The sequence below is a fragment of the Cervus canadensis genome, chromosome 28 (genome assembly GCF_019320065.1).
Source record: "Cervus canadensis isolate Bull #8, Minnesota chromosome 28, ASM1932006v1, whole genome shotgun sequence".
NCBI classification, from domain to species: domain Eukaryota; kingdom Metazoa; phylum Chordata; class Mammalia; order Artiodactyla; family Cervidae; genus Cervus; species Cervus canadensis.
Window position 1 is genome coordinate 24,844,584 of NC_057413.1, and position 72,089 is coordinate 24,916,672.

Here is a 72,089-nt window from a genome sequence, read left to right on the forward strand (position 1 = left end):
GGCCAGAATGTGGCATGATGGATGGATCTCTAAGAACACCTCTGATCATGTAATATCATACAGACAGAAAAGAAGATACTAATAGAATAAATCTAGAGTTTTGACAGCTTTATGAGACTACTATATTCTCACTTTCTGAATTACTTCCAGTAAGAAATAAATTTTGTATCTTTAAACCATTTGTATGTTGTATTTTTGTCTATTGTGACCGAATCCAGTACTATCTCAAGCACGCTCCCTTTAAGGATGGTAGCAGGTGACATCCACAGTTGAATATTCAGATGAAACAGAAATGTAAAGTCCTGTACTTGCTTGCTCAGCTACTCCAGTGTGTCAGTCTCATTTAGGGTCTTTCAATTTCTCCTGAATCCTCAGCCCCTCTTGACTTCACTTCCTATCCTCTTCTTTGTGGGTACCATGGTTAATAATTTTAAGTATTATCTTAAGAGTGAGTAAAGATCCCTGGCCTCATGGCCCTTATATCACATGTACTTGAAAAAAAACTCCAAATATGGATAAATCTAATTACCCATCTCTCATACTGGCAGTTAAACATGCTATACAAATCCACACATGTGAGCAGACTGTTCCTCTTTACATGTGTGATTACCTATCACAACTTGGACACCAGCACTATCAAGTAATCCTCTCATTCATTAAAAAAATCTACCTTCATTCAATTTCCAAATCTACTCCCACCTTATACTCAATGTATGACTGTGTTCCCACTCTGAAAATTATTAATAACAATACTCAATTAGAAGACAATTATCTCATCTTTGTAATAATAAATATAACAAATCTGAATCTCTACCTCTCCATTACTCCTCTCTCACTGTGTTATTAAGAGAAGTATTTCCCTTTCTTCACAGGGAACACCAACCCATCTTTATCTCCATTTATTCTGTACCATGCTCTCTGGACTTCGATCTTGCAGTTGTTCCTCTCAGACTTTCTACAAGCTTTTTCCCACGAATCTTAGGTTTTTCAAAATTTCCTCCACCTTAAAAATCAAAACAATACAATTTGCTACCAACTCTAGATCCTCCTTTATACTCTTCTATCTTTCATAAATTTCTCAAACTAATTATATAAAAACTGGATGTATTTCTCTGATTCCCATTTCCTTCTGAATATACTCTAGGTTATGTGTTAAACTATATCTCCCTCACCACCTCTCTTAAATTCATGTATTGAAAGCCCTAACGTCCAATCCCTCAGAATGTGGCTTTGTTTGGAAATAAGGTCATTGCAGGTATGATTAAAGATGTGCATCCCTAATACAGTGAGACTGTTGACCTTAAAAAGGGGCGGGGGGGGGGGAATTTAGACATTGACATAGGCACAAGGAGAATGCCATGTAAAGTTTGAAGTCTGATTCAACAGACAAGGAATGTCCAAGATTGCTAACAAAATATTAGCTGCTAGGAGAGAAGCTTGAGAGAGATTCCTCCCCAGCACCTTCAGAAAAAGCACAGACCTGCCACACTCTAGTATCACAATTCTTGCCCCCAGAACTGTGATATAATAAGCTTCAGTCATTTAAGGTAATCAATGTCTGATACTTTATTATAGTCTGTTAATAGTCCCAGTTAGCCAATGTACTCTTTTTTATTTTGTTTTGTTAAACACAATCGGATCATTTATTCTTTAAAAAAAATAATAACCCAATACTTGTTACAGAAACTCCAGAGAATTTCTGCATTTATATAAACTTCGAGAAACAGTTGAAAACCAACATAGGAAAACAGTTCTAAATTCTACGACTGTAATGAATTTGTGTAAAGTACTTAATTCTATGATAATTATGTCTATATTTCAGTGTTCATACTTCCTCATGACTTAATACCCATTGTTTCATGTTAAAGCTATCAATATCCTTAATTCTTACTTTATAGATGAGTAAAGCAAGGCTTTGGTTATTTATATTGTTATCAGACTTTTAATATTCTCCAAAGTCACGCATTTACTAGACGTCAGAACTAGAACTAGAATATTAGTCATTTAACTTCACAAATCCAAGGCAATTTTGCTAAACAAACTCACTCTTTTCTTATTTATATAGACCAAAGCATCATGATACATATACTTCATGCTAAGGACCAGTTACAGGTTTATGATTAAAGAAGTAAAATCAACAGCGGTGTGACCAAAGAAAGTTATAGTAAATGTATATATGCTATTCTCAGTTGCTTCAGTTGTGACCAACTCTTTGTGCCCTCATGGACTGAAACCCACCAGTTTCCTCTGATCATGGATTTCTCCACGAAAGGATACTGGAGTGGACTGCCATGACCTCCCCCAGGGGATCTTCCCAACCCAGGGATGAAACCAATGTCTCTTACATCTGCTCAATTCGCAAGTGGTTTCTTTACGACTAGCACCACCTGACAAGCCCACGTTATAGTTAAAAAGTGGATGTTAAGGCTCTTAGTTTAAATGACCACAAGCTATTAATTCTCAAAGTATGGTTCCAAGGAACATTAGTTCTGCGATAGCCTCTTGCTTAAATAAAGCTCTCAAACTCTTTTCTAATGTAAAAATTATAAAATTCTATAGGCTGCGGTATTTTCTAGAAAGTACTTCTAAATTATTCCAACCCTAAAAGTCAAGCAGTCAAAAGAAATGCCAGCTTGCCCTGCCCTGTGGATTTCAGATTTGATAGTCCTCACAATAAGTAAACCAACTCCCCTACCCCCTCATAATAAGTAAACCATGGAAGCCAATTCTGACTCCATGATGCAACGGTTTCTTTTCTTTTTTTTTTTTTAATGGTCTTTTTCTTTTTTTTTTTTTGTCATACATTGATATGAATCAGCCATAGATTTACAATATTCCCCATCCCGATCCCCCCTCCCACCTCCCTCTCCACCCGATTCCTCTGGGTCTTCCCAGTGCACCAGGCCCGAGCACTTGTCTCATGCATCCCACCTGGGCTGGTGATCTGTTTCACCATAAATAGTATACATGCTGTTCTTTTGAAATATCCCACCCTCACATTCTCCCACAGAGTTCAAAAGTCTGTTCTTTATTTCTGTGTCTCTTTTTCTGTTTTGCATATAGGGTTATCGTTACCATCTTTCTAAATTCCATATATATGTGTTAGTATGCTGTAATGTTCTTTATCTTTCTGGCTTACTTCACTCTGTATAAGGGGCTCCAGTTTCATCCATCTCATTAGGGCTGATTCAAATGAATTCTTTTTAACAGCTGAGTAATATTCCATGGTGTATATGTACCACAGCTTCCTTATCCATTCATCTGCTGATGGGCATCTAGGTTGCTTCCATGTCCTGGCTATTATAAACAGTGCTGCGATGAACATTGGGGTGCACGTGTCTCTTTCAGATCTGGTTTCCTCAGTGTGTATGCCCAGAAGTGGGATTGCTGGGTCATATGGCAGTTCTATTTCCAGTTTTTTAAGAAATCTCCACACTGTTTTCCATAGCGGCTGTACTAGTTTGCATTCCCACCAACAGTGTAAGAGGGTTCCCTTTTCTCCACACCCTCTCCAGCATTTATTGCTTGTAGACTTTTGGATAGCAGCCATCCTGACTGGCGTGTAATGGTACCTCATTGTGGTTTTGATTTGCATTTCTCTAATAATGAGTGATGTTGAGCATCTTTTCATGTGTTTGTTAGCCATCTGTATGTCTTCTTTGGAGAAATGTCTGTTTAGTTCTTTGGCCCATTTTTTGATTGGGTCATTTATTTTTCTGGAATTGAGCTTCAGGAGTTGCTTGTATATTTTTGAGATTAATCCTTTGTCTGTTTCTTCATTTGCTATTATTTTCTCCCAATCTGAGGGCTGTCTTTTCACCTTACTTATAGTTTCCTTTGTAGTGCAAAAGCTTTTAAGTTTCATTAGGTCCCATTTGTTTAGTTTTGCTTTTATTTCCAATATTCTGGGAGGTGGGTCATAGAGGATCTTGCTGTGATTTATGTCGGAGAGTGTTTTGCCTATGTTCTCCTCTAGGAGTTTTATAGTTTCTGGTCTTACATTTAGATCTTTAATCCATTTTGAGTTTATTTTTGTGTATGGTGTTAGAAAGTGTTCTAGTTTCATTCTTTTACAAGTGGTTGACCAGTTTTCCCAGCACCACTTGTTAAAGAGGTTGTCTTTTTTCCATTGTATATCCTTGCCTCCTTTGTCAAAGATAAGGTGTCCATAGGTTCGTGGATTTATCTCTGGGCTTTCTATTCTGTTCCATTGATCTATATTTCTGTCTTTGTGCCAGTACCATACTGTCTTGGTGACTGTGGCTTTGTAGTAGAGTCTGAAGTCAGGCAGGTTGATTCCTCCAGTTCCATTCTTCTTTCTCAAGATTACTTTGGCTATTCGAGGTTTTTTGTATTTCCATACAAATTGTGAAATTCTTTGGTCTAGTTCTGTGAAAAATACCGTTGGTAACTTGATAGGGATTGATGCAACGGTTTCTTTGACTTACTTTCATTACTTTTATTATTATAATCATTCAGAATGATTTGCCTCAGAATCCTGCCCCTCTATGCCTGACTGTAAAACTAAAGTGCCTATGTTCAGAACCCTGTCCACCTGTGGATGGCAGGAAGGAAGAAAATAACACATCCCATGCCTGAGGCTTGCCAACGGGGGCCAAGGAATTGGTGCTAAAATTAGAGAGAAGAATGTGGATACCCAAGGATGAAACACCAGATAAAACCAAGGAGGGTCTTGGAATGCAGGAACTTAAAAACCAGACCCTTATCATCCTGCCCTCCACCATGTTATAACAATTAACGGAGTTCAGGTCCTCCTGAGCAGTATAACCTGTCTCTCCTCCTACCCCACTAAGGGAGAAGGTATTTGCCTTACTCTTCCCCCACCAAATATATGTGCCTCATTCAATCAACAAATGACCCACAAGACACCTATCCCATTCCTTGGACCTTGGGTATAAAAGTGGACTAAAAATCCCTGTTCAACATCAGTTGTCCCTTTAGCTGGCCCACTGTCCTAACAGGGTCTCCCACTCTAATAAACTTTATTCTCCTTTAATTCTGCCTCACCTCTGGAAATTCTTTTCCAATCCACACTTGTACCATGGCATTTTCGATGGCCTGAATGGGGACTTGGGGTCTCTACCCCACCTCTTCACTTCTCCTTTCTCATAGCGACCCTCTGTGAACAGGCAAGTGCTATGGAAGCAACTGAGGAATTCTGGCCAGGGTTACCCTCTGGTGTGTTCCAAAGGCCCTACTGCTCACTGTGCCCCAGTAACTGACAACTGAATGGGTGAAGGTCTCTCCTTTAGACTCCTTTCTAACTGTGGACTAGGCGAACCAATATTGTGTGGGTATGGGTCAGGCACTTAAAAGCCATTAGGGTGCCTGCCACATGAAGATGCCCATGTGAGGATAAGGGGGACACAGAACAGAACAGGCCACAAGGGCCACACTCTGCAAGACAACTTCCCTGTACTGCATCAGGCTCATAGTGGTTGAAGCAAAACAGAGACCATTGTCCCCTGGCCATCGCCTCCCTGATAGGATTGTAAGGCGGATTCCCCAGCCTTCTTCCCTGTTACTTTCACTTCTTCCCCTTTTGGGCCGGATTGATTTACAGGAGACTAGGTGTTGCCTCTGAGTCATCCCAAGAGTGCCTTCCACGTTTCAGGGAATCACCAATGGTGAGTCACCCAGTTGCTCCCGGGAATGTCTGTCTGCCCAGGTCACGTGGTGCCTTAGCCGCTTGGTTGTATCACATGGTGCTTTAACTGTCACATGGTGCCTTACCCACATGGTTCTCAGGAGTCACCTCTCACTCCGGATGCGACTGTTGGGACAGTTGGCCATTTTGTGCCATTAGTCGCATGGAGAGATCACTGGGACCAAAGGGACAACTTTCTGTCAGCCGGTGACTCTCAGTACCCCCATTCTATGGCAGGAAGGGTAAGAGTGGGTTCTGGTACATCGAGCCTCTCTCAGACTCACTCCTTGTCTACACTCTCAGAAACTGGAAAATTTTGACCCTGCAAAAGGCATGGCCCCAATACAAACTGGGGGACCCCCAAAAAAATGGCCTCTGAATGGCACAGTAGCTTTTGCAAAAAACAGAGACAGGACTCAAAATTTCCTTACCTTCAGTCCTTCAAAGCCCTCAGTCAGGATCCGGATTTGAGAGACTCATGCTGCATGTGTCTTTCTGTTGCCTCCCTATCTCTTGTCCCTCTCTGTCTCTCTCCATCAGATTTCCAGACAACCCCTACTCAACCTTTCAGTTCCACGTGATCTCTAGGAAAGGATACTGAGGTTCCCTTTGGTCCAGGTCTTTTCCTATTTTCAAAAGTCTGAGGGATCAAATTTGCCCATTCCAGTCCATTTTAGTTCACTGACTCCTAAATGCTGATGTTCACTCTTGCCATCTCCTGTTTGATCACTTCCAATTTACCTTGATTCATGGACTTCATATTCCAGGTTCCTATGCAATATTGTTCTTTACAGCATCAGACTTTACTTCCATCACCTGTCACATCCACAACTGGGCACTGATTTCACTTTGGCTCCATCTCTTCATTCTTTCTGAAGTCATTTCTTCACTCTTCTCCAGTAGCATATTGGGCACCTACCGACCTGGGGAATTCATCTTTCAGTATCATATCTTTTGGCCTTTTCATACTATTCATGGGGTTCTCAAGGCAAGAATACTGAAGTGGCTTGCCATTCCCTTCTCCAGTGGACCACGTTTTGTCAGAACTCTCCACCACGATTCGTCCATCTTGGGTGGCCCTACACGGCATGTCTCATAATTTCATTGAGTTAGACAGGGGTGTGGTCCATGTGATCAGTTTGCTTAGTTGGATCCAACTGTTGGATCATCAAAAAAGCAAGAGAGTACCAGAAAACATCTACTTCTGCTTTATTGATTATGCCAAAGCCTTTGACTGTGTGGATCACAACAAACTGTGGAAAATTCTAAAAGAGATGGGAATACCAGACCACCTTACCTGCCTCCTGAGAAATCTGTATGCAGGTGAAGAAGCAACAGTTAGAGCCTGACATGGAACAACAGACTGGTTCCAAATTGGGAAAGAGGTACATCAAGGCTGTATATTGTCACCCTGCTTATTTAAATTATGCAGATTACATCATGCGAAATGCCAGGCTGGATGAAGTCAAGCTGGAATCAAGACTGCCAGGAGAAATATCAATAACCTCAGATGTGCAGATGACACCACCCATGTGGCAGAAAGCAAAGAACTAAAGAACCTCTTGATGAAAGTAAAAGAGGAGAGTGAAAAAGTTGACTTAAAACAACATTAGCACTCAGAAAATAAAGATCATGGCATCCGGTCCCATCACTTCATGGCAAATAGATGGGGAAACAATGGAAAGAGTGATAGACTTTATTTTGGGGGGTCTCCAAAATCACTGCAGATGGTGACTACAGCTGTGAAATTAAAAGACACTTGCTCCTTGGAAGAAAAGTTCTGACCAACTTAGACAGCATATTAAAAAGCAGAGACATTATTTTGCTGACAGAGTTCCATCCAGTCAAAGCTATGGTTTCTCCAGTAGTTACGGTTTTTCCAGTATGGATGTGAGAGTTGGACTATAAAGAAAGCTGAGCACCAGAGAATTGATACTTTTGAACTGTGTTGTTGGGGAAACTTTTGAGAGTCCCTTGAACTTCAAGGAGATCAAACCAGAAGGTCCTAAAGGAAATCAGTCCTGAATATACATTGGACGAACTGATGCTGAAGCTGAAGCTCCAATACTTTGGTCACCTGATATGAAGAACTGACTCCTTGGAAAAGACCATGATGCTGAAAAAGATTGAAGTCAGGAGGAGAAGGGGATAACAGAGGATGAGAGGGTTGGATGACATCACTGACTCAATGGACATGAATTAATTAACATTAAGCATAATATTTTTATTGTGCTTAGGTTTATTATAAGTTCAATATTGCTATATCTGTCACAAGTTTGTCAACAAGGAAAGTGCCTCTAGAAAAAAAAAAAAAAACTCCTAAAAAATATAAATGAGATATGAGCTTTAGATAAACTATTAAAAATAATTATACTTTTAAAATGTCTGTCTAAAATAGTCTCTCCAGATTTTGGTAACATGAATTACTATTATTGCGCTAAACTAAGTGATGAAAGTTTATTGAATAACTAGGTCATTTCCAAATAAAATCAGATCCTGAAACATTCACTACTTAACACTAACTTCCTCTTACACAGAAACTAATGAGATTTTTTAGTATTAATGAACAGTGTTTGGTGCCATCCTGAGATGTTCTCTATAAGAAAGCAAAATTGTTTTTAGAAATTTTCACTGGTATTTATGTTCACTGATCTATAGAATGCTAATATAAAAGTCAGTTTTCTGGTTGCTTAAAGAAAGTAGGATGTATGTTTCATTAATAAAGAAGGTATAAGGAATGAAACTGCATTTTATGAAGGGAAAAAGAAGTAGTTCTGATGTACAGGTGGCTGTTTCAGGAGAGAAGAACAAAGGAATGGGTACAGAAAGTGATAAGGAGGTTTTATGAAAAGTGGGCCCCCAGAAGAGTTTTGCACATATTACAAGTTTTCTTGAGACGTTGAACTGCCTTTGATAATGGATTTTAAGTTTCTTTACCTTATCACAGAAGTGATCTGTTCTATGTTTACCTTTGAAATCTTCTCTTAACTTTGGCTAAGCGAATGACTGTTTCACAGTGACTTATATGATCCTACCTGACTGTTATAAACCCTTTTGATATTAATTGACAAAACTTTCTAAATAATTTGGCTTCTAGCTAACTTTGGGATGCTTCAGAGGGCCCCTGAGAGATTAAAGAGAGTATTTAATCCCAAAGAGAGTATTAAACTACCTGAGTTCATTTGACATGTTAAATTACATGGGAATTATTGTTAGAAGAATGATGAATCCTCTCAGGTTATAGTGTATGGTGATGTTACTAATATAGATATCCTAGAAATTATGTGAAATTCATGAAAATCTGATATGTCCTGGTAAAATGTTGTCAGTTATAACTCTAGTTAACATATTAAAGTGTTACAAGTTACAGCAATGACCAGGTTACTTTGTCAATTGCAATTTAATCAGATTTTAAACATGCCTTCTATGATTTCATTCTGATGCCTTTGCAAGAATGCTGATATTGCAAGATGTATGGAAGGCTTTTCTAAAGTTAACAAATAAACAAATTTTGTTTGTTTGTTATCTGGTAAGCTGGTACCAGACTGGAATTTAGTCTACTCTCTATGTTAAGAGAACAAAGTTTTCTTAGAATGCAGCTTTCACTAACAGATTATGAATTTCTTCACCTTTAAGTGATTTATATTTGTTTTCAAAATCTTTTGTTACTTTGGTAAAGTAAATAAGCATTACTTAAGATTATGGTACATGTAGAAAAGCTCATTCTGCCTCTACAAAAGTAACACCTCATAGTTAGAATTTTGCTATCCTGATGTCCTTAAAACATGGCATAGTCTGCTCCTAAATCAGGGAATTAAAAATGGGTGAACAATAGTTGTAATCAAAGAGTCAGGGCTATGGGAAACCCAAGATGGTTGCTTGGCTTTTCTCAGCTCCCTGACAAACCTCATTTTTATTTGATGGGTTAAAGCCTTCCCTGGCTACAGGGTTAATGTCCTCACAATGACAAAAAATTATATTTCACTTGATATTAAGTTCTAGTTTTGTTAATTAAGGCCTGTGTTTACAACTCACTTCTGAGCTAGTTCCTTGTTATTATGTTACATTGCTAAAAGGTTTAAATTAAGTTATTAAAAAGGACACTCTAAGTTTGCTTCTAAAGCTTATCTCAGTAACCAATCTTTAGATCAAGGTCAGATGCTCCATGAGGAGAATAACAAGGAGATTAACACCTGGCTATAATCATTTAACTAAGACAGATGACCTGCATTATACTGGGCTATATCTAATGAAAGTTCTTGACTTAAATTCTTGCTTGTGACCTTACTAATAACTGCTAGCTATATTATTTTCTATGTCACTTGTTTCAGAAGATTGTTTCTTATGTTACAAAATGTGTGACTGAGCCTGTGATAAAATGCTGATATGCAGTTTCATATGAGATCAATGGCTATAATAAAGTAATTCTAGATATGGGAAGAAGCAACAAGAGGGAATATTTTCCTGGGCCAAGAGGCTAGTAAGATAGGTATGGTCCAGAGACTCTTGCTATTTGCAAGGCCTGGTCTAGTAACAACACCATGAGTGGCCTGTCAATGGAATCTTCATTAGACCTGGGAATGAGCCTTCCCAGCACCATGGGACACAATGGTCATGAAATGCCCCAAAGCATGGTCAAATATGTGGCTATGAAAGGGCGCTGCTGACTAGAAGTTGGCACTTGCCAGCTGCCTCTACAAAGATAAATCATGACCACTGCAAGCTGCTTACCTTCAACACCCCTTGAAAGCAATTCAGGTTAGAGATCAGAAATAAGGCACTCTGTGCTCTGGGAAAAAAACCTGGAAGAACAGGCTTTGAGATAGTCAGGTGTTTTGAGATAAAGATTTTATGAGCCCAAATTCTTGCATATTCTCATTCCTAGTGAAACACTAATGTCACAAACCAATGTCTAGTCCTGGTTCTCCTGGCTACCTCCTCAGCAGATTTTCTACTTCTGTTGCAGGAAGAGGGACCCTTTCCAGGGCCCAAAACTGGGCTCTTGTCTAACACTCGGAAATCAATTGCCCGAGGAGACACATGTACTGACAAAGCAAGAGATTTTATTGGTAAAGGGCACTCAGGTGGAGAGCAGTCGGGTAAAGGAACCCAGGAGAACAGCTCTGCCACATGGCTCACAGTCTCAGGTTTTATGATGATGGGATTAGTTTCTGGGTTGTCATTAGCCAGTCATTCTGACTCAGACTCCTTCCTGGTGGTGCACCCCTTGTTCAGCCAAGATGGATGCCAGAGAGAAGGATTCTGTGAGGTAGTCCGACAGGTGCTGTCTCCTTTTGACCTTTCCTGAACTCTTCCGGTTGGTGGTGGCTTATTAGTTCCATGTTCCTTACCAGGACCTCCTGTCATAAAGCAACTCATTCAATGGTTACTATGGTGCTTGGCCAGGGTGGATGGTTTCAGTCAGTGTGCTTCCCCTAACACTTCTATTAATCTTTGGGCCATGTATCTTTAACTTTCTTGAGAAGTCTGCCTCTTCTAGAATACAACAAATCTCCAAGTGGTAGTACAACAAGAATAGTCCCTAGCCAACACCTGGACAATGCTGAAACAAGCTGCCTTACCATCTGTGGACTCTCATCTCCCTCCATAAAGCACACTGACAGCAGGCAAAGAGAACCCCAGACCCCAACGACACCCCTGTACAGCCTGAAGAAGCAAAAACAGTTATCGCCCCTTTTCCTTTGAGATTGGGTTCCCAAAGGCCTGAGAAGAGAAATAGGTAGATAGTTAGACATGAGCAGGGTATCAAAAGGGGCCAAAGAATTGGCCCTAAAAATAGAGGGAGGAATGTGGTGACCCAAGGATGAAAGACCAGATAAACTGTTAGGTAGTTAGAATAGGAAACAGGAGTCCAGAATGGAGATAGCTAAAAGACAAGGGAGGGGAAAGCCCCCAAAAATAGAACAAAGGAAGGTCCAGTGCTCTTTGTCTCTCTTTGTCTCTCTCTCTCTCTCTTCTCTTTGTGTCTTTTGGTCAGCATTCCCCCACGCCTCGAGGATGTATTTTCCTTTGTTTTCTAAATAAAACTGAGGGAGCTATAACATTGTCCAAGAGCTGTGACGCGCGAAGGGCTTTAATGTCCGTTGCTTCAAATTTTTGTTGAGAAGTGACAGAACCTAGATTACACTCCCCCGACATATGTGGTGCCGTGACTCCTATTTAACCTGGCTGAAACAACCTCCGTGCGGTCCACGCAAGGAGGAGGCCAAGAACAGCAGGAGCCCAACTTGGAGGAAGCTCCCGCGGTGGAAGCAGAACATGAAGAAAACCCAGCACAAGGGAAGTGACAAGAAGCCCATCGTGCTGGAAACTGGGACAGTGAAAAATGAAGTCAGCAGAAAGCTCACGTGGCTCAGTCTTAGATCAAGAAGACCTCTGGTTAAGATAGAAGGTCCTCTTAAAAGCTTTTGCACAACAAAGGAAACTATAAGCAAGGTAAAAAGACAGCACTCAGATTGGGAGAAAATAATAGCAAACGAAGCAACAGACAAAGGATTAATCTCAAAAATATACAAACAACTCCTGCAGCTCAATTTCAGAAAAATAAATGACCCAATCAAAAAATGGGCCAGAGAACTAAACAGACATTTCTCCAAAGAAGACATACAGATGGCTAACAAACACATGAAAAGATGCTCAACATCACTCATTATCAGAGAAATGCAAATCAAAACCACAATGAGGTACCATTACACGCCAGTCAGGATGGCTGCTATCCAAAAGTCTACAAGCAATAAATGCTGGAGAGGGTGTGGAGAAAAGGGAACCCTCTTACACTGTTGGTGGGAATGCAAACTAGTACAGCCGCTATGGAAAACAGTGTGGAGATTTCTTAAAAAACTGGAAATAGAACTGCCATATGACCCAGCAATCCCACTTCTGGGCATACACACTGAGGAAACCAGATCTGAAAGAGACACGTGCACCCCAATGTTCATCGCAGCACTGTTTATAATAGCCAGGACATGGAAGCAACCTAGATGCCCATCAGCAGATGAATGGATAAGGAAGCTGTGGTACATATACACCATGGAATATTACTCAGCCATTAAAAAGAATTCATTTGAACCAGTTCTAATGAGATGGATGAAACTGGAGCCCATTATACAGAGTGAAGTAAGCCAGAAAGACAAAGACCAATGCAGTTTACTAACGCATATATATGGAATTTAGAAAGATGGTAACAATAACCCTATATGCAAAGCAGAAAAAGAGACACAGAGGTACAGAACAGAATTTGGGACTCTGTGGGAGAAGGTGAGGGTGGGATGTTTCGAGAGAACAGCATCAAAACATGTATATTATCTATGGTGAAACAGATCACCAGCCCAGGTGGGATGCATGAGACAAGTGCTCGGGCCTGGTGCACTGGGAAGACCCAAAGGAATCGGGTGGAGAGGGAGGTGGGAGGGGGGATCGGGATGGGGAATACATGTAAATCTATGGCTGATTCATGTCGATGTATGACAAAAACCACTACAATATTGTAAAGTAATTAGCCTCCAACGAAAAAAATAAATGGGAAAAAAAAAAAAGATAGGAGATCCTCACTCCTATGGCTGAAGGGACATATGGCTAACGAAATCTTGATTCCTTTACAATCTCTCATTTCTTGTTTCCTCGAACCTCCCACAAACAGGAGAGTGGCAGTGCACAACTGGGGGAGTCTGGAGAGGCTACTCCTCAGTATGTCCCAAAAGAGTACATACAGTACTCCCAGCTGAGCCCCAGTAGCTGTTACCCAAGCTGGTGGGGATTCTTCTGTCCTTAATCTTTGTGCCAAGGATCAGTCCAGTGAAAACTGTGAGCATAGGTCAGGTATTTATGAGATCTTCTGGCAGGCTATGAAAGGGATTCCTTGGCACATCTTTCCCGCTGCGTTTTCCTCCCGTCATTCAGCTCTCTCTCCAGCCCAGCCAAAACCCATGATGCCTGGCTTCAGGACCTAATGAAGCTCAGGCTCTGATGTCTCATTGCAAAAATTCAGTGAGAGACACAGCCATAGCTAAGAGGTGGATTTATTAGGATTCAGAGAGAAGTACACTCTGCAGGGTGTGGTCCATTCTCTTAGGCCAAGGAATGAGGCCTGGCTAGGTGAATTCATATGCTAATGAGTGGGAGGATCATCCCAAACATTGTGGAGTCACCCACTCCTCCATCTTTTGACAGTGCCTTGGAGCTGTCCTGACACCTCTGAGTGTGCCATTTAGCTTACAGATTGGGGGTTAAGGTTTACTTGAATTTGAAGTGTCATCTTGGACCCAACTGATTTTAATCAGTTTATGTTATGCCCTTGTGCTATGTCATTCTTTCAAAAGTTATGCCCTGCCCTCTTCCCTCCTGTGTCATGCTCTTTTCCTGAGCCCTAGCCCGGCCCACAATGTTGCCTCTACAATCTTCTGGAGGGCAACCAGAAAATAGCTGGCCCTTGGGAGGGAAATACTGTATAATATCCAATCCCTCTAGATATTCAGGCATTCATCTTCCATGTTTTCTACAACATGTTCAACATCAGCATCTCTCAGTGAACCCACTAGGGCAGGTGACAGGCACACAATGCTTGCTACAAGTCCATCTGTTGGCATCCCTTCAAAGGCAATTGGGCTTCCAGGAATAATGTTTGCCACTTTGGGAGTTGGTCCTGCAGGCCTTTTGGGCCCAAACCCTTACCACCCTTCTCACAAAATTACAAACATACCCCAGGATGAAATCTCCACTCCACTTTTATGGACCATCTGGTTTTTGTTGCCTCTTAACAAATTTGTTCTTAAGCCAATTACTAACTCCTACAATCAAGACCTTGCCCTCTTGTAGGCTCTACCCAGTCTATTATTAAAATACCTTAATGCCCCTAACAGAGCCAGATAACCCACTCCTTTGTCATTACTTCTGTTATTACCTAAAGTGGGTCTATGACAATGAATGTTTACCACTGGAGACACCCTAACCTGCTATTATGAAGGACTAGGGGAGGAAATCAGTGACTTACAATCCCTTAAAGCAGTAAGAGGATAAGGCTTATGACCACTTCACCAGGTTCCCAGTCTCAGGTCACAGGCTTGGATTGCTTTACATCAGGGCATCTAATCCCATCTGCAGTGAACAAACTGGAAATGAGTTAAAATTGCAACCCCTTAATCCTACCCAGCACTGGTCACGCTGGAGACCTTGGGAACACCCAACTCCAGTCTGGGGACCCCAGGGGGTCAATCTGCCTTGACCAGCCTAGGGATCTGGTCCTTGAAAATTTGTCACGCCTCAACCTGCTCAGGGATTCGCCAATCCAGGGGCCTCAGGAGGTCATCACACCTCGACCTGCCCAGGGACCCAATTCTCAGGAGGCCGATCTGCCTCGATCTGCCTGGGGATTTGATCTCCAGGAGGCTGTCATGCTGCAGCCTGCCTGGAGATCTGCTCCCTGACCCAGGGATGCCTGGCTCTCAGGTTGCAACAGTACTGGGTAGGATAAGCTTCAGAAAGACTCACCCCTAAGGATGTCCACCCATGGAAATAGAAGGAAGCCTATTACTTGTGGGACTGTGCCCCGTCTCAGCAATAACTCAGGAGCCCAACGAGAACCCCACTGCCTTTCTGGAAAGGCTAAAAGAGGCCCTCCAAAAGTTTACCAATATGGACTTAGACTCTTACAAGGGACAGGTGATTTTAAAGGACAAATCCCTGTCCCAATGTGCATCCAATATCAGAATAAAGTTACAACAGCTACAGCAGCAGGACCCTGCTGCCTCTTTAGATGAGATGGTCCAAACAGCCATCAATAAAAGGTATAAAAGGTATTGACCTTTTATAACAAAGAACATGAGAAGGAGCCCAAGGCCCAGGAGAGGGAGAAAAGGATGCTGACTGCCCTCCAGGGAAGCCCTATGGCAAACCCTGAGTCCTTAAAGGACAAGGAACATGCATAATCTGCAGACAGGCGGAGCATTGGGCCAAAGAGTGTCCAAACCCGTGACAAGTCTTCTAAAATGGCTTGCTACAAATGCGATCAACTGGGACATTGGGCAGCACTCTGCCCTTGGGACCCAAGAGCCTCAAGGTTAAGCGCCAAGCCTTCCCTCATGATGGTTCAACAGGACTGAAGTGGCCCACTCTAGCCAGCCCACCTATCACAGATAACCATCATGGGGCTGGAGCCAAAGGTGCAACTGGATGTGGCAGGTAAGTCCGAGAATTTCTTGGTTAACACGGGGGCTACATACTCTGTCTTGATCTCTTACTCTGGAGTCTTCTCCTCCCAAACCTGTAGCATTTGGGGTGCTACCGGAAAAAACAATTACTAAAAGATTCACCCGAGTACTTCTTGGTAGCTGGGATGGACAAATATTTCCCCACCAGTTCCTGGTGGTCTCTGAGTGTCCTACTCCCTTATTGGGAAGAGACATACTTACTAAACTGGGGACCACCCTTGTGATGGGAAGCTTTTCAGCCCCTAGAGCCCTACAGCTTCTGGTTACTACTGAAGAACCCATTACACCCTCTCCAATAGAGAGGGACCAAAAACTATGGGAGGACAAAATTAACCTCCAGGTGTGGGACCACAAGACTCCTGGATGAGCCCACCATGCTGAACTAGTCATCATTGTCCTCCGAGATTCCACTCGGTTTCCTAACCAGAAACAATATCCCCTCAGAAGAGATGCTCAGGAGGGACTACAGCCTTTAATAAATAAATTCCTTGCTTGGGGGCCTTTGGTTCCCACCAATTCGCCCTGTAACACACCGATCCTCTCTGTAAAGAAAAAGGATGGAAACTGATGAATGGTTCAAGATCTCTGGGTCATAAATGAAGCTGTAGTTCCCCTCCATCCCACAGTACCCAATCTCTATATAATATTGGGAGAAATCCCACCCAGTACCAAGTGGTTTACAATCTTGGATCTTAAAGATGCATTTTTTTGCATCTTTAAATGGCTAAAGAATCCCAATATCTTTTGCCTTCGAGTGGGAGGCCCCAGGAGAAAAGCACCAACAGATGACTTGGACAGTATTACCTCAGGGGTTCCGAGATGGCCCCCACCTGTTTGGACAGGCCCTTACCCAGGATCTCCTAGATCTGGACCTGGGAACTGATGGGAAAACATTACAATATGTAGATCACCTACTAATCTGCACTCCAGATGAGAAAAATGCCCAACAGCATGCAATTCAGGTTCTAAACTTTTTGGCAGAGAGAGGATATAAAGCCTCCCATGCTAAGGCACAGATGGTCGAGAAAAGGTCACTTACCTGGGAGTTCAGAATACACACGGGTCCAGGAGGCTGTCCTCTGATCAGGTACAAGGAATCCTCCAGTTGCCCTCCCCCACGACTCAAAAACAATTGCGAACTTTCCTGGGGCTAACTGGGTATTGTACAGTCTGGATACCCAACTATGGTCTAATTGCCCAGCTCTTATATGAAAGCTTAAAGGGATGGGATGATTCAATCCCACTGATGTGGCATACTCCTCAAAAGAAGGCAGAGGCTACACTGAAATGAGCCTTGACTCAAGCACCTGCCTTGAGGTTGCCAGACCCAGAAACAGCATTCCAACTTTATATCCATGAAAGAGAGGAAACAGCCCTGGGAGTGTTAACTCAAAGGTTGGGATCTGAGCCCCAGCCTGTAGCTTACTTATACAAGACGATCAAGCCAACCACCCAAGGCTGGCCTCCCTACCTTCGAAATCTTGTAGCTATTGCAATCCTGATAGAAGATGCTTTAAAACTCTTTTGGGGGCAAACTAACTATTTTTACCAGCCACCAAGTGAAGCAACTCCTAAATGGGAGAGGCCATTTATGGATGTCTCATCAAAGAATCCTCAGGTATCAAGTAGGGCTGATGGAAAATCCAGACCTCACTATATCCCCTTGTGAGCTTCTTAACCCAGCCACCCTCGTGCCTACCCCCGAGGGCTCTCTCCCCTTTCACTCTTGTCTAGAAACCTTGGACCACTGGATAAAACCCCGAGAGGGATTGTCGGAAGATCCTCTGACCAATCCTGAGGAAATCTGGTACACTGATGGAAGCATCTTTGTCTTGGATGGAAAAAGAAGAACCGAATATGCAGTAGTCTCCAATTTTGAGACCACAGAGGCTAAACCTTTGCCACCAGGTACTTCAGCCCAATTAGCTGAGCTCATAGCCCTGACTCGAGCTTTAGAGCTGGGAAAAGGAAAAAGAATAGCCATTTACACTGACTCCAAGTATGCCTTTCTGGTGCTTCATGCACATGCTGCTATTTGGAAAGAAAGGGGACACTTGACCACCTGAGGGTCCCCAGTCAATATGGTGATCAAACATTTAGACTCTTGGATGCAGTCCATCTACCCGCTGAGGTTTCAGTCTCCCACATTAAAGGACACCAAGAAGGGAGCACGGAAGTGACACGAGAGAACCAAGCAGCTGTCTACAGCCATAACACCCTGAATGCGCCCGATCTCGTCTGATTTCGGAAGCTAAGCAGGGTCGGGCCTGGTTAGTACTTGGATGGGAGAACCAAGCAGCTATCAGGCAGCTAAGAGAGCAGCATTACAGAACAATGAGCTAATAGGGATTGCCACCTTAGTTCAACAGACTAATTTGCCAGAAACTCCTTCATATACTGAAGGTGAGACTCCTAAAGCTAAGAGTGAGGGCTTTCAGGAAGATCATATGGGGTGGTTCCAAAAGGAGGGACTCCTTTTTCTGCCTGGGAAACTCCAATGGAAGTTGGTTAACTCTTTACATGCCACCACTCATGTAGGAGAAAAGGCCCTCCAAAGATTACTAGAAAGGTCCTTCAGAGGAACAGGCCTCCAAACGACTATAAGGCAAGTGGTCTACTCTTGTCCCACTTGCCAATTAAACAAGGAGCTCAAAGACCCCAGCTGGCCCAGCGCATCCAACGACGTGGGGTCTACCCAGGAGAAGACTGGCAGATGGACTTCACCCAGATGCCAGTTTCTCAAGGGTATAAATACCTATTAATCATAAAAGTACATTCACAGGATGGATTGAAGGCTTTCCCACCCGGACTGTGACGGCTGAGGAGGTAGTAAAAAAAAAAAAAACAAAAATTGCTCCATGAAATCATTCCAAGATTTAGTCTGCCCAGATCATCACAAAGTGACAATGGGACATCATTTACTTCTAAGGTCACCCAAGCAAAGCAAGCAAGCAAAGTCACTCAGTCGTGTCTGACTCTTTGTGACCCCATGGGCTATGGCCTACCAGGCTCCTCTGTCCATGGGATTTTCCAGGTAAGAATACTGGAGTGGGTTGCCATTTCCTTCTCTAGGGGTTCTTCCCAACCCAGGGATCAAACCCAGGTCTCCCGCATTACAGGCCCTTTACCCTCTGAGCCACCAGGGAAGCCCAGGGGGTCTCTAAAGCATTGGGCATTACTTGTTATCTCCATTGTGACTGGATCCTCAGTCTTCAGAAAAGTAGAGAGTCAACCAATTATTAAAATCAGCAATAATAAAGATAACCCAGGAGACCTCCCTGGAATGAAAGGAGGCTTTACCAATAGCTCTCCTCCACACCTGTATTGACCCTAAGGAACAGGTTGGTCTTAGTCCTTATGAGATGCTATATGAGAGACCTTTTGTTTATGTCAATGACCACTTCCTAGATCTAGAGGCTCAGACCCTCCAGTCTTATACCATGGCCATTGGTCAATTCCAACAGAATATACATTTCTGGGGTGTGAACCAGGACCCAAAAGATTCTAAGGAGTCACCACTATATACTCCAAGGACTCAAGTTCTAATTAAAGTCTGGAAAGGTGGGTCCCCAAAGGCTCAACTCCAGCCCACATGGAAGGGCCCCTACCCTGTAATACTTTCCACCCCCACAGCAGTCAAGGTACAAGGACATGACTCCTGGATTCACTACTGATAATCACCATGGAAGAAAACAGAAGAAGGCACTCAATACACCTGTGAGTCCCTGGGAGATCCTCAGATACCTATTCAGAACTACAAATGAGTGCCATTTTAATGAACACCCCCAAAATCTAGTTTCCGGGGATAAGATTTTTCAGGACAGCTCTAAAGAGCCAACACAGCTTGGCAGGGGTTGTACTCCAAAACAGACAAGAGATAGATCTTTTGATCCCTGAACAAGGAGGGACTTGAGCCATCCTGGCGATGGGAAATTGGAATTGGCTAATGCCCCTATTAGTCCTTGTTATGCCATCTTGATGCTCCTTATGATTGCTCCATGTATTATCAATTGTCTAACCCATTTTGTCTCTGCCTAGGTCAACAATCTGCAACATGCAGTGCCAGTTCAACAAGGATCTATAAAATTACAGCCGACCATGGAAAACATCACTCACCCTTAGATGGACACCGCTATAAGGACTCTGAGGCCTGAGACTAGCAAGCGGGGGAGACCCAATGCCCCTCACCGTCCCAGTTCAGAAGGAAGTAGCCAGAAAGACTTTGACGCCCCTATTCCCAAAGAATTGGGCCTCCCATCTCTTGAGGGAGGACTGTTAGGTAGTTAGGATAGGAAACAGGAGCCCAGAACGGCAGTGGCTGAAAGACAAGGAAGGGAAAAGCTCGTGAAAGTAGAACAAAGGAAGGTCCAAGGACCTGAGTGAGGACCTCAGGTGGAACAAACAGCACTCCTGGCTAGCCCAATTTATATAGGGCAGTTCCCAGGGGGAGGAAAAAAGCATATAAAAAGAGGAGCCAAAGGCCAAGGTCTTTATCTTTCTGGCTTACTTCACTCTGTATAATGGACTCCAGTTTCATCTATCTCATTAGAACTGATTCAAATGTATTCTTTTTAATGGCTGAGTAATATTCCATTGTGTATATGTACCATAGCTTCCTTATCCATTTGTCTGCTGAAGGGCATCTAGGTTGCTTCCATGTCCTGACTATTATAAATAGCACTGCAATGAACATTGGGGTGCACGTCTGAATAGCATTGAAACAAGTATACTATCAAGTGTGAAAAAGATCGGCAGCCCAGGTTGGATGTATGAGACAAATGCTCAGGGCTTGTGCACTGGGAAGACCCAGAGGGATGGGATGGGGAGGGAGGTGGGAGGGGGATGAGGATGGGGAACACATGTAAATCCATGGCTGATTCTTGTCAATGTATGGCAAAAAGCACTACAATATTGTAAAGTAACTAGACTCCAACTAATAAAAATAAATGGGAAAAAAAAAAAAAAAAAAAGGCCAGGGTCTCTCTCTCTCTCTGCCCCGCACGAGCACTCTCTGTCCCTTTTTCTCTTTCTCTCTCTCTCTCTCTTGTCTCTTCGCATCTTTTGGGTTGGCATGCCCCCATGCCTCGAGGAGGTATTTTCCTTTATTTTCTAAATAAAACTGAGGGAGCTATAACACTGTCCAAGAGCTGTGACTCGCCAAGGTCTTTAATATTCGTCACCTCAAATTTTTGTCGAGACGAGACAGAACCGAGGAGATCACACTCCCCTGACAAAACCAAGGAGGGTCTTGGAATGCAAGAATGGAAAAATCAGACCCTTATTATCCTTCCCTCCCCCATATTGTAACTATTAATGGATTTCAGGTCCTCACGAGCAGTATAACCTGTCTCCCCTCCTACCCCACACAGTGAGAAGGTATTTGCCTTCCTCTTCTCCCACCCAGTGTAGGTGCCTCATCCAATCAGCAAATGACCCCCAAGACCCCTATCCTGCTCCTTATACCTTGGATATAAAAGTGGACAAAGGACCCCTGTCCAACATCGGTTCTCCCTTGAGCTTGGCCACTGTTCTAACAGGGTCTCCCACTCTAATATACTTTATTCTCCTCTCATTCTGCCTCATGGAAATACTTTTCCAACCCACGCATGGACCACGACACTGGACCTCTTTAAAACGTAGCTTTGCTTACCAGGGTACCTCTGATTCAGTCTCTATATTTTTGTTGTTGTTGCTGTTATTTAGTCTCTAAGTCTGGCTTGACTTTTTGCAACCCCATGGATGGTAGTATGCCAGGCTCCTCTGTCCTCCACTATTTTCTGGAGTTGCTCAAACTCATGTCCATGAGTTGGTGATGCTATTTAACCATCTCATCCTCTGCCACCCCCTTCTCCTTTTGCCTTCAATCGTTCCCAGCATCCGTGTCTTTTCCAATGTGTCAGCTCTTTGCATAACGTGGTCAAAGTACTGGAGCTTCAGCTTCAGCAACAGTCCTTCCAATGACTATTTAGAGTTTGTTTCTTTTAGGATTGACTGGTTTGATCTTGAGAGAGTAACAGGCAGGAAGGCTAGAGGTCACCAGGCAGAAGAAATAGACTACAAGCATCAGACTTCTTTTTTTTTTTTTCCCCTCTCTAAAGCAGCAGGAGTAAACAAACTGCAAATGGCCTACATTTTTGTTTCCTTCTCCATACAAATCAAAAGGAGGCTTCTTTTAAAATTCTGGGTTGTCATGACTCCACCTGGTCCCACCTGAACTTAACTTTTCTCAAACCTTGAGATAACCAATGCGTTTCTCTTATGGAAATGTTTTTCTTAACCTATGTTAATAAACTATGCATTTGCTTAGAATCTTCCTTTCTTCAAGTCATTTCTGCCTAAGACTCAAATCTTGAACCAGTAATGAACAAACCAGTCTTACTCAAGGAGATGTTCTCTTAAGCTATGCTAACGAAACTCTGCATTTGCTTGAAAAGCTGCCTTTCTTTAAGATTCATGTCCATTGTTTTATGGCCAGGAATGACTCACCTTGTGCCCAGGCTATCTCAAAATGCATGTTGTGGGAGAGGGGCCTGATGGAACTCTCTCAGTTTTGAGGTGATTCTTTAACAGATATATCAGTTCAGTTCAGTTCAGTTACTCAGTTGTGTCCGGCTCCTTGTGACCCCGTGGGCCACAGCACACCAGGTCTCCCAGTCATTCACCAACTCCCGGAGTTTACCCAAACTCATGTCCCTTTAGTCAGTGATGTCATCCAACCATCTCATCCTCTGTCATCCCCTTCTCTCCCACCTTCAATCTTTCCCAGCATCAGGGTCTTTTCAAATGAGTCAGCTCTTCACATGAGGTGGACAAAGTATTGGAGTTTCAGCTTGAACATCGGTCCTTCCAATGAACACTCAGGACTGATGGCCTTTAGGATGGACTTGTTGGATCTCCTTGCAGGCCAAGGGACTCTCAAGAGTCTTCTCCAACACCACAGTTCAAAAGCATCATTTTTATGCACTCAGCTTTCTCTATAGTCCAACTCTCACATCCATACATGGCTACTGGAAAAACCATAGCATTGACTAGACAGAACATTTTTGGCAAAGTAATGTCTCTGCTTTTTAATATGGTATCTAGGTTGGTCATAACTTTCCTTCCAAGGAGTAAGCGTTTTTTAATTTCATGGCTGCAATCACCATCTGCAGTGATTTTGGAGCCCAGAAAAATGAAGTCTGACACTGTTTCCATTGTTTCCCCATCTATTTGCCATGAGTGATGTTACCAGATGCCATGATCTTAATTTTCTGAATGTTGAGCTTTAAGCCAACTTTTTCACTCTCCTCTTTCACTTTCATCAAGAGGCTCTTTACTTCTCCTTCACTTTCTGCCATAAGGATGGTGTCATCTGCATATCTCAGGTTATTGATATTTCTCCTGGCAAACTTGATTCCAGCTTGTACTTCATCTAGCCCAGCATTTCTCATGATATACTCTGCATATAAGTTAAATAAGCAGAGTAACAGATAACTAACTCGTTGCAAACAGCTAGCAAAGGGAGCACTCTTTCTACTCCCTTCTGATGTATATGTCAGAAGCTTCCTTTATCCCTTTATACTTTAATAAAACTTCATTACATAAAAGTTTCAAGAGATAAAGCCTTGTCTCTGACCCCAGGTCGAAATCCTCTCCTCTGAAAGTCACAACTCCCGGTATAGTTCATGATTCCTGGCTACAAACTTTCAATCTTCTTGCAGTCCAAGGCACTCTCAAGAGTCTTCAGCACCACAGTATGAAAGCATCAATTATTTGGTGCTCAGCCTACTTTATGGTCCAACTCACATTCATAACATGACTACTGAAAAAACCATAGCTTTGACTATGCAGACCTTTGTTGGCAAAGTGAGGTCTCTGCTTTTTAATACACTGTCTAGGTTTAACATAGCTTCCTTCCAAGGAGCAAGTATCTTTTAATTTCATGACTGCAGTCACTGGCAGCAGTGATTTTGGAGCCCATGAAAATATTGCACTCCCCTTAGCCTCCACAAATATGCCATATGCCTTCCTCAGTAATCAATGCAAAGAAATAGAGGAAAAGAATAGAATGGGAAAGACTATAGATCTCTTCAAGAAAATTAGAGACACCAAGGGAACATTTCATGAAAAAATGAGCACAATATAGGACAGAAATGGTATGGACCTAACAAAAGCAGAAAATATTAAAAAGAGGGGGCAAGAATACACAGCATAACTATATAAAAAAAAAAGATCTTCATGACCCAGATAACCACAATGGTGTGAGCACTCAACTAGAGGCAGATATCCTGGAATGCAAAGTCAAGTGGGCCTTAGGAAGCATCACTATGAACAAAGCTAGTGGAAGTGATGGAATTCCAGTTAGGCTATTTCAAATCCTAAAAAAATGATACTTTAGAGTGCTGCACTCAATATTCCAGCATATTTGGAAAACAGCAGTGGCCACAGAACTGAATAATGTCAGTTTTCATTCCAATTACAAAGAAAGGCAGTGTCAAAGAATGCTACTGCACAAATTGCGCTCATCTCATACACTAGCAAAGTAATGCTCAAAATTCTCCAAGCGAGGCTTCAATAATATGTGAACCATGAACATTGAGATGTTCAAACTGGATTTAAAAAGGTTGAGGAACCAGAGATCAAATTGCCAACATACATTAGATCACTGAAAAAGAGTTGCAGAAAAAACATCTTCTTCTGCTTTATTGACTATGCCAATGCTGTGTGGATCATAGTAAACTGTAAAATTCTTAAAGAATTGGGAATATGGGACCACCCAACCTGTCCCCTGAGAAATCTGTATGCAGATCAAGAAACAACAATTAGAAATGGACATGGAACAACAGGTTGTTTCCAAATAGAGAAACAAGTATGTCAAGGCTGTATATTGTCACCTTGCTTATTTAACTTATACACAGAGTACATCATGAGAAACGCTGGGCTGCATGAAGCGCAAGCTGGAATCAAGATTGTTGGGAGAAAAATCAATAACCTCAGATATGCAGATGACACCATCCTTATGGCAGAAAGCAAATAACTAAAGAACCTCCTGATGAAAGTGAAAGAGGAGAGTGGAAAAAGTTGGCTTAAAAATCAACATTCAGAAAACTAAGATCCTGGCATCCAGTCCCATCTTTTCATGGCAAATAAATGGGGAAACAATGGAAGCAGTGACAGACTTTATATTGGGGGGCTCCAAAATCACTGCAGATGGTGACTGCAGCCATGAAATTAAAAGATGTTTGCTCCTTGGAAGAAAAGCTATGTCTCTGCATATTAACAAGCAGAGACATTACTTTGCTGACAAAGGTGCTTCTAGTCAAAGCTATGGCTTTTCCAGTAGTCATGTATGGATGTGTGAGTTAGACTATAAAGAAAGTTGAGCACCAAATAATTGATGCTTTTGAACTGTGGTGTTGGAGATGACTCTTGAGAGTCCCTTGGACTACAGGAGATCAAACCAGTCAATCCTAAAGGAAATCAATCCTGAATATTCATTGGAAGGACTGATGTTGAAGCTGACACTCCAGTAAGTGTGGCCAGTGCCAACCACTTTTGAAACTTTTTCCAGAGCTTTGAACACTGGCCAAATTCACAGCCTCCACTGCATCTTAGACTTTGGAATAGAGAGCCTGTGTCACCTAGACCTGAACCGACACTTTCTAATTCACTCGACCCTCAGAAGCCTGGCTATTCCTTTTCTTGTCAAAAGTGAATGTGAAAGTGTTAGTCACTCAGTCCTATCTGACTCTTTGTGACCCTGTGAACTGTAGCCAGCCAGGCCCCTCTATCCATGGAATTCTCCAGGAAAGAATACCAGCATGGTTATCCAATCTCTTCTCCAGGGAATCTTCCCCATCCAGGGATCAAACTCACATTGACGGCATCTCAGGCAGATTCTTTACCATCTGAGCCATCAGGAAAGTCCCAAGAATACTGGAATGGGTAGCTATTCCCTTCTCTAGATCTTTCTCTTTAAATTTAGATCAATCTGCACACTCTGGGTTCTGAAAGGTTTACTCTTCGTATTCTAATGCATAATGGCCTTGAACACTTAACACTCTGGATGTCAGTTACCACTATATACTACACCAACCATAACATTTATCATATTTTACAAGGTCCCTGGCCCACAGAATTATGAGAACTTTTCTAAAATCATACACACACACACACAAAAAAAAAAAAAAAAAAAAAAAACACCTGTTGTAGAGTCAGGAAAGTCCTAGTGGCCCATCAACATCACCTTCTTATTTAAGTCTAATAAACCTGCCTTTTCTGGTTCCAGTACTAGAGTTTGGGTGGCAGCTGGACAAGCTAGACAGGAAGGCTAGAGAAACTAGACATAGTGAGGTAGGTGGTGAAGATAAGGCAGATATTAGACTCAGTTTCAGCAGCAAGAAGAAGAAGGAGTCCATCAAGGCAGGAAGGTCTCAGATAAGAGCAGGGACAGGTACACAGGTAGCCAACATCAAGGAGGGCCCTTCATGAGGACAAAGCAGAAAAATCTACAGAGAGTCTGATGGACATGCCCAGGAAGCAGAAACCAAAACAGATAGATAGTTGGTATAGAAAGGACAGAATCTAGTCTTTGGCAAACAGAGATCCAGTTTGGATGGTAGAAAATATTAGAGTAGTCAATTGTTGTTTTTTAGTCACTAAGTTGTGTCTGAATCTATTGCTGCCCCATGGATTGTAGCCCGCCACATTTCCCAGGCAAGAATATTGGAACAGGTGGCCATTTCCTTCGCCAGGGGATCTTCCTGACCCAGGGATTGAACCCATGTCTCCTGCTTCGCAGACAGAATTCTACCACTGAGTCACCAGGGAAGCCAAAGTAGTCAGTTAGGCTACAGTTATAAACTGACTAAAGTAATCTACATGAGGTTAGAGTCCATGGAGAGTGAATGCTTCTGGAGGCCAAGACTCTCAAAGACTGGGAGAAATATGATGAGAGCAGAGAGAACAGCAGGCTCTGGGAAACGGGGCATCTCTAAGTGCTTAGGACAAAGAACAAGTGTGAGAAACTGGAATTGTCTGTACAGGTAAATCATGAAAGTGGTCCAGTTGCATTTTTGCATCTTACTTAGTTGTGCTTCTGTTTTGTCACCATTTGGCTCTTTCAAGAGGGGAGCTCAAACACTGCCAAGTCCCATGAGGTTTGTATCTAATTACTTTATTATATTATAATAATAATTATCATTATACTAATAATTATCTAATTATTACAACACCTAGGCTGAGCCCAGAGTCATCCCCTATATATGCAGTACCAACAGCCTTCGCAGTCATCATTATATCTTGATATAGAAATAATCTTCCAAGATTCTGTCAGCTCCCTCCATATATTTGCTCTTGTCTTTCTCAAAAACTCCTTTGACCTGTATTATATTCGATTGTTAAAATCTTTTCAAATCTCCTTTTCTCTAATTGCTCTTTTGCACCATTTCTGTCAGGATTTTGCCTCTGAAATGTCCCAATATGTTTTTGAACCTGGAAGATTTTCTCAGTTTTAAAAATGAAACACATATGAAGTTTCTTATCAAGTTACTTTCCCAGCAATAAAACTATATCTCTCCCCTCCCTTGTGGACAAAGGTCAACCATATATAGCCCAGATATCTTTGCTAACTCATCAGTTGTGGCTGAGTTATTATTGCAATCATTCTCATGTAGACAATAAAATCTTGTAAGACTTGATTTCTCATTATCTAAAGTAAAACGATTAAAGATAAACAATATACCAAAATGGAAGAAAAAAGAGAGAAAGAGAGACAGGCACTTATTACACTCAGTAGAGAGTTCTTAAACAGCAAAAAGAGATGAGAAAATCAGCAAACTTTGGGGGGAAACGATTTGAAGATTATTCTATATGACTTACCTTGAAAAACCAGGTGGCAATACAATGGGATAGACAGTAAATATATGGAAACATGAAATTCATTCATTCAATTGCTCATTTGCTGTTAATGTATTTACTAGGTTTTAACCCTGTTTCACATTGTGCAAGTCAGTAACAAAATTTAAAAAAAAAAAAAACCCATAGCTATTATGTCTACCTGCATCAGCGTGTGGGTTCTTTACTACTAGTACCACCTGGGAAGTCCAAGAGTGAGTTTATCTGACAGAAACTCCGGATATTTTTCATGGAATTTTTATGGTAGGACTTGACTGTTACTTTTTTGCTTTTAGATTTTTCCTAAACTTTTTCTAATTGACAATGACCATAGAACTAACAATTTGTCCACTAAAAAGAGAGTTACTAGTGATTACTAGGTAGACTCAGAGAGATGAGGTATCCATACGTGCTACACAGTTGCAGGCCATTATTACATCCTTCAAGTCCCTGACATTCTCCAAAGCAGGGGAGAGGTTTAAGGAGGTGTTTTCCTTTCTGATGTCCCTTGTGCTTTCAATATCACTGAAATCTGTTATTAGTCTTCTCCGTTAACCTAAATGAACATCCTCCAAATAGCATCATTCAGCATTTCTCATCTACAAAGTTTTCTGTGTGCATATTTTCTCTAGTTGAACAGCAGGAGGGGATAGGTTTGAGAATTTGTTGCACTAAGTCACCCAAATCACCATGTGAGAGAGAACCTTGTACAGCATTCTCAGACCAGGTGTAAACACCTCCAAGGCCAAAGAAATGCATCATGTTGACATCAGTGTGGGACCTGAGAACCTTGAGAGTTGGTTACACTTGTCTATCAGGGATCAAATGCAAGATACCAGGAGACATCTTGTAAATTCAGCTGATGATCCCTAGGATTTAGTTTTTGTCCTAATTGATTAGACTGAATGCACACGTTCCACAACACATGAAAGGTAGATGGTTCCTGTGTTCTTGCCTAGAGTAATCATTAGAGTTCTAATTTAATTTTATGGGCTGATAATACATAATTCATGGGAATATCCTGGAGAAAATAAACTCTTGATGATTGGAAATATCTGCAGCAACTTTTTGAATGAATGGGCTAGAAATATTTATGGGGTTGGAGATGTAGAAATCAGCTATTCTCAACATCCTGGGTAGATTTTCCATAAACTGTAGTATTAATAAGGCTAAGACTGCAAAAACTTGTAGAGGTAGCAAATATATGCATTCCTCCCTCTGATCTAGGTAAATACATAAATCTGGGAAGCTGTTGTGAGAATGTATTGTTTAAGTCTCTACTATATGCAATGATCTTTAAAATAATAATAAAAGCAATAAAAGCAGGAGAAAAGGCAGTCTGTGTATGTGTTCATACGAGCACATATATATATCTGAATAGTACTTGGCTTTATTTTCATGTGAGGTTTTTATTATGGTCACATGAATGGAGGAGAGCAGAGTGCAGTCTAAAGTCCCCTCCCTACTATCTCCTTTCCTTGTGCTACGCTTATGTCCCTGTTGGTTGGAGTACATAGAAGGGAAACAAGTGAGTGGTCTAACTGATGCTTCTAGGGCTTCAGTATTTCAGAGGAGGCTTCAGAGGAGAAGAGAGATGTCCAATGTATGCTAAGAAACTGATATTTTCTGTTGGTGATTAAGCCAGGTAAGTGTAAAAAGAAACTTTTATCAGATAGAAGGGCAGTGTTAAACAGAGAAAGAGAGTGTGTGTGTGTGTGTCTATGTGTGAAGGATCTGACAAAGGTCAATAGAGACAGCAGAGAATCTAAGAAAAATAATTTTAGCATCTTCAACTCTCATGATTTGTCCATCTTCGTTCTAGTAGAAAAGCCTTAAGGACTCTTCTAGAAAACCTGTAATCCCCTCCAACCTTAGATATTAGGCTTTTACCTTGCTCTCTCTGGTGCTGAACTTATCTAGCTCTATCCTAGTTGGTTCTGGATCCACTGCATGTTCCTTACATTATCTCTACATCCCTTGGTTTTCTTTCCATCACTGTCTATTCAGCAGAGGCATTTATTCTGTGTCAGATGAGAACAAGGTGAATCTCTTTTCACCTGCACTTCCTCACTTCAGCTCAATTACTCATCCAAAACCAATGCAAGAACTCATTCAGGCAAACCTTCTTCTAAAGGTTTGCAATCTTTCCTACCTCTTCCAGCTTCTTATACCTCCTTTGGGAAGGAAGATGAGAATGATAGCAGGTTTGTGGTCAGGCGGCGGAGCTTCCCTCACTCCCCTGTGCTGGTGCTGTCAGATGAGGTTACCTCACTCACAGCGCAGGACCCAGAAGAGGAGCTCCTCCTCATCCCAACTTCTCCTTGAATTCCCACCGTGGCCCAACCCAGATAGCAATCTTCCCTTGACTCCCAGGGAATGATGGGGTTCTGTTTTCCTGAGGAAAACAGACCTGAGTCATTATTTTTGTTTGTTTACAGGAAAGAAGCAAAGAAAAACACTGTTTTCTATATAGGAGCCAACTAAGAGATCGCTGGGATTCCATTTTTCACATCTTACATTTTGATTAAATTATTCAGTATCAACTCAACTGCTCTTCTAATCATCATGCCAGCTTTGTTTTACCAAGGCATCTCTCAGAAGCCTGGAGGAAATGGTAAGTTTAAAAAATGAGTGAAGTCATAGATCTGAATATTTATAACACTAGGCTTCTGAATGGTGCCAAGAAAAGATGTGAACAGTGTTTTAATGTATCTGAAGAAAGTAATTTCCATGGCCCATATCTGATAAACTCACTCTAACATTTCATGATTCAGTGGTCACATAAAATCTGTATTAACTCTGGGATCAACAATGCTAAAGACATATTATATTTTCCAGAATATGCAGGGTTCACAAACTTTAATGGAGAAAGAATGAATAAATAAATAAAAGATTTAGGGAAAGGAAAGCTTTGTGAAATGTAGCAATTATTTTACTTTCAAATACATAATGGGCATCTAGCTTGATCAATAGTCAACTGAGGGTATTACTCAGGCAGAATTAGGACTAATCTGTACAAATTCTTTTTTAAATACACAGTAATTTTTTTCTTTCAAGTTTAAGATGTAAAAGAACTATATAAGTTTAAGGCATAAGGCATCTTTGCCTTTCATTTATCATGAAATGATTATCACAAGAATTTTAATGAACATCCTCATCTCATATAAATACATATTCATAAAATAGAAAAAATTTTCTTGTGATGAGACATCTTAAGATTTATTCCCTTAACAATGTTCATCTATAATGTAAAGCACTGTTAATTACCTCTGTCATGTTGTTTATTATTTAGCAATTATTCATCTTATAGCTGAAAGTTTGGTGCTGGGAAAACTGGACAACTGCATATGAAGGAATGAAATTAGAACATTTTCTCACACTATATACAAAATAAATTCAAAACAGATTAAAGACCTTAATGTAAGATCAGAAACCATAAAACTCCAGAAGAATACGTAGACAGTACACTCTTTGACATGTCTTAGCAATATTTTTTTAGAACTTTCTCCTCAAGCAAGGGAAACAAAAGAAAAATAAACAAAGACAACCTACTGAATGGAAGAAAATATTTGCAAATATTTTTGCAAATGACCAAAATGGGTTAATATTCAAACTATATAAGCAGTTCATATAACTCAATAGAAAAAAAAAAACTGATTTATGAAAGGGCAGAAGAACTGAATAGAAGACATTTTTTCCAAAGAAAATATACAGAGGAGGAACAGGCCTTAGTATCCTTTTTTAAAAATTTCTCAGACATCATGTTTAATGTCTCCTCACTCATTTTTTATTTATTGGAGTCTTTTTTTAATTTCTTTGTCTAACTAAGTGAAAGAAAGTGCCAGTGAAAGTGACTCTGTCGTGTCTGACTCTTTGTGACCCAAGGGAATTCTCCAGGCCAGATTATGGGAGTTAGCCTTTCCCTTCTCCAGGGGATCTTCCCAACCAAGGGATCCAACCCAGGTTTCCCACATTGCAGGTGGATTCTTTACCAGCTGAGCCACAAAGAAGCCCAAGAACACTGTATGGGAAGCCTATCCCTTCTCCAGGGGATATTCCCAACCCAAGAATCAAACTAGGGTCTCCTGCATTGCAGACGGATTCTTTACCAACTGAGCTATCAGGGTCTGGCTAAGTGCTTGCAAATTTTATCTTTATTTAAAAACTCACTCGTTGTTTTGTTAATTTTTTTCATTGTTCTTGTTTTCTGCTCTGAACCTTACTATTTCCTTCCTTTTGCTAACTTTGAGTTTAGTTTATTCTTTTTATACTTCCTTGCTGTGCTAAGTCACTTCAGTCATATCAGACTCTTTGTGACCCCATGGACTGTGGCCCACCAGGCTCCTCTGTCCATGAGATTCTCCAGGCAAGAACACTGGAGTGGGTTGCCATTTCCTTCTCCATAGTTCCTTGAGGTATACCATTAAATTTATTTGTTTTTTATTTTAAATTTTGGAGATATTTTTAGTGTAGTCTTTTTAAACTATTGACTGAGTGACTAACACTATCATTTTCTTTCCATTTTATCTGCCTGCAAGGCAGATGACCAGGGTTTGATCCCTGGGTCAGGAAGATCCCCTGGAGAAGGGAACAAAAACCCACTCCAGTATCAGTGCCTTGAGAATCCCAAGGACAAGAAGAGCCTGACGGGCTACAATCTATGGGGTTGCAAAGACTTGGACATGACTGAGCAACTAACACTTTCACTTTCTTTTATAACTATAAACTTCCCTCTTAGTACTGCTTAGACATAGATGTAATAATCCTCAGTCAAATGCTAGCACATCAAAAAATTATACACTATGACCAAATGGGATTTACCCCTGGGATACAAGGTTGGTTCTACATATACAGATCAATCAATGTGATACAATGTAACAGAATGCAATATTTAAAACAAAAAGATCATCTCAATTGATGCAGAAAAAGCATTTAACAAAATTCCACTTCCATTCAGACTTTTAAAAAAAGAAAAATTCCAAACAAAATAGAGATAGAAGGAACTAAACACAATAAAGGCCATATGTGAAGAGCCCACAGCTAGCATTATAATTAAGAGGGAAAAGCTTCTCTTAAAGATCCTAAAAAGGCAAGCATGCCCACTCTCTCCCTTTTATTCAGCATAGTAATGAAGGTACCAGCAAGAGCAATTATACATGAAAAAGGTAAAGCTATCCAAGTCACAATGGAAAAGTAAAATTATTTCTATTCCTAAATTGCATATTCTACATGTAGAAAACCATAGACTTCACACGAAATCTTCTAGGACTCATAAACAAATTATATAAATTTTCAAGATAGAAAGCCACAAAAATCATTTATTTACAATAACAGCAAAATATCGAAAGACGAAATCAAGAAAACAGTCCTATATATTTAACCAAGGAGATAAAATATCTATATACAGAAAACTACAAAGTATTAATGAAAAAATTTAAGAAGACATTATCCTAGGCACATTATGATCCTAGGCATATTGCTAAGTCACTTCAGTCATGTCTGACTGTTTGAGACCCCATGGACTGTAGCCCGCCAGGCTCCTCTGTCCATGGGATTCTCCAGGCAAGAATACTGGAGTGGGTTGCCATCTCCTCCTTCAGGGGATCTTCCCCACCCTTGGTTCAAACCCATGTCTCTTATGTCTCCTGCATTGGCAGGCAGGTTCTTTACCACTAGAGGCACCTGGAAAAATTTCTCTCTCAGATTGAAGCTTGCATGTGCTCAATCATGTCCAACTCTCTGTGTCCCCATGGACTGTAGCCTGCCAGGCTCCTCTGTCCCTGGAATTTTCCAGGCAAGAATACTGGAGTGGGTTACCATTTCCTACTCCCGGGAATCTTCCTGGCCCAGGGATCTAACTCATGTCTCCTGCATTGGCAGCTGATTCCTTACCACTGTCTCACCTGAGAAGGCATATAAATATATTCAAATTTGTCTCTCAGTTTGAAGCCTACACAATTTTTAAGTGTACCTTTCTTCCACACATTGCCTTCTTTCTTCTTCACACCTCCTCTGATTCGGACATTCCACCTCCATCTTTCACTTGATCCTTGTGATTGCATTTGACCCACCAACAGAATCAAAGATAGCCTCCCCATCTGGATGTCTTTAGCTTAATCACATTTGCAGAGGCCCTTTTGCTATGTAAGATAACAAACTCTCAGAATACAAGGATTAATTAGTATTTGGGAATTTTTAAAAGACCGTTATTCTTTCTATCACAAAATATACTTCTGCATCATTCTCAACAGTATATGGAAATGTTTTGTAGTTTTTGTGCTTTACTCTCTGCAAATTTTAAATTATATTTCCTTTCGCTGTTTTGATTGGGTGCCATAAATAGTCTCTGCAAGTATTCTTTCCTAATTTAGTCCTCTATGGCTAAATTAAATTAACCAACCATTCATTGGCCAAACACAGCTGATGTTAAAAAACATGTTTTTGTTTTTTCGAACAAAGAGACAACTCTTAAGTTCCTCCAGACGGGAGAAGAAAAATGAAAGTGGATTCTTTGGGGATGAAAGGGGGCAAAAAATGAATATTGAATCTAACTGCACATGTCTTTTTTTTTTTTTTTCAGAAAAATTTTCATGGAAAGATACAACTTTAATTGAAACTGGAGTAACTGGAATAATTTTCATAATAATAATGATAATTCCATTTTTCTGTTGCATAAAAAGAAACAAAGAACGGGGTAAGATATAAAAACTGCAATGAAATAAATTATGACAAAGCCCAATAAAATGATTGGGAAAATGAAAATAAGGAAAGAGTAATATCAATTTTGTCCTGCGTTATTTGGAAAAAAAAGAGATTCTCGGGGAAGGAAACAAATTCCCTCACTCTCCTTTTGACTTTTAGTTGGTCTAATAATTAAGTTGACACAGGTAGGTTAGCAGGATAAATAAATTAATTTTGTCCATACAGAGGTCTCATAGATGTAAAAACTAAGAAATCATCAAAGCAGGATTTTATATAATTTTTAAACAAAGAAAATAAATTTGTGAAGAAATGATATGGGAAAAAAACCTGAGGCTTTGGTACTAAATAATGAGGAAGAAATTATTTTGGAAATATACCTTATCATATTTTCTCATTTTTAAATTATTCTTATTCTGATCAAAACTTACTTGTTCAAGATGTAAAATTTCCTCATATATTGTCATATAAGGTTAACTAAATTTTTTATGAGAACCTTGCATTCATACTTATAAATCTCATTTATTCCATAATAATTCTTTTCTCAAGTTTATAGGATATTCTAATTAAATTTCATGTAAATTTGGCCAAGGCCCATAAAATATCAAGCCTTACATAATATAACTATTAATGAATATATTTTTGAATAGCTAAAAGAATTGAAAACAGTAGGATTTAAAAGCTTTACACACATGATAATGACTAAAAATAGCTTTTCTGAAAATTATTAAACAACTATAGAATCATATAAAAGAAAACTATAACATTTTGACTTTTTATAACATTGATTTAATATTTTGCTTCTGCTCTCTATTCCCCATCAGTCTAAGAGGCCTAATGAAAGATTCCCTTCCCTTTCAGGTTTTCACCGAGGACACTCAGGTAAGATTGAAATATTAATCCCCCCAATAGAAATAATTAAATTACTTAAGCATAAAAATAAGATAATGTTATAAACTATAACTTGGTGCTAGTGATAAAGAATCTGTGTGCCAATGTAGGAGACACAGGAGGCCGGGGTTCGATCCCTGGGGTGGGAGGATCTCCTGGAGAAGGGAATGGCAACCCCCTCCAGTAGCCTTGCCTAGAGAATTCCATGGACAGAGGAGTCTGTCAGGCTACAGTCCCTGAGGTCGCAACGAGTCAGACACAACTGAGCACATCTTCCTCCTTTCAGAGCTTATTTATGAAGATTTGCTTACCAGTTTGCTAAAGCTTCCATAACAAATTAGATAGGTTAAGTAACAGAAATTAGTTGTCTTATAATTCTGGAGAATGTATATCTGAGATCAAGAGACAGTAGTGTCCAACAATCATAAGTGTGCATATTATTGGTTTGTCACAAAACGAACACCTGTGTCACCAACAATGAGATCAGGAATAAACATCAACACACACAAAAGGCCTCCTTCTTGCACCTCCCAATTACAACACCCTTATCCACAAAGAACCACTATTCTGACACCTATTAGCACTATAGATGATTTTTTTAAACCGTCATAATTTAGTGCATCTATTAGAAATAAAAATGTCAGAGAATGAATTTCATGTGTATAAGGTCAACTGCTAGATGACTACTGATATTTGACAGATATATAGAAGAGACATACGTTTGTAATAGAGTGTAAATTAGGAATTTGATTATATTGTTTGTTTTTTTCAAATATTCAACAGTATGAGTTGTTTGTATATTTGGAAAATTAAGCCCTTGTAGGTTGCATCAGTTGCAAATATTTTCTCCCAGTCTGTAGGTTGTCTTTTCATCTTGTTTACAGTTTCCTTTGCTGTGCAAAAGCTTATAATTTTGATTAGGGAGATGAGGGTTGGATCCCTGGGTCAGGAAGATCCCTTGGAGGAGGAAATGGCAACCCACGCCAGTATTCTTGCTGGGGTAATCCTATGAAAAGAGGAGCCTGGCAGGCTATAGCCTATGAGGTCACAAAGAGTCAGGCATGACTGAGCAACTGAGCATCCATGCATCTATTTGTTTATTTTTACTTTTATTTCCTTCTGGAGCTCCTCTTGTGATTCAGCATGAAAGAATCCAACTACCAATTAGGAGAAATGTGTTCGATCCCTGGGTTGAGACGATCCCATGCAGAAGGAAATGGCAACACACTTCAGTAGTCTTGCCTGGAAAATCTCATGGGCAGAGGAGACTAGTGGGCTACAGTCCATGGGATCACAAAAGAGTCAGACACGACTTAGCAACTAAACAACTGTGCTCTTAATGGTACATACTTATTGTTAAAATCCTTATTTATTTGTCTTAGGAAACTGATCTAAGAAAATATCTCTTTATTTCTTGATGAGTCTGGCTAATGGCTTGTCAATTTTATTTACGTTCTCAAAAAACAAGCTTCTGGTTTTGTTGATTTTTTCTATGGTCTCTTTTGCTTCTTTTGCATTTATTTCTGCCCTAATTTTAAAGATTTCTTTCCTTCTACTAACCCCGGGGTTCTTCATTTCTTCCTTTTCCTGTTGCTTTGGGTGTAGAGTTAGGTTATTTATTTGACTTTTTTCTTGTTTCTTGAGGTAAGCCTTTATAGCTATGCACCTCCCCCTTAGCACTGCTTTTATAGTGTCCCATAGGTTTTGCTTGTGTTTTCATTTTCATTCATTTCTATGCATATTTTTATTTCTTTTTTGATTTCTTCTATGATTTGCTGGTTATTCAGCAATGTGTTGTTCAGCCTCCATATGTTGGAATTTTTAATAGTTTTTCTCCTGTAATTGACATCTAATCTTACTGCATTGTGGTCAGAAAAGATATTTGGAATGATTTCAATTTTTTTTAATTTATCAAGGCTAGATTTATGACCCAGGATGTGATCTATCCTGGAGAAGGTTCCGTGTGCACTTGAGAAAAAGGTGAAATTCATTGTTTTGCAGTGAAATGTCCTATAGATATCAATTAGGTCTAACTGGTATACTGTATCATTTCAAGTTTGTGTTTTCTTGTTAATTGTCTGTTTAGTTGATCTATCCATAAGTGTGAGTTGAGTATTAAAGACTCCCACTACTGTTGTGTCATTATTAATTTCCCCTTTCATACTTGTTAGCATTTGTCTTACATAATGTTGTGCTTCTATCTTGGGTACATGTATATTTATGATTCTTATATCTTCTTCTTGGATTGATCCTTTGATCATGATGTAGTGTCCTTCTTTGTCTCTTTTCACAGCCTTTGTTTTAAAGTCTATTTTATCTGATATGAGTATTGCTACTCCTGCTTTCTTTTGGTCTCTATTTGGTCTCCATATATTTTTCCAGCCCTTCACTTTCAGTCTGTATGCATCCCTTGTTTTGAGGTGGGTCTCTTGTAGACAGCATATATACGGGTCTTGTTTTTGTATCCATTCAGCAGGTCTTTGTATTTTGGTTGGGCCATTCAGCCCATTTACATTTAAGGTAATTATTGATCAGTATGATCCTGTTGCCATTTTCTTTATTGTTTTGGGTTTGAGTTTATACACCCTTTCTGTGTTTCCTGTCTAGAGAAGATCCTTTAGGATCTGTTGGATAGCTGGTTTCGTGGTGCTGAATTCTCTCAGCTTTCGCCTGTCTGTAAAGCTTTTGATTTCTCCTCCATATTTGAATGTGATCCTTGCTGGGTACAGTAATCTATGCTGTAGGTTATTTTCCTTCATCACTTTAAGTATGTCCTGCCATTCGTTTCTGGCCTGAAGAGTTTCTGTTGAAACATCAGCTATTATCCTCATGGGCATCCCCTTGTGTGTTATTTGTTGTTTCTCCCTTGCTGCTTTTAATGTTTGCTCTTTGTGTTTGATCTTTGTGAATTTGATTAATATGTATCTTGGGGTGTTTCACCTTGGGTTTATCCTGTTTGGGACTCTCTGGGTTTCTTGGACTTGGGTGATTATTTCCTTCCCCATTTTAGGGAAGCTTTCAACTATTATCTCCTCAAATATTTTCTCATGGTCTCTTTGTCCTCTACTAGGACTCCTATGATTGTAATGTTGGGGCATTTAACATTGTCCCAGAGGTCTCTGAGGTGGTCCTCATTTCTTTTAATTCTTTTTTCTTTTTCCCTCTCTGTTTCATTTATTTCTACCATTCTATCTTCTACCTCCTTATCCTATCTTCTGCCTCCATTATTCTACTGTTGGTTCCCTCCAGAGCATTTTTTATCTCATTTATTGTATTATTCATTATATATTGACTCTTTTTTATTTCACCTTGGTTTTTGTTAAACCTTTCCTGCATCTTCTCAATCCTTGTCTCCAGGCTATATATCTGTAACTCCAATTACCTTTCAAGATTTTGGATCATTTTCGCTATCAGTATTTGAAATTCTTTATCAGGTAGATTCCCTATCTCTTCCTCTTTTGTTTGGTTTGGTGGGCATGTATCCTGTTCCTTTACCTGCTGGGTATTTCTCTGCCTTTTCATCTTGTTTATATTGCTGTGTTTGGTGTGGCCTTCCTGGCAGTTGGTGGTTTTTCTTTGTTGTGGAGGTTCCCTGCTGTGGGTGGAATTGGACAGGTGACTTGTGAAGGTTTTCTGGTTAGGGAAGTTGTGTCGGTGTTCTGGTGGGTGGACCTGGGTTTCTTCTCTCTGGAGTGCAATGAAGTGTCCAATAATAAGTTTTGAGATGTCATGGAGTTCAGGTGAAGGGTAGAAGTATGTTTTTGGTTCCTTTGTTGGTCACCAAACCAAAATTTTTTACTGAAAAACAAATGCACAAGCTAAAAGTTTCAAGCTATGTTTTATCTGGGGACCCTACTCAGGACTACAACCTGGGAGACAGGATCTCAGAGAGTTCGGAGGAACTCTTCCAGAGAGGTAAGAAAGGATTCAAGATATCTTGGAGTTTTTACTGGGGTGAACTGTAGTAGGAACACATCAAGATTACCTCTGAGAATAATTTAAAAAAAGAAACAAAACAGGCATCTCAAGTTCATGATGTTAATGCCTTTCTATGTCTGGTAAGATACAAGTGTCTGGGCTCACTGAAATTATTCCTTTGATATGCATCATAAATACTGGGCCAGTATACTGTTTTTCTCCATTCTGAATCTCCTCTCGGGTTCTGATGGCTTCATGGTGAGCAATATTCATTGCATACCAAAATATCAGGTAAGATTTTTTTCTCTGCAAGAACAAATCTTCCATTCTTCCCAAGATAAAAATATTGTGTCCTTGGTATTTTTCAGGACTTTTTGTTTCTTTGGTTTTTTCTAATTACATATATCTTATCTATTCACTGATCAGGGGAATTTTAATTTCACTTTCATAAATTATATTGTTTTTCCTTGCAATTTACATGAGTTTTTCCATTATATTTTTCAGAACAACTCAAGAAGGAACATGGTAAGTTTTATCACTTTTTTAAAAAAGATTTATTTCCTAGATATATTTTTCCTTTTATTTTATTTTCTGTATTGGTTTTCCTTGAAATTGACATGAGATTTTCCATTACATTTCTCAGAACAATTCACAAAAGAAAAAGGTAAGTTTTATGAATTTTTTTAAAAGATTTATTTCCTAGCTATATTTTTGCTCTTATTTTATACTCTGTATCGGTTTTCTTTGAAATTTACATGAGTTTTTCCATTATAATTTCAGAACAATTCACAAAAGAATATGGTAAGTTTTATGATTTTTTTATAAAGATTTACTTCCTAGATATATTTTTGCTCTTATTTTATTCTCTTTATTAGTTTTCCTTGAAATTGACATGATTTTTCTATTATTTTTTCAGGACAACTCAGGAGAGACAATGGTAAGTTTTATGACTTTTTAAAAAAGATTTACTTCTTAGATTAATTTTTTCTGCTTATTTTGTATCCCATATTGGTTTTCCTTGAAATTGATGTGAGTTTTTCCATTATATTTTTCAGCACAACCCATGAGAGAAAATGGTAATTTTATGACTCTTTTTAAAAGATTTCTTTCCTAGATATATTTCTCCTCTTATTTTATTTTCAATATTGGTTTTCCTTGAAATTGACATGCATTTTTCCATTATATTTTTCAGAACAATTCACAAAAGAAAATGGTAAATTTATGATTCTTTTTAAAAGATTTATTTCCTAGATATATTTTTCCTCGTATTTTAAATTCTCTTTTGTTTTCCTTGAACTTTACACAAGATTTTCCGTTATATTTTTCAGAAGAACCCAAGAAACAAAATGGTAAGTTTTATGGCATTTTTCAAAAGATTTATTTCCTAGATATATTTCTCCTATGATTTTATTTCTTTATTGGTTTTCCTTGAAATTGACATTGGTTTTTCCATACTTTTCAGAACAATTCACAAAAGACAATGGTAAGTTTTGTGGCTCTTTAAAAGATTTATTTCCTAGATATATTTCTCCTCTTATTTTATTTTCCATATTGGTTTTCCGTGAAATTGACATGAGTTTTTCCATTATATTTTTCAGAACAATGCACCAAGGGAAATGGTACATTTCGTGACTTTTTTAAAAGATTTATTTCCTAGATATTTTTTCTCTTATTTTATAGTCTGTGTTGGTTTTCCTTGAACTTTACATGACTTTTTCCATTATTTGTTTCAGAAAAACTCAAGACGGAATATGGTAAGTTTTTTGACTTTTTAAAAAAGATTTATTTCCTAGATATATTTCTCCTCTTATTTTATTTTCTGTATTGGTTTTCCTTGAAATTGACATGCACTTTACCATTATATTTCTCAGAACAATTCACAAAAGAAAATGGTTAAGTTTTGTGACTCTTTTTAAAAGATTTATTTCTTAGATATACTTTTCCTCTTATTTTATATTCTGTCTTGGTTTCCCTTGAAATTGACATGAGTTTCTCCATTATATGTTTCAGAACAACTCAAGAAGGAAATTGGTAAGTATTGTGACTTTTTTAATACGATCTTTATCCTAGGTGTATTTTTCCTCCTATTTTATTTTCTATATTAATTTTCCTTGAAATTGACATGAGTTGTTCCATTATATTTTTCAAAACAACGCACGAAAGAAAACGGCAAGTTTTACGGCTTTTTCAAAAAGATTTATTTCCTAGATATATTTCTCCTCTCATTTTACTTTGTATATAAGTGTTCACTGAAATTGACATGATTTTTCCATTATTTTCTCAGAACAACTCACAGGAGAAAATGGTAAGTTTTATGACTCTTTAAAAGATTAATTTCCTAGGTATATTTCTCCTCTTATTTTATTTTCTATATTGGTTTTCCTTGAAATTGACATATGAGTTTTTCTATTATATTTCACAGAACAACTCAGGAGAGAACGTGGTAAGTTTTATGACTTTTTCAAAAAGATTTATTTCCTAGATATATTTCTCCTTGTTTTATTTTCTATATTGGTTTTCCTTGAAATTGACATTGGTTTTTCCATTATATTTTCCAGAACAATTCACAAAAGACAATGGTAAGTTTTATGACTTTTTTTACAAGATTTATTTCCTATATATTTTTTTCCTCTTATTTTATATTCTGTATTGGTTTTCCTTGAAATTGACATGAGTTCCTCCATTATATGTTTCAGAACAACTCAAGAAGGAAATTGGTAAGTTTTGTGACTCTTTTAATACGATCTTTATCCTAGGTGTATTTTTCCTCCTATTTTATTTTCTATATTAATTTTCCTTGAAATTGACATGAGTTGTTCCATTATATTTTTCAGAACAACGCACGAAAGAAAATGGTAAGTTTTATGACATTTTCAAAAAGATTTATTTCCTAGATATATTTCTCCTCTTATTTTTCTGTATATAAGTGTTCATTGAAATTGACATGATTTTTCCATTATTTTCTCGGAACAACTCACAGGAGAAAATGGTAAGTTTTATGACTCTTTAAAAGATTAATTTCCTAGGTATATTTCTCCTCTTATTTTATTTTCTATATTGGTTTTCCTTGAAATTGACATATGAGTTTTTCTATTATATTTCACAGAACAACTCAGGAGAGAACGTGGTAAGTTTTATGACTTTTTCAAAAAGATTTATTTCCTAGATATATTTCTCCTTGTTTTATTTTCTATATTGGTTTTCCTTGAAATTGACATTGGTTTTTCCATTATATTTTCCAGAACAATTCACAAAAGACAATGGTAAGTTTTATGACTTTTTTTAAAAGATTTATTTCTTAGATATACTTTTCCTCTTATTTTATATTCTGTCTTGGTTTCCCTTGAAATTGACATGAGTTTCTCCATTATATGTTTCAGAACAACTCAAGAAGGAAATTGGTAAGTATTGTGACTTTTTTAATACGATCTTTATCCTAGGTGTATTTTTCCTCCTATTTTATTTTCTATATTAATTTTCCTTGAAATTGACATGAGTTGTTCCATTATATTTTTCAAAACAACGCACGAAAGAAAACGGCAAGTTTTACGGCTTTTTCAAAAAGATTTATTTCCTAGATATATTTCTCCTCTCATTTTACTTTGTATATAAGTGTTCACTGAAATTGACATGATTTTTCCATTATTTTCTCAGAACAACTCACAGGAGAAAATGGTAAGTTTTATGACTCTTTAAAAGATTAATTTCCTAGGTATATTTCTCCTCTTATTTTATTTTCTATATTGGTTTTCCTTGAAATTGACATATGAGTTTTTCTATTATATTTCACAGAACAACTCAGGAGAGAACGTGGTAAGTTTTATGACTTTTTCAAAAAGATTTATTTCCTAGATATATTTCTCCTTGTTTTATTTTCTATATTGGTTTTCCTTGAAATTGACATTGGTTTTTCCATTATATTTTCCAGAACAATTCACAAAAGACAATGGTAAGTTTTATGACTTTTTTTACAAGATTTATTTCCTATATATTTTTTTCCTCTTATTTTATATTCTGTATTGGTTTTCCTTGAAATTGACATGAGTTCCTCCATTATATGTTTCAGAACAACTCAAGAAGGAAATTGGTAAGTTTTGTGACTCTTTTAATACGATCTTTATCCTAGGTGTATTTTTCCTCCTATTTTATTTTCTATATTAATTTTCCTTGAAATTGACATGAGTTGTTCCATTATATTTTTCAGAACAACGCACGAAAGAAAATGGTAAGTTTTATGACATTTTCAAAAAGATTTATTTCCTAGATATATTTCTCCTCTTATTTTTCTGTATATAAGTGTTCATTGAAATTGACATGATTTTTCCATTATTTTCTCGGAACAACTCACAGGAGAAAATGGTAAGTTTTATGACTCTTTAAAAGATTAATTTCCTAGGTATATTTCTCCTCTTATTTTATTTTCTATATTGGTTTTCCTTGAAATTGACATATGAGTTTTTCTATTATATTTCACAGAACAACTCAGGAGAGAACGTGGTAAGTTTTATGACTTTTTCAAAAAGATTTATTTCCTAGATATATTTCTCCTTGTTTTATTTTCTATATTGGTTTTCCTTGAAATTGACATTGGTTTTTCCATTATATTTTCCAGAACAATTCACAAAAGACAATGGTAAGTTTTATGACTTTTTTTACAAGATTTATTTCCTATATATTTTTTTCCTCTTATTTTATATTCTGTATTGGTTTTCCTTGAAATTGACATGAGTTCCTCCATTATATGTTTCAGAACAACTCAAGAAGGAAATTGGTAAGTATTGTGACTCTTTTAATACGATCTTTATCCTAGGTGTATTTTTCCTCCTATTTTATTTTCTATATTAATTTTCCCTGAAATTGACATGAGTTGTTCCATTATATTTTTCAGAACAACGCACGAAAGAAAATGGTAAGTTTTATGACTTTTTCGAAAAGATTTATTTCCTAGATATATTTCTCCTCTTATTTTTTTGTATATAAGTGTTCATTGAAATTGACATGATTTTTCCATTATTTTCTCAGAACAACTCACAGGAGAAAATGGTAAGTTTTATGACTCTTTAAAAGATTAATTTCCTAGGTATATTTCTCCTCTTATTTTATTTTCTATATTGGTTTTCCTTGAAATTGACATATGAGTTTTTCTATTATATTTCTCAGAACAATTCACAAAAGAAAATGGTAACTTTTGTGACTCTTTTTAAAAGATTTATTTCTTAGGTATACTTTTCCTCTTATTTTACATTCTGTATTGGTTTTCCTTGAAATTGACATGAGTTTCTCCATTATATTTCTCAGAACAATTCACAAAAGAAAATGGTAACTTTTGTGACACTTTTTAAAAGATTTATTTCTTAGGTATACTTTTCCTCTTATTTTATATTCTGTATTGGTTTTCCTTGAAATTGACATGAGTTTCTCCATTATATTTCTCAGAACAATTCACAAAAGAAAATGATAAGTTTTGTGACTCTTTTTAAAAGATTTATTTCTTAGATATACTTTTCCTCTTATTTTATATTCTGTCTTGGTTTCCCTTGAAATTGACATGAGTTTCTCCATTATGTTTCAGAACAACTCAAGAAGGAAATTGGTAAGAGTTGTGACTTTTTTAATACAATCTTTATCCTAGGTGTATTTTTCCTCCTATTTTATCTTCTATAATAGTTTTCCTTGAAATTGACATGAGTTGTTCCATTATATTTTTCAGAACAACGCACGAAAGAAAATGGTAAGTTTTATGACTTTTTCAAAAAGATTTATTTCCTAGATATATTTCTCCTCTTATTTTTTTTGTATATAAGTGTTCATTGAAATTGACATGATTTTTCCATTATTTTCTCAGAACAACTCACAGGAGAAAATGGTAAGTTTTATGACTCTTTAAAAGATTAATTTCCTAGGTATATTTCTCCTCTTATTTTATTTTCTATATTGGTTTTCCTTGAAATTGACATTGGTTTTTCCATTATATTTCTCAGAACAATTCACAAAAGAAAATAGTTAAGTTTTGTGACTCTTTTTAAAAGATTTATTTCTTAGATATACTTTTCCTCTTATTTTATATTCTGTATTGGTTTTCCTTGAAATTGACATGAGTTTCTCCATTATATGTTTCAGAACAACTCAAGAAGGAAATTGGTAAGTTTTGTGACTCTTTTAATACGATCTTTATCCTAGGTGTATTTTTCCTCCTATTTTATTTTCTATATTAATTTTCCCTGAAATTGACATGAGTTGTTCCATTATATTTTTCAGAACAACGCACGAAAGAAAAAGGTAAGTTTTACGGCTTTTTCAAAAAGATTTATTTCCTAGATATATTTCTCCTCTTATTTTACTTTGTATATAAGTGTTCATTGAAATTGACATGATTTTTCCATTATTTTCTCAGAACAACTCACAGGAGAAAATGGTAAGTTTTATGACTCTTTAAAAGATTAATTTCCTAGGTATATTTCTCCTCTTATTTTATTTTCTATATTGGTTTTCCTTGAAATTGACATATGAGTTTTTCTATTATATTTCACAGAACAACTCAGGAGAGAACGTGGTAAGTTTTATGACTTTTTCAAAAAGATTTATTTCCTAGATATATTTCTCCTTGTTTTATTTTCTATATTGGTTTTCCTTGAAATTGACATTGGTTTTTCCATTATATTTTCCAGAACAATTCACAAAAGACAATGGTAAGTTTTATGACTTTTTTTACAAGATTTATTTCCTATATATTTTTTTCCTCTTATTTTATATTCTGTATTGGTTTTCCTTGAAATTGACATGAGTTCCTCCATTATATGTTTCAGAACAACTCAAGAAGGAAATTGGTAAGTATTGTGACTCTTTTAATACGATCTTTATCCTAGGTGTATTTTTCCTCCTATTTTATTTTCTATATTAATTTTCCTTGAAATTGACATGAGTTGTTCCATTATATTTTTCAGAACAACGCACGAAAGAAAACGGCAAGTTTTACGGCTTTTTCAAAAAGATTTATTTCCTAGATATATTTCTCCTCTCATTTTACTTTGTATATAAGTGTTCACTGAAATTGACATGATTTTTCCATTATTTTCTCAGAACAACTCACAGGAGAAAATGGTAAGTTTTATGACTCTTTAAAAGATTAATTTCCTAGGTATATTTCTCCTCTTATTTTATTTTCTATATTGGTTTTCCTTGAAATTGACATATGAGTTTTTCTATTATATTTCACAGAACAACTCAGGAGAGAACGTGGTAAGTTTTATGACTTTTTCAAAAAGATTTATTTCCTAGATATATTTCTCCTTGTTTTATTTTCTATATTGGTTTTCCTTGAAATTGACATTGGTTTTTCCATTATATTTTCCAGAACAATTCACAAAAGACAATGGTAAGTTTTATGACTTTTTTTACAAGATTTATTTCCTATATATTTTTTTCCTCTTATTTTATATTCTGTATTGGTTTTCCTTGAAATTGACATGAGTTCCTCCATTATATGTTTCAGAACAACTCAAGAAGGAAATTGGTAAGTATTGTGACTCTTTTAATACGATCTTTATCCTAGGTGTATTTTTCCTCCTATTTTATTTTCTATATTAATTTTCCTTGAAATTGACATGAGTTGTTCCATTATATTTTTCAGAACAACGCACGAAAGAAAATGGTAAGTTTTATGACATTTTCAAAAAGATTTATTTCCTAGATATATTTCTCCTCTTATTTTTCTGTATATAAGTGTTCATTGAAATTGACATGATTTTTCCATTATTTTCTCGGAACAACTCACAGGAGAAAATGGTAAGTTTTATGACTCTTTAAAAGATTAATTTCCTAGGTATATTTCTCCTCTTATTTTATTTTCTATATTGGTTTTCCTTGAAATTGACATATGAGTTTTTCTATTATATTTCACAGAACAACTCAGGAGAGAACGTGGTAAGTTTTATGACTTTTTCAAAAAGATTTATTTCCTAGATATATTTCTCCTTGTTTTATTTTCTATATTGGTTTTCCTTGAAATTGACATTGGTTTTTCCATTATATTTTCCAGAACAATTCACAAAAGACAATGGTAAGTTTTATGACTTTTTTTACAAGATTTATTTCCTATATATTTTTTTCCTCTTATTTTATATTCTGTATTGGTTTTCCTTGAAATTGACATGAGTTCCTCCATTATATGTTTCAGAACAACTCAAGAAGGAAATTGGTAAGTATTGTGACTCTTTTAATACGATCTTTATCCTAGGTGTATTTTTCCTCCTATTTTATTTTCTATATTAATTTTCCCTGAAATTGACATGAGTTGTTCCATTATATTTTTCAGAACAACGCACGAAAGAAAATGGTAAGTTTTATGACTTTTTCGAAAAGATTTATTTCCTAGATATATTTCTCCTCTTATTTTTTTGTATATAAGTGTTCATTGAAATTGACATGATTTTTCCATTATTTTCTCAGAACAACTCACAGGAGAAAATGGTAAGTTTTATGACTCTTTAAAAGATTAATTTCCTAGGTATATTTCTCCTCTTATTTTATTTTCTATATTGGTTTTCCTTGAAATTGACATATGAGTTTTTCTATTATATTTCTCAGAACAATTCACAAAAGAAAATGGTAACTTTTGTGACTCTTTTTAAAAGATTTATTTCTTAGGTATACTTTTCCTCTTATTTTACATTCTGTATTGGTTTTCCTTGAAATTGACATGAGTTTCTCCATTATATTTCTCAGAACAATTCACAAAAGAAAATGGTAACTTTTGTGACACTTTTTAAAAGATTTATTTCTTAGGTATACTTTTCCTCTTATTTTATATTCTGTATTGGTTTTCCTTGAAATTGACATGAGTTTCTCCATTATATTTCTCAGAACAATTCACAAAAGAAAATGATAAGTTTTGTGACTCTTTTTAAAAGATTTATTTCTTAGATATACTTTTCCTCTTATTTTATATTCTGTCTTGGTTTCCCTTGAAATTGACATGAGTTTCTCCATTATGTTTCAGAACAACTCAAGAAGGAAATTGGTAAGAGTTGTGACTTTTTTAATACAATCTTTATCCTAGGTGTATTTTTCCTCCTATTTTATCTTCTATAATAGTTTTCCTTGAAATTGACATGAGTTGTTCCATTATATTTTTCAGAACAACGCACGAAAGAAAATGGTAAGTTTTATGACTTTTTCAAAAAGATTTATTTCCTAGATATATTTCTCCTCTTATTTTTTTTGTATATAAGTGTTCATTGAAATTGACATGATTTTTCCATTATTTTCTCAGAACAACTCACAGGAGAAAATGGTAAGTTTTATGACTCTTTAAAAGATTAATTTCCTAGGTATATTTCTCCTCTTATTTTATTTTCTATATTGGTTTTCCTTGAAATTGACATTGGTTTTTCCATTATATTTCTCAGAACAATTCACAAAAGAAAATAGTTAAGTTTTGTGACTCTTTTTAAAAGATTTATTTCTTAGATATACTTTTCCTCTTATTTTATATTCTGTATTGGTTTTCCTTGAAATTGACATGAGTTTCTCCATTATATGTTTCAGAACAACTCAAGAAGGAAATTGGTAAGTTTTGTGACTCTTTTAATACGATCTTTATCCTAGGTGTATTTTTCCTCCTATTTTATTTTCTATATTAATTTTCCCTGAAATTGACATGAGTTGTTCCATTATATTTTTCAGAACAACGCACGAAAGAAAAAGGTAAGTTTTACGGCTTTTTCAAAAAGATTTATTTCCTAGATATATTTCTCCTCTTATTTTACTTTGTATATAAGTGTTCATTGAAATTGACATGATTTTTCCATTATTTTCTCAGAACAACTCACAGGAGAAAATGGTAAGTTTTATGACTCTTTAAAAGATTAATTTCCTAGGTATATTTCTCCTCTTATTTTATTTTCTATATTGGTTTTCCTTGAAATTGACATATGAGTTTTTCTATTATATTTCACAGAACAACTCAGGAGAGAACGTGGTAAGTTTTATGACTTTTTCAAAAAGATTTATTTCCTAGATATATTTCTCCTTGTTTTATTTTCTATATTGGTTTTCCTTGAAATTGACATTGGTTTTTCCATTATATTTTCCAGAACAATTCACAAAAGACAATGGTAAGTTTTATGACTTTTTTTACAAGATTTATTTCCTATATATTTTTTTCCTCTTATTTTATATTCTGTATTGGTTTTCCTTGAAATTGACATGAGTTCCTCCATTATATGTTTCAGAACAACTCAAGAAGGAAATTGGTAAGTATTGTGACTCTTTTAATACGATCTTTATCCTAGGTGTATTTTTCCTCCTATTTTATTTTCTATATTAATTTTCCTTGATATTGACATGAGTTGTTCCATTATATTTTTCAGAACAACGCACAAAAGAAAATGGTAAGTTTTATGACTTTTTCAAAAAGATTTATTTCCTAGATATATTTCTCCTCTTATTTTTTTGTATATAAGTGTTCATTGAAATTGACATGATTTTTCCATTATTTTCTCAGAACAACTCACAGGAGAAAATGGTAAGTTTTATGACTCTTTAAAAGATTAATTTCCTAGGTATATTTCTCCTCTTATTTTATTTTCTATATTGGTTTTCCTTGAAATTGACATGAGTTTCTCCATTATATGTTTCAGAACAACTCAAGAAGGAAATTGGTAAGTTTTATGACATTTTTCAAAAGATTTATTTTCTAGATATATTTCTCCTCTTATTTTTTTTGTATATAAGTGTTCATTGAAATTGACATGATTTTTCCATTATTTTCTCAGAACAACTCACAGGCGAAAATGCTGTTTTATGACTCTTTAAAAGATTTATTTCCTAGATATACTTTTCCTCTTATTTTATATTCTGTATTGGTTTTCCTTGAAATTGACATGAGTTTCTCCATTATATGTTTCAGAACAACTCAAGAAGAAAATTGGTAAGAGTTGTGACTTTTTTAATACGATCTTTATCCTAGGTGTATTTTTCCTCCTATTTTATTTTCTAACTTAGTTTTCCTTGAAATTGACATGAGTTGTTCCATTATATTTTGCAGAACAACTCAAGAAAGAAAATGGTAAGTCTTACGACTTTTTTAAAAAGATTTATTTGCTAGATATATTTCTCCTCGTTTTATTTTCTATATTGGTTTTCCTTGAAATTGACATTGGTTTTTCCATTATATTTTTCAGAACGAATTACAAAAGACAATGGTAAGTTCTGTGACTTTTTTTAAAAGATTAATTTCCTAGATATATTTTTCCTCTTATTTTATATTCTGTATTGGTTCTCCTTGACATTGACATGAGTTTCTCCATTATATGTTTCAGAACAACTCACAAAAGAAAATGGTATGTTTTATGACATTTTTAAAACGATTTATTTCCTAGATATATTTTTCTCTTTTTTTCTCCTGTATTAGTTTTCCTTGAAATTGACATGAGTTTTTCATTATATGTTTGAGAACAACTCTTGATGGAAAATGGTGAATTTTATGACATTTTTAAAAAGATTTAATTCCTAGATATATTTCTCCTCTTATTTTATTTTCAATATTGGTTTTCCTTGAAATTGACATGCATTTTTCCATTATATTTTTCAGAACAATTCACAAAAGGAAATGGTAAATTTATGACTCTTTTTAAAATATTTATTTGCTAGCTATATTTTTCCTCATATTTTAAATTCTGTTTTGTTTTTCCTTGAAATTTGCATGAGTTTTCCATTATATTTTTCAGAACAACTCAAGAAAAAAAATGGTAAGTTATGATATTTTTAAAAAGATTTATTTCCTAGATATATTTTTCCTCTTATTTTATTTTGCATACTGGTATTCATTGAAATTGACATGATTTTTCCATTATTTTCTCAGAACAACTCACAAGAGAAAATGATAAGTTTTGTGACTCTTTAAAAGATTTCTTTCCTAGATATATTTCTCCTCTTATTTTATTTTCTATATTGGTTTTCCTTGAAATTGACACGAGTTTTTCCATTATATTTCTCAGAACAATTTGCAAAAGAAAATGCTAAGTTTTATGACTTTTTAAAAATATTTATTTCCTAGATATATTTTTCCTCTTATATTATATTCTTTATTGGTTTTCCTTGAAATTTACATGAGCTTTTCCATTATATGTTTCAGAACAACTCAAGAAGGAAATTGGTAAGTTTTATTACTTTTTAAAATAGACTTATTTCGTAGATATATTTTTCCTCTTGTGACATTCACCACTTACATACCGCCACTTTCTTTTGCCTTCTTGTGAATTTCGTATTACCTTTTCCAGGTTCTTTTTGTCTTCATGAACTCGTCCTATATTAAGTATCTTAATTCCCTCCTCTAGCTTTTATTCTTTCCTTTTTATTTCATCTTCCTGGTGATTACCATTGAAGGAAACTTATGACCAACCCGGATAGCATATTTAAAAGCAGAGACATTACTTTGCCAACAAACGTCCGACTAGTCAAGGCTGTGGTTTTTCCAGTGGTCATGTATGGATGTGAGTGTTGGACTGTGAAGAAAGCTGACTGCCGAAGAATTGATGCTTTGAACTGTGGTGTTGGAGAAGACTCTTGAGAGTCCCTTGGACTGCAAGGAGATCCAACCAGTCCATCCTATAGGAGATCAGTTCTGGGTATTCATTGGAAGGACTGATGTTGAAGCTGAAACTCCAATACTTCGGCCACATATGAAGAGCTGACTCACTGGAAAAGATCCTAATGCTTGGAAGGGTTGGGGGCAGGAGGAGAAGGGGATGACAGAGGATGAGATGGCTGGATGGCATCACCGACTGGATGGACATGGCTTTGGGTGGACTCTAGGAGATGGTGATCGACAGGGAGGCCTGGCATGCTGCAATTCATGGAGTAGCAAAGAGTCGGACATGACTAAGCTACTGAAATGAACTGAACTGAGCTTTTATTCTTTCCTTTTTATTTTATCTTCCTGGTGATTACCATGACTTCATTATAAGGTTGGTGAAAAAAAAAAAAAATTTGGTAAGATCAAAGGGATTAGGCAAAAAAGAATGTGGTGATTTCCATTCAATAGAAAGCTTATTTTAACTTCAGTTTTTTCTCATGTGCTCTGAGATGGAGTCCCCATTTTTTATATATTACATTCTTTCAAATTAAGAATAGCGTTCAGACTCCAAAGCTGCAGAATAAATTCTTCCTTTGTTGACCTTTCAAACACTTTGCATATACTAATATCAGGTAATCTTGATACACTTTGCTTGACCATAATCTCCAGTGATCTAAAGTATATAAATATTTTTACATGAATTTGCATCATTTTTCTATCCAAGGAAAATTATTACTGTTTATTCATTTTTATTTTAACTATTTACTAGCTAATTCAACAAATTTCTCTTCCTTCAGGGTCTTGAACATACATTTTTCAGTCACTCAAACAAACTTCATTGATAATTTATATGTAAATTCTATGGCTATCTTCTAAAGTAATTCTACATTATTTTTAGTATCTCACTACAAGAATTATTAAATCTTCATGTCCTTCATATCTGATTATATTCTTCAAATTATAGTGAAGTTTCCAGATGGAATGAACCTTACACATTCTTTGCTTTTGAAATGGACATTACTTAGCAAGTTTCTGACACAAATATTGAGAGATGTATGGCGTTACTTGCATCTTCTTTATGATGTTAAGAACATCTGTTTATATATACATGCATGATTTTGTATTTTCTTTCAGAGAGGAAGAAGGCTCAATTCAAGTCTGGTGAGTAATGATTATCTCTCAGACACCTTTACTGTTCTGCTTTTCTTAGGTTCTGCCCTTACCCTAGTGGGATAGAATGCAAAAATATATTTTTAAAAAATGCTTAGTGTAAGCAAAACAGCACTGAAAGCATTATCTTTATAAATATCAATGCTTTCAATAAATTCTCTCTGAAGTGAAGCAACGAATGATGACTCAGCATGTAATTCTTCGTACCCCCTTTCATTTGTTTGTTCCTTCCTTCCGTCTATGCTCCTTCCTTCATGCTTCTATCCCTGCCAGCATTGTTTTTTCTCTATTTCTATCTATCCTTCACCTGATAATTTTATCACCATGTTTAAGAATTGGAATATGAGGATATAGGATAAAAAGAGAAACTTCAAAGGATTCAGTAGAAGAAATAGAACAAAGACAAATATTTCTTATATTTGCTTTTAATATAACAAAAAAGACAATGAAAGAAGACATGCAAGAATAAAAGTTAAGTTTTTTCTATTTTGTTCTTTTTCAGCATGGAGGGAAATACCAGTATATCCTGGTGAGCAACATGGACTCTGATGAAGAAAATTCTATTATCAAAGATATTTTAAATGAATACCTACTGTGTGCAAAATGCTTTGCTGAAAATTAAGGAAACTCCAAGGCTTTATTCCATGAATTCAGTAGATTACTCATTATTCTAACAAATAATGGGTTTAGAACATTATATTTTAATAGTTTTATTATTTTTAGTTGCATATAACATTGTGTTTTGAGTGAAGGTAGAATGGTTATAATCTACTAAAATCTGAAGAATCTAAAGTGAACAATAAGTTATTTCACATCCATCATATCCTGTATTTCCTTTCAGACATCCTAAATAGATAACAAATATTTTTCCTATATGAATTTTGAATGAGGAGAGCATAGTGTTGGCACAGGTCTTCAAGTCATACACAATTTAACATCTTGTAAAAAGAGGTTCAAGTATATGAAAAGAGGTTGGTTTTTCTTATCTTTTTTGGTTGCTGTTATTCTTCAATTAAGTTTATTACCATAGTATTCTGGGCAGACAGGAAGCTCTGTCTGTCAGATGGTGGATACTTATGTTCATTTGCTTTTTGCAGACTGGAGGAAAGAAGAGTTCCAGACTGGTGAGTCTGTAATGATTCAAGACAGACCCAGCTCCTTGTGGGGGTAGTCCCAGGGAAGATGGGGGGTGGGAGTGCAGTGGGAAGGTGAACTGGATCTTGCCAGGGCCACAGGAGCCCTCATAGAAGGGAGACTCTGGCCTAAGCCTACTGAGACCCTGCCAGAAACCTGATAATCTCTTGTCTTTGCAGTAAATCTGACTCTGGATGCAGCCACTGCCCATCCTGCCCTCTTCCTGTCAGAAGAGGGGAGAAGAGTTACCTGGCAAGAACCATCTCAGGAACTTCCGAGCTGCTTACAGAGATTTGTCTCCCTTCCCTGTGTGCTTGGTCAGCTGCATGTCAGCTCAGGGAGATACTTCTGGGAGGTGGAGGTTCAGAACACACATTCCTGGGACCTGGGAGTTTGTAGGAATAATGTAGCAAGGAACGGGAGGGTCACAATGTCACCACAGAATGGTTTCTGGGCCATTAGGCTCTATGATGGGGAGTACTGGGGCCTCACATCCCCAGAAACTTCTCTTACTCTAAAAGAAAAACCCTGTAGGGTGGGAGTGTTCCTTGATTATGAGGCTGGAGATGTATCTTTCTATAACATGACAGATGAATCCCACATATTCACATTTTCCAAACAAAAATTTTATGGTGTCCTAAGACCACTTTTTCGACTTTGGTCCTCTGACTCAGGTCCTCTGATCACTGTACAGATGGACTAGAACACAATGATGCTGCAATTCATATGCCTAACCTTCCACGATGATTACAATTCTCCCCGCTAGACACAAACTTATACTTTTCTTCCTCCTTTACTGATTTATTCTAAGTTGAAGCCCTGACACACAGACTAATGGTTGTCTCCCATATTACTTCTCCCTTCCTTCTAAGTTATAGGTCCCTCTTCTTATCACTCTACCTATGACAGCCTAGCACAAAGATTAGATTTCCTGGCATCCCCTGCTGAATGTGACTAAATTATGACCAGTGCATTTTAAGATGAATTATCCTGTATGACTCTTTGGAAAAGACCCTGATCCTGGGAAAAATTGAGGGCAGAAGGTAATGAGGTTGACAGAGGATGAGGTGGTTGGATGGCATCACTGATTCAATGGACATGAACTTGGGCAAACTCTGGCAGATGGTGAGGGACAAGGAAGCCTGGTGTGCTGTAGTCTGTGGTGTTCCAAAAAGTTGGACACGACTTGTCAACTAAACAACAACATTCAGTATGATATCTGGAATGAGTTCTTAAAGGAAAACTATGTGATTTTCTTCTTTTCTCTAACTATTTGGATGGCCAGAATGTGGCATGATGGATGGATCTCTAAGAACACCTCTGGTCATGTAATATGATGCAGGCAGAACAGAAGATATTAATAGAAGAAATCTAGAGTTTTGACAGCTTTATGAAATTACTATATGCTCACTTTCTGAATTACTCCCAGTAAGAAATAAATTTTAAAAAATTTTTTAAAGAAAAAAGGAAATAAATTTTATATCTTTAAACCATTTGTATGTTGTATTTTGGTCTGTTGTGACTGAATCCAGTACTAACTCAAGCATCCTCCCTTTAAGGATGGTAGCAGATGACTTCCACAGTTGAATATTAAGATGAAACAGAAATGTAAAGTCCTGTACTTGCTTGCTCAGCTACTCCAGTGTGTCAGGCTCATTTAGGGTCTTTCAATTTCTCCTGAATCTTCAGTCCCTCTGGACTTTACTTCCTATCCTCTTCTTTGTGGTTACCATGGTTAATAATTTTAAGAATTATCTTACTAGTGAGTAAAGATCCCTGGCCTCATGGCCCTTATATCACATGTACTTGAAAAAAAACTCACATGTACTTGAAAAAAAACTCCAAATATGGATAAATCTAATTACCCGTCTCTCATACTGGCAGTTAAACATGCTATACAAATCCACACATGTGAGCAGACTGTTCCTCTTCACATGTGTGATTACCTATCACAACTTGGACACCAGTACTATCAAGTAATCCTCTCATTCATTAAAAAATCTACCTTCATTCAACTTCCAAATCTACTCCCACCTTATACTCAATATATGAATGTGTTCCCACTCTGAAAAATAATATTAATAACAATACTCAATTAGAAGACAATTATCTCATCTTTGTAATAATAAATATAACAAATCTAAATCTCTACCTCTCCAATACTCCTCTCTCACTGTGTTATTAAGAGAAGTATTTCCCTTTCTTCACAGGGAACACCAACCCATCTTTATCTCCATTCATTCTGTACTGTGCTCTCTGGACTTCGATCCTTCAGTTGTTCCTCTCAGACTTCCCACAAGCTTTTTCCCATGAATCTTATGTTTTTCAAAATCTCATCCACCTTAAATATCAAAACAATACAATTTTCTACCAACTCTAGATCCTCCTTTATATTCTTCTATCTTTCATAAATTTCTCAAAATAATTATATAAAAGCTGTGTTTGTATTTCTCTGATTCCCATTTCCTTCTGAATATACTCTAGGTTATGGGTTAAACTATATCTCCCTCACCACCTTTCCTAAATTCATGTATTGAAAGCCCTAATGTCCAGTACCTCAGAATGTGACTTTGTTTGGAAATAGGGTCATTGCAGGTATCATTAAAGATGGAGTAGAGTGCATCCCTAATACAGTAAGACTGTTGACCTTAAAAAAGGGGGGAACTTTACACATCCACATAGGCACAAGGAGAATGCCATGTGAAGTTTGGAGTCTGCTTCCACAGACAAGGAATACCCAAGATCGCTAAAAAAATATCAGCTGCTAGGAGAGAAGCTTGAAAGAGATTTCTCCCCAACACCTTCAGAAAGAGCATTGCCCTGCCACAGCTTAGTACCACAATTCTTTCCCCCAGAACTCTGATATAATAAACTTCAGTTGTTTAAGGTACTCAATGTGTGATACTTCATTGTAGTCTATTAATAGTCCCAGTTAGCCAATGTACTCTTTTTTATTTTGTTTTGTTAAGCACAATCTGATCATTAGTCTTTAAAAAAAAATAATTACCCAAAACCTGTTACAGAAACACCAGAGAATTTCTGCATTTATATAAACTTCATGAAACAGTTGAAAATCAATAGAGGAAAAAAGTTTTAAATTCTACGACTGTAATGAATTCGTACTTAATTCAATGATAATTATGTCTGTATTTCAGTGTCCATAGTTCCGCATGCCTTAATACCCATTGTTTCATGATAAAGCTATCAATATCCTTAAGTCTTATTTTATAGATGAGTAAAGTAAGGCTTTGATTATTTATATTGTTATCAGACTTTTAATATTTTCCAAAGTCATGCATTTACTAGACACCAGAACTGGAACTAGAATCTTAGTCATTTAACTTCACAAATCCAAGGCAACTGTTGCTAAACAAACTCACTCTTTTCTTATTTATATAGACCAAAGCATCACGATACATATACTGCATGCTGAGGACCAGTTACAGGTTTATGATTAAAGAAGCAAAATCAACAGTGGTGTCATCAAAGAAAGTTATAGTAAATGTATGTATGCTATGCTAAGTTCCTTCAGTTGTGACCAACTCTTTGTGCCCTCATGGACTGAAGCCCACCAGGCTCCTCTGTTCATGGATTTCTCCAGGAAAGAATACTGGAGTGGATTGCCATGATCTCCCCCAGGGGATCTTCCCAACACAGGTATCAAACCCATGTCTCTTACATCTGCTGCATTGGCAAGTGGGTTCTTTACCACTAGTAGCACCTGACAAGCCCACTATATAGCTAAACAGTGGATGTTAAGGCTCTTAGTTTAAATGACCACAAGCTATTAATTCTCAAAGTATAGTTCCAAGGAACATTAGTTCTGTGATAGCCTCTTGCTTAAATAAAGTTTTCAAACTCTTTTCTAATGTAAAAATTATAAAATTCTATTGGCTGCACTATTTTCTGGAAAGTACTATTCTAAATTATTCCAACCCTAAAAGTGAAGCAGTCAAAAGAAATGAATCTGCCAGCTTGCCCTGTCCTGGGGATTTCAGATTTGATAGTCCTCACAATAAGTAAACCAACTCCCCTACCCCCTCATAATAAGTAAGCCATGGAACCCAATTCTGACTCCATGATGCAACTGTTTCTTTGACTTACTTTCGTTACTTTTATTATTATAATCATTCAGAATGATTTGCCTCAGAGAATCCTGCCCCTCTATGCCTGACTGTTAAACTAAAGTGCCTTTGTTCAGAACCCTGTCCACCTGTGGATGGCAGGAAGGAAGAAAATAACACATCCCATGCCTGAGGCTTGCCAACGGGGGCCAAGGAATTGGTGCTAAAATTAGAGAGAAGAATGTGGATACCCAAGGATGAAACACCAGATAAAACCAAGGAGGGTCTTGGAATGCAGGAACTGAAAAACCAGACCCTTGTCATCCTGCCCTCCACCATGTTATAACTATTAATGGAGTTCAGGTACTCCTGAGAAGTATAACCTGTCTCTCCTTCTACCCCACAAAGGGAGAAGGTATTTGCCTTACTCTTCCCCCACCCAATATATGGGCCTCATTCAATCAGCAAATGACCCGCAAGACACCTATCCCATTCCTTGGACCCTGGGTATAAAAGTGGACTAAAGACCCCCATTCAACACCAGTTGTCACTTTAGCTGGCCCACTGTCCTAACAGGGTCTCCCACTCTAATAAACTTTATTCTCCTCTAATTCTGCCTCATGTCTGGAAATTCTCTTCCAATCCACACTTGGACCATGACATTTTTGATGGCCTGAATGGGGACTTGGGGTCTCTTCCCCCACCTCCTCACTTCTCCTTTCTCATAGGGACCCCCCAACAGGCAAGTTCTATGGAAGCAACTGAGGAACTCTGGCCAAGGTTACCCTCTGGTGTGTTCCAAAGGCCCCACTGCTCACTGCGCCCCAGTAACTGACAACTGAATGGGTGAAGGTCTCTCCTTTAGGCTCCTTTCTAACTGAGGACTAGGCCAACCAACAATGTGTGGGCACGGGTCAGGCACTTAAAAGCCATTAGGGTGCCTGCCACATGAAGGCGCCCATGTGAGGATAAGAGGGACACGGAACAGATCAAGCCACAAGGGCATCCACACTCTGCAAGACAACTTCCCTGTACTGCGTCAGGCTCATAGTGGTTGAAGCAAAACAGAGACCATTGTTCCCTGGCCATCACCTCCCCGATAGGATTGTAAGGCAGATTCCTCAGCCTTCTTCCCTGTCACTTTCACTTCTTCCCCTTTTGGGCCGGATTGATTTACAGGAGACTAGGTGTTGCCTCTGAGTCATCCCAAGAGTGCCTTCCACGTTTCAGGGGATCACCGAATGGCGAGTCACCCAGTTGCTCCCGGGAATGTCTGTCTGCCTGGGTCACGTGGTGCCTTAGCCGCTTGGTTCTGTCACATGGTGCTTTAGCTGTCACATGGTGCCTTAACCACATGGTTCTCAGGGGTGACTTCTCACTTCAGATGCGACTGTTGGGACAGTTGGCCATTTTGTGCCATTAGTCACATGGAGAGATCACTGGGACCAAAGGGACAACTTTCTGTCAGCCGGTGACTCTCAGTACCCCCATTCTATGGCAGGAAGGCTAAGAGTGGGTTCTGGTACGTCGAGCCTCTCTCAGACTCACTCCTTGTCTACACTCTCAGAAACTGGAAAATTTTGACCCTGCAAAAAGCATGGCCCCAGTACAAACTGGGGGACCCCCCCCCAAAAAAAAATGGCCTCTGAATGGCACAGTAGCTTTTGCAAAAAACAGAGACAGGACTCAAAATTTCCTTACCTTCAGTCCTTCAAAGCCCTCAGTCAGGATCCGGATTTGAGAGACTCATGCTGCATGTGTCTTTCTGTTGCCTCCCTATCTCCTGTCCCTCTCTGTCTCTCTCCATCAGATTTCCAGATGACTCCTACTCAACCTTTCAGTTCCATGTGATCTCTAGGAAAAGATTCTGAGATTCCCGTTGGTCCAGATTTTCTCCTATTTTCAAAAATCTGAGAGATCAAATTTGCCCATTCCAGTCCATTTTAGTTCACTGACTCCTAAATGCTGATGTTCACTCTTGCCATCTCCTGTTTGACCACTTCCAATTTACCTTGATTCATGGACTTTATATTCCAGGTTTCTATACAATATTGTTTTTTAAAGCATCAGACTTTACTTCCATCACCTGTCACATCCACAACTGGGCACTGATTTCACTTTGGCTCCATCTCTTCATTCTTTCTGAAGTCATTTCTTCACTCTTCTCCAGTAGCATATTGGGCACCTACCGACCTGGGGAATTCATCTTTCAGTATCATATCTTTTGGCCTTTTCATACTATTCACGGGGTTCTCAAGGCAAGAATACTGAAGTGGCTTGCCATTCCCTTCTCCAGTGGACCACGTTTTGTCAGAACTCTCCACCACGATTTGTCCATCTTGGGTGGCCCTACACGGCATGTCTCATAATTTCATTGAGTTAGACAGGGGTGTGGTCCATGTGATCAGTTTGCTTAGTTGGATCCAACTGTTGGATCATCAAAAAAGCAAGAGAGTACCAGAAAACATCTACTTCTGCTTTATTGATTATGCCAAAGCCTTTGACTGTGTGGATCACAACAAACTGTGGAAAATTCTAAAAGAGATGGGAATACCAGACCACCTTACCTGCCTCCTGAGAAATCTGTATGCAGGTGAAGAAGCAACAGTTAGAGCCTGACATGGAACAACAGACTGGTTCCAAATTGGGAAAGAGGTACATCAAGGCTGTATATTGTCACCCTGCTTATTTAAATTATGCAGATTACATCATGCGAAATGCCAGGCTGGATGAAGTCAAGCTGGAATCAAGACTGCCGGGAGAAATATCGATAACCTCAGATGTGCAGATGACACCACCCATATGGCAGAAAGCAAAGAACTAAAAGCCTCTTGATGAAAGTGAAAGAGGACAGTGAAAAAGTTGGCTTAAAACTCAACATTAGCACTCAGAAAATGAAGATCATGGCATCCGGTCCCATCACTTCAGGGCAAATAGATGGGGAAACAATGGAAACAGTGACAGACTTTATTTTGGGGGGTCTACAAATTCACTGCAGATGGTGAACACAGCTGTGAAATTAAAAGACATTTGCTCCTTGGAAGAAAAGTTCTGACCAACTTAGACAGCGTATTAAAAAGCAGAGACATTATTTTTCTGACAGAGTTCCATCCAGTCAAAGCTATGGTTTTTCCAGTAGCTATGGTTTTTCCAGTATTGATGTGAGAGTTGGACTATAAAGAAAGCCGAGCACCAAAGAATTTATTCTTTTGAACTGAGTTGTTGAGGAAACTCTTGAGTTCCTTGAACTGCAAGAAGATCAAAACAATCAGACCTAAAGGAAATCAGTCCTGAATATACATTGGAAGAACTGATGCTGAAGCTGAAGCTCCAGTACTTTGGTCACCTGATGTGAAGAACTGACTCCTTGGGAAAGACCATGATGCTGAAAAAGATTGAAGTCAGGAGGAGAAGGGGATAACAGAGGATGAGAGGGCTGGATGACATCACTGACTCAGTGGACATGAGTTTGAGCAAGCTCTGGGAGCTGGTGATGGACAAGGAAGCCTGGCACGCTACAGTCTATTGGGTCGCAAAAAATCCGACACAACTGAGTGACTGAACTGAACTGAGGGATCAGAAACTCTCCTAACGTCCTAAAGAATTCCCTTCTGACTACTTCTTGTCTCTCAGGTTGGGGGTGGACCAAGGGTCCCCCACTCCTGCAAATTCTCTTAACCCTTCAGATTCTTCTGATGGGACAAATGTCTCACTTCCCACCAGAGCGACAATCCAAGGTTTTTATCAGTTGATCTGGCTTTGATATCAGAGTCAACTTGAGCACTATTTGGTCGATAATTCAGGTATAAAACTATGACTACAGAAAGGAAAGATGGCTTGATGGCCATGATATGCTTTAGAGTCCGGAGAAAATTGATTTAGATGAATTTTTTTTTCTTGGAAACTGCAAAACCAGTTCTTTTTTGCATATAGAATTAAAAACAACAAGCTTGTAACAAAAGCCTACCTAGGGAAAATCCTAAAGTTAACCCTTTCCATGTTCTTGAAATACACTGCCACTTTGCTTGAGACCTCAGCCTTGGGCAAATTAGAATTTCAAGCAAAAAAAAGGGGGAGGGGGTCAAAGAGATATTTTAAATCTCAGGCAGAAAACTACGAGATTTCTGTCTGTCTGTCTGTCTGGATTTATGTATGTCTCAGTGTGTGCCTTTTGTTTTTTGATAATATTGCTGAAGTTGTAAATGAGTTCTTATTTAATTGGCCTAAAGAAAAGTTAAGTGTTTATAATTCAAACAGTTCTAAACACAAAAAGAAAAGAAAAGAACTAACCTAAATGAATTTCAGATTCACTTGAACTGGGAAATATTCAGTATTAAATATCTAGTATTAATGTTTGTTTGCTAATCTAATATAGACAAGTCTAAAAGTCATTAATTAACATTAAGCATAATATTTTCATTGTGCCTAGGTTTACTATAAGTTCAATATTGCTATATCTGTCACAAGTTTGTCAACAAGAAAAGTACCTCTAGAAAAAAAAAAAAAAACTCCTAAAAAATATAAATGAGATATGAGCTTTTAGATAAACTATTAAAAATAATTATACTTTAGAAATGTCTGTCTAAAATAGTCTCTCCAGATTTTGGTAACATGAATTACTATTATTGCGCTAAACTAAGTGATGAAAGTTTATTGAATAGCTAGGTCATTTCCAAATAAAATCAGATTCTGAAACATTCACTACTTAACACTAACTTCCTCTTACACAGAAACTAATGAGATTTTTTAGTATTAATGAACAGTGTTTGGTGCCATCCTGAGATGTTCTCTATAAGAAAGCAAAATTGTTTTTAGAAATTTTCACTGGTATTTATGTTCACTGATCTATAGAATGCTAATATAAAAGTCAGTTTTCTGGTTGCTTAAAGAAAGTAGGATGTATGTTTCATTAATAAAGAAGGTATAAGGAATGAAACTGCATTTTATGAAGGGAAAAAGAAGTAGTTCTGATGTACAGGTGGCTGTTTCAGGAGAGAAGAACAAAGGAATGGGTACAGAAAGTGATAAGGAGGTTTTATGAAAAGTGGGCCCCCAGAAGAGTTTTGCACATATTACAAGTTTTCTTGAGACGTTGAACTGCCTTTGATAATGGATTTTAAGTTTCTTTACCTTATCACAGAAGTGATCTGTTCTATGTTTACCTTTGAAATCTTCTCTTAACTTTGGCTAAGCGAATGACTGTTTCACAGTGACTTATATGATCCTACCTGACTGTTATAAACCCTTTTGATATTAATTGACAAAACTTTCTAAATAATTTGGCTTCTAGCTAACTTTGGGATGCTTCAGAGGGCCCCTGAGAGATTAAAGAGAGTATTTAATCCCAAAGAGAGTATTAAACTACCTGAGTTCATTTGACATGTTAAATTACATGGGAATTATTGTTAGAAGAATGATGAATCCTCTCAGGTTATAGTGTATGGTGATGTTACTAATATAGATATCCTAGAAATTATGTGAAATTCATGAAAATCTGATATGTCCTGGTAAAATGTTGTCAGTTATAACTCTAGTTAACATATTAAAGTGTTACAAGTTACAGCAATGACCAGGTTACTTTGTCAATTGCAATTTAATCAGATTTTAAACATGCCTTCTATGATTTCATTCTGATGCCTTTGCAAGAATGCTGATATTGCAAGATGTATGGAAGGCTTTTCTAAAGTTAACAAATAAACAAATTTTGTTTGTTTGTTATCTGGTAAGCTGGTACCAGACTGGAATTTAGTCTACTCTCTATGTTAAGAGAACAAAGTTTTCTTAGAATGCAGCTTTCACTAACAGATTATGAATTTCTTCACCTTTAAGTGATTTATATTTGTTTTCAAAATCTTTTGTTACTTTGGTAAAGTAAATAAGCATTACTTAAGATTATGGTACATGTAGAAAAGCTCATTCTGCCTCTACAAAAGTAACACCTCATAGTTAGAATTTTGCTATCCTGATGTCCTTAAAACATGGCATAGTCTGCTCCTAAATCAGGGAATTAAAAATGGGTGAACAATAGTTGTAATCAAAGAGTCAGGGCTATGGGAAACCCAAGATGGTTGCTTGGCTTTTCTCAGTTCCCTGACAAACCTCATTTTTATTTGATGGATTAAAGCCTTCCCTGGCTACAGGGTTAATGTCCTCACAATGACAAAAAATTATATTTCACTTAATATTAAGTTCTAGTTTTGTTAATTAAGGTCTGTGTTTATGACTCACTTCTGAGCTAGTTCCCTGTTGCTATGTTACATTGCTAAAAGGTTTAAATTAAGTTATTAAAAAGGACACTCTAAGTTTGCTTCTAAAGCTTATCTCAGTAACCAATCTTTGGATAAAGGCCAGATGCTCCATGAGGAGAATAACAAGGAGATTAACACCTGGCTATAATCATTTAACTAAGACAGATGACCTGCATTATACTGGGCTATATCTAATGAAAGTTCTTGACTTAAATTCTTGCTTGTGACCTTACTAATAACTGCTAGCTATATTATTTTCTATGTCACTTGTTTCAGAAGATTGTTTCTTACATTACCAAATGTGTGACTGAGCCTGTGATAAAATGCTGATATGCAGTTTCATATGAGATCAATGGCTATAATAAAGTAATTCTAGATATGGGAAGAAGCAACAAGAGGGAATATTTTCCTGGACCAAGAGGCTAGTAAGACAGGTATGGTCCAGAGACTCTTGTTACTTGCAAGGCCTGGTCTAGTAACAACACCGTGAGTGGCCTGTCAATGGAATCTTCCTTAGACCTGGGAATGAGCCTTCCCAGCACCATGGGACACAATGGTCATGAAATGCCCCAAAGCATGGTCAAATATGTGGCTATGAAAGGGCGCTGCTGACTAGAAGTTGGCACTTGCCAGCTGCCTCTACAAAGATAAATCATGACCACTGCAAGCTGCTTACCTTCAACACCCCTTGAAAGCAATTCAGGTTAGAGATCAGAAATAAGGCACTCTGTGCTCTGGGGAAAACCTGGAAGAACAGGCTTTGAGATAGTCAGGTGTTTTGAGATACAGATTTTATGAACCCAAATTCTTGCATCTTCTCGTATCTAGAGAAACACTAATGTCACAAACCAATGTCTAGTCCTGGTTCTCCTGGCTACCTCCTCAGCAGATTTTCTACTTCTTTTGCAGGAAGGGGGACCCCTTCCAGGGCCTGAAACTGGGCTCTTGTCTAACACTTGGAAATCAATTGTCTGAGGAGACACATGTGCTGACAAACCAAGAGCTTTTATTGGCAAAGGGCAGCCAGGAGGAGAGCAGTAGGGTAAAGGAACCCAGGAGAACAGCTCTGCCACATGGCTCACAGTCTCAGGTTTTACGGCAATGGGATTAGTTTCTGGGTTGTCATTAGCCAATCATTCTGACTCAGACTCCTTCCTGGTGGTGCGTGCCTTGTTCAGTCAAGATGGATGCCAGAGAGAAAGACTCTGGGAGGTGGTCGGACATGTGGTGTCTCCTTTTGACCTTTCCTGAACTCTTCCGGTTGGTGGTGGCTTATTAGTTTTGTGTTCCTCACGAGGACCTCCTATCATAAACAACTCATGCAAATGGTTATTATGGTGCCTGGCCAGGGTGGGTGGTTTCAGTCAGTGTGCTTCCCCTAACACGTCTATTAATCTTTGGGCCATGTATCTTTAACTTTCTTGTGATGTCTGTTTCTTCTAGAATACAACCAATCTCCAAGTGGTAGTACAACAAGAATAGTCCCTAGCCAACACCCAGACAAGCCGCCTTACCATTCTGTGGACTCTCATCTCCCTCCATAAATCACCCTGACAGAGAGCAGGCAAAGAGAACCCCAAAGCCCCATGACAACTCTGTACAGCCTGAAGAAGCAAAAACAGTTATCGCCCCTTTTCCTTTGAGATTGGGTTCCCAGAGGCCCGAGAAGGGAAATGGGTAGATAGTTAGACATGAGCAGGGTATCAAAAGGGGCCAAAGAATTGGCCCTAAAAATAGAGGGAGGAATGTGGTGACCCAAGGATGAAAGACCAGATAAACTGTTAGGTAGTTAGAATAGGAAACAGGAGTCCAGAATGGAGGTAGCTAAAAGACAAGGGAGGGAAAAGCCCCCAAAAATAGAACAAAGGAAGGTCCAAAGACCGGAGTGAGGACCTCAGGTAGAACAAACGGCACTCCTGGCTAGCCCAGAAGTAAAAAAAAAAAAAAAACATATAAAAAGATAAGCCAAAGGGCTGGGCTCTCTCTCTCTCTCTCTCTCTCTCTCTCTTCCCCGTGCACAAGTGCTCTTTGTCTCTCTTTCTCTTTCTCTCTCTCTCTCTTCTCTTTGTGTCTTTTGGGTCAGCATTCCCCCACACCTCGAGGATGTATTTTCCTTTCTTTTCCAAATAAAACTGAGGGAGCTATAACATTGTCAAGAGCTGTGAGGCGCAAAGGGCTTTAATGTCCATTGCTTCAAATTTTTGTTGAGAAGAAACAGAACCTAGATTACAGTCCCCCAACATCTGTGGTGCTGTGACTCCGACTGAACCTGGCTGAAACAACTTCGGTACGGTCCCCGCAAGGAGGAGACCAAGCACAGCAGGAGCCCAACTCGGACAAAGCTCCCACGGTAGAAGCTGAACATGAAGAAAACCCAGCGCAAGAGAAGTGACAAGAAGCCCATCGTGCTGGAAACCATGACAGAGAAAAACGAACTCAACAGAAAGCTCACGTGGCTCAATCTCAGATTCAAGAAGACCTCCAATTAAGGTAGGAGGTCCTCGCTCCTACAGCTGGAGGGACACATGCCTAATGAAATCTTAATTCCTTTACAGTCTCTTGTTTCCTCAACCTCCCCGCCCCACCCCCACCTCCCCCCCCCCCCACAAACAGGAGAGTGGCAGTGCACAACTGGGGGAGTCTGGAGAGGCTACTCCTCAGTATGTCCCAAAAGAGTACATACAGTACTCCCAGCTGAGCCCCAGTAGCTGTTACCCAAGCTGGTGGGGATTCTTCTGTCCTTAATCTTTGTGCCAAGGATCAGTCCAGTGAAAACTGTGAGCATAGGTCAGGTATTTATGAGATCTTCTGGCAGGCTATGAAAGGGATTCCTTGGCACATCTTTCCCGCTGCGTTTTCCTCCCGTCATTCAGCTCTCTCTCCAGCCCAGCCAAAACCCATGATGCCTGGCTTCAGGACCTAATGAAGCTCAGGCTCTGATGTCTCATTGCAAAAATTCAGTGAGAGACACAGCCATAGCTAAGAGGTGGATTTATTAGGATTCAGAGAGAAGTACACTCTGCAGGGTGTGGTCCATTCTCTTAGGCCAAGGAATGAGGCCTGGCTAGGTGAATTCATATGCTAATGAGTGGGAGGATCATCCCAAACATTGTGGAGTCACCCACTCCTCCATCTTTTGACAGTGCCTTGGAGCTGTCCTGACACCTCTGAGTGTGCCATTTAGCTTACAGATTGGGGGTTAAGGTTTACTTGAATTTGAAGTGTCATCTTGGACCCAACTGATTTTAATCAGTTTATGTTATGCCCTTGTGCTATGTCATTCTTTCAAAAGTTATGCCCTGCCCTCTTCCCTCCTGTGTCATGCTCTTTTCCTGAGCCCTAGCCCGGCCCACAATGTTGCCTCTACAATCTTCTGGAGGGCAACCAGAAAATAGCTGGCCCTTGGGAGGGAAATACTGTATAATATCCAATCCCTCTAGATATTCAGGCATTCATCTTCCATGTTTTCTACAACATGTTCAACATCAGCATCTCTCAGTGAACCCACTAGGGCAGGTGACAGGCACACAATGCTTGCTACAAGTCCATCTGTTGGCATCCCTTCAAAGGCAATTGGGCTTCCAGGAATAATGTTTGCCACTTTGGGAGTTGGTCCTGCAGGCCTTTTGGGCCCAAACCCTTACCACCCTTCTCACAAAATTACAAACATACCCCAGGATGAAATCTCCACTCCACTTTTATGGACCATCTGGTTTTTGTTGCCTCTTAACAAATTTGTTCTTAAGCCAATTACTAACTCCTACAATCAAGACCTTGCCCTCTTGTAGGCTCTACCCAGTCTATTATTAAAATACCTTAATGCCCCTAACAGAGCCAGATAACCCACTCCTTTGTCATTACTTCTGTTATTACCTAAAGTGGGTCTATGACAATGAATGTTTACCACTGGAGACACCCTAACCTGCTATTATGAAGGACTAGGGGAGGAAATCAGTGACTTACAATCCCTTAAAGCAGTAAGAGGATAAGGCTTATGACCACTTCACCAGGTTCCCAGTCTCAGGTCACAGGCTTGGATTGCTTTACATCAGGGCATCTAATCCCATCTGCAGTGAACAAACTGGAAATGAGTTAAAATTGCAACCCCTTAATCCTACCCAGCACTGGTCACGCTGGAGACCTTGGGAACACCCAACTCCAGTCTGGGGACCCCAGGGGGTCAATCTGCCTTGACCAGCCTAGGGATCTGGTCCTTGAAAATTTGTCACGCCTCAACCTGCTCAGGGATTCGCCAATCCAGGGGCCTCAGGAGGTCATCACACCTCGACCTGCCCAGGGACCCAATTCTCAGGAGGCCGATCTGCCTCGATCTGCCTGGGGATTTGATCTCCAGGAGGCTGTCATGCTGCAGCCTGCCTGGAGATCTGCTCCCTGACCCAGGGATGCCTGGCTCTCAGGTTGCAACAGTACTGGGTAGGATAAGCTTCAGAAAGACTCACCCCTAAGGATGTCCACCCATGGAAATAGAAGGAAGCCTATTACTTGTGGGACTGTGCCCCGTCTCAGCAATAACTCAGGAGCCCAACGAGAACCCCACTGCCTTTCTGGAAAGGCTAAAAGAGGCCCTCCAAAAGTTTACCAATATGGACTTAGACTCTTACAAGGGACAGGTGATTTTAAAGGACAAATCCCTGTCCCAATGTGCATCCAATATCAGAATAAAGTTACAACAGCTACAGCAGCAGGACCCTGCTGCCTCTTTAGATGAGATGGTCCAAACAGCCATCAATAAAAGGTATAAAAGGTATTGACCTTTTATAACAAAGAACATGAGAAGGAGCCCAAGGCCCAGGAGAGGGAGAAAAGGATGCTGACTGCCCTCCAGGGAAGCCCTATGGCAAACCCTGAGTCCTTAAAGGACAAGGAACATGCATAATCTGCAGACAGGCGGAGCATTGGGCCAAAGAGTGTCCAAACCCGTGACAAGTCTTCTAAAATGGCTTGCTACAAATGCGATCAACTGGGACATTGGGCAGCACTCTGCCCTTGGGACCCAAGAGCCTCAAGGTTAAGCGCCAAGCCTTCCCTCATGATGGTTCAACAGGACTGAAGTGGCCCACTCTAGCCAGCCCACCTATCACAGATAACCATCATGGGGCTGGAGCCAAAGGTGCAACTGGATGTGGCAGGTAAGTCCGAGAATTTCTTGGTTAACACGGGGGCTACATACTCTGTCTTGATCTCTTACTCTGGAGTCTTCTCCTCCCAAACCTGTAGCATTTGGGGTGCTACCGGAAAAAACAATTACTAAAAGATTCACCCGAGTACTTCTTGGTAGCTGGGATGGACAAATATTTCCCCACCAGTTCCTGGTGGTCTCTGAGTGTCCTACTCCCTTATTGGGAAGAGATATACTTACTAAACTGGGGACCACCCTTGTGATGGGAAGCTTTTCAGCCCCTAGAGCCCTACAGCTTCTGGTTACTACTGAAGAACCCATTACACCCTCTCCAATAGAGAAGGACCAAAAACTATGGGAGGACAAAATTAACCTCCAGGTGTGGGACCACAAGACTCCTGGATGAGCCCACCATGCTGAACTAGTCATCATTGTCCTCCGAGATTCCACTCGGTTTCCTAACCAGAAACAATATCCCCTCAGAAGAGATGCTCAGGAGGGACTACAGCCTTTAATAAATAAATTCCTTGCTTGGGGGCCTTTGGTTCCCACCAATTCGCCCTGTAACACACCGATCCTCTCTGTAAAGAAAAAGGATGGAAACTGATGAATGGTTCAAGATCTCTGGGTCATAAATGAAGCTGTAGTTCCCCTCCATCCCACAGTACCCAATCTCTATATAATATTGGGAGAAATCCCACCCAGTACCAAGTGGTTTACAATCTTGGATCTTAAAGATGCATTTTTTTGCATCTTTAAATGGCTAAAGAATCCCAATATCTTTTGCCTTCGAGTGGGAGGCCCCAGGAGAAAAGCACCAACAGATGACTTGGACAGTATTACCTCAGGGGTTCCGAGATGGCCCCCACCTGTTTGGACAGGCCCTTACCCAGGATCTCCTAGATCTGGACCTGGGAACTGATGGGAAAACATTACAATATGTAGATCACCTACTAATCTGCACTCCAGATGAGAAAAATGCCCAACAGCATGCAATTCAGGTTCTAAACTTTTTGGCAGAGAGAGGATATAAAGCCTCCCATGCTAAGGCACAGATGGTCGAGAAAAGGTCACTTACCTGGGAGTTCAGAATACACACGGGTCCAGGAGGCTGTCCTCTGATCAGGTACAAGGAATCCTCCAGTTGCCCTCCCCCACGACTCAAAAACAATTGCGAACTTTCCTGGGGCTAACTGGGTATTGTACAGTCTGGATACCCAACTATGGTCTAATTGCCCAGCTCTTATATGAAAGCTTAAAGGGATGGGATGATTCAATCCCACTGATGTGGCATACTCCTCAAAAGAAGGCAGAGGCTACACTGAAATGAGCCTTGACTCAAGCACCTGCCTTGAGGTTGCCAGACCCAGAAACAGCATTCCAACTTTATATCCATGAAAGAGAGGAAACAGCCCTGGGAGTGTTAACTCAAAGGTTGGGATCTGAGCCCCAGCCTGTAGCTTACTTATACAAGACGATCAAGCCAACCACCCAAGGCTGGCCTCCCTACCTTCGAAATCTTGTAGCTATTGCAATCCTGATAGAAGATGCTTTAAAACTCTTTTGGGGGCAAACTAACTATTTTTACCAGCCACCAAGTGAAGCAACTCCTAAATGGGAGAGGCCATTTATGGATGTCTCATCAAAGAATCCTCAGGTATCAAGTAGGGCTGATGGAAAATCCAGACCTCACTATATCCCCTTGTGAGCTTCTTAACCCAGCCACCCTCGTGCCTACCCCCGAGGGCTCTCTCCCCTTTCACTCTTGTCTAGAAACCTTGGACCACTGGATAAAACCCCGAGAGGGATTGTCGGAAGATCCTCTGACCAATCCTGAGGAAATCTGGTACACTGATGCAAGCAGCTTTGTCTTGGATGGAAAAAGAAGAACCGAATATGCAGTAGTCTCCAATTTTGAGACCACAGAGGCTAAACCTTTGCCACCAGGTACTTCAGCCCAATTAGCTGAGCTCATAGCCTTGACTCGAGCTTTAGAGCTGGGAAAAGGAAAAAGAATAGTCATTTACACTGACTCCAAGTATGCCTTTCTGGTGCTACATGCACATGCTGCTATTTGGAAAGGGGACGCTTGACCACCTGAGGGTCCCCAATCAATGGTGGTCAAACCTTTAGACTCTTGGAGGCAGTTCATCTGCCCACTGAGGTTTCAGTCACCTTCTGTAAAGGACACCAAAAAGGGAGCACGGAAGTGGCACGAGAGAACCAAGCAGCTGATCAGGCAGCTAAGAGAGCAGCATTACAGAACAATGAGCTACTAGGGATTGCCACCTTAGTTCCACAGACTAATTTGCCAGAAACTCCTTCATATACTGAAGGTGAGACTCTTAAAGCTAAGAGTGAGAGCTTTCAAGATCATATGGGATGGTTCTAAAAGGAGAGACTCCTTTTTCTGCCTGGGAACCTCCAATGGAAGTTGGTTAACTCTTTACATGCCACCACTCATTTAGGGGTAAAGGCCC

The 72,089-nt window shown here is 38.5% G+C and overlaps 2 protein-coding genes and 1 long non-coding RNA gene across 4 annotated transcripts in view; all 3 read left to right on the plus strand.

Annotated features, from left to right (window-relative positions):
- LOC122429657 (butyrophilin subfamily 1 member A1-like) overlaps positions 1–179 on the plus strand; it is a 10,454-nt gene extending 10,275 nt beyond the window's left edge. For both annotated transcript variants that reach the window (XM_043450182.1, XM_043450183.1), the window contains one exon: positions 1–179. This exon is cut by the window's left edge and continues 1,100 nt beyond it. The gene's annotated coding sequence lies outside the window, so the exon portion shown is untranslated.
- Positions 180–29,290: 29,111 nt separating this feature from the next.
- On the plus strand, positions 29,291–35,349 carry LOC122429114. Its single transcript, XR_006265931.1, has 4 exons — positions 29,291–29,413; positions 30,207–30,382; positions 34,349–34,462; positions 35,329–35,349. It is a non-coding gene; the product is annotated as an uncharacterized LOC122429114 (long non-coding RNA).
- A 3,764-nt stretch (positions 35,350–39,113) lies between these two features.
- On the plus strand, positions 39,114–55,244 carry LOC122429256 (butyrophilin subfamily 1 member A1-like). The gene is made up of 14 exons (XM_043449489.1): positions 39,114–39,273; positions 39,781–39,801; positions 40,193–40,213; positions 40,605–40,625; positions 40,739–40,759; positions 41,010–41,030; positions 41,148–41,168; positions 41,287–41,307; positions 42,111–42,131; positions 42,657–42,677; positions 52,988–53,014; positions 53,526–53,552; positions 54,121–54,147; positions 54,337–55,244. Exons 1-14 carry the CDS (start codon positions 39,114–39,116, stop codon positions 54,858–54,860), a joined length of 954 nt encoding a protein of 317 aa, XP_043305424.1. The 3' UTR covers positions 54,861–55,244.
- The last annotated feature ends 16,845 nt before the right edge of the window (positions 55,245–72,089 follow it).

What these genes read in the sequence shown, in the direction of transcription:
- LOC122429256 (XM_043449489.1), top strand. Translation starts at nt 39,114, where the DNA reads ATGTTTTTGGTTCCTTTGTTGGTCACCAAACCAAAATTTTTTACTGAA. An exon ending in AGAACCCAAGAAACAAAATG is followed by an intron (nt 40,626 to 40,738) that starts GTAAGTTTTATG and finishes CATACTTTTCAG; the next exon opens with AACAATTCACAAAAGACAAT. An exon ending in ACAACTCAAGAAGGAAATTG is followed by an intron (nt 42,678 to 52,987) that starts GTAAGTATTGTG and finishes ATTTTCTTTCAG; the next exon opens with AGAGGAAGAAGGCTCAATTC.